The sequence below is a fragment of the Miscanthus floridulus genome, chromosome 7, assembly GCF_019320115.1.
Source record: "Miscanthus floridulus cultivar M001 chromosome 7, ASM1932011v1, whole genome shotgun sequence".
NCBI classification, from domain to species: Eukaryota; Viridiplantae; Streptophyta; class Magnoliopsida; order Poales; family Poaceae; genus Miscanthus; species Miscanthus floridulus.
The window spans coordinates 46,205,080-46,277,168 of NC_089586.1; the positions used below are offsets into that span (position 1 = coordinate 46,205,080).

The 72,089-nt window shown below is 44.9% G+C and overlaps 1 protein-coding gene and 2 pseudogenes across 3 annotated transcripts; 1 reads left to right on the forward strand and 2 right to left on the reverse strand.

The window, feature by feature from the left end:
* Positions 1-22,559: 22,559 nt before the first annotated feature.
* On the forward strand, positions 22,560-49,688 carry LOC136466951 (serine/threonine-protein kinase EDR1-like). Of its 3 annotated transcripts, XM_066465488.1 has the most exons (17): positions 22,561-22,808; positions 25,488-25,790; positions 25,885-26,088; positions 26,401-26,592; positions 26,679-26,917; positions 39,611-39,706; positions 39,833-39,925; positions 41,356-41,436; positions 43,090-43,173; positions 43,803-43,899; positions 46,941-47,235; positions 47,595-47,718; positions 47,806-47,825; positions 48,007-48,163; positions 48,300-48,588; positions 48,687-48,759; positions 49,472-49,688. In XM_066465488.1, the coding sequence occupies exons 2-17, from the start codon at positions 25,548-25,550 to the stop codon at positions 49,552-49,554; spliced, it is 2,370 nt and encodes a 789-aa protein (XP_066321585.1). In that variant the 5' UTR covers positions 22,561-22,808; positions 25,488-25,547; the 3' UTR covers positions 49,555-49,688. The 3 variants fall into 3 exon arrangements, with proteins under 3 accessions (XP_066321584.1, XP_066321585.1, XP_066321586.1); XM_066465487.1 differs by having other exon boundaries at positions 22,560-22,808; positions 47,595-47,825; XM_066465489.1 differs by lacking the exon at positions 22,561-22,808 and having other exon boundaries at positions 25,571-25,627; positions 25,719-25,790; positions 47,595-47,825.
* A 1,634-nt stretch (positions 49,689-51,322) lies between these two features.
* Positions 51,323-53,128, reverse strand: LOC136463158 (hydroquinone glucosyltransferase-like; annotated as a pseudogene).
* A 15,175-nt stretch (positions 53,129-68,303) lies between these two features.
* LOC136463159 (hydroquinone glucosyltransferase-like) lies at positions 68,304-70,109 on the reverse strand (annotated as a pseudogene).
* Positions 70,110-72,089: the final 1,980 nt, after the last annotated feature.

Here is a 72,089-nt window from a genome sequence, read left to right on the forward strand (position 1 = left end):
GCAACATATTCAGCAACATCTCTCTTTAGTCCGTACCACCAATACTTCTCTTTCAGATCCAAATACATCTTAGTACTTCCAGGATGAATAGAGTCAGTAGACTCATGTGCCTCACAAAGAATTACCTCTCGTATAACCTTATCCTCAGGCACACAAAGTCTTTTCCCAAACCATAGAGTTACATTGTCATCCATACGGAAACCTAGTGCCTTACCAATCACTATGTTTTCCGCTATCTCTTTCAACTTTGCATCCTATAACTGTCCTTTATGTATTTCTTGCTCCAGATTAGGCTCCAACACCAACTCCATTGAATTAATGACAAAGCCCAAATTTAGTCGCTCGAATTCAGCACACAACTCACTTGACATCGGTGTCACTTGCACCTCATTGGCATAACTTTCCAGCTAAGAGCATCGGCAACAACATTCGCCTTTCTAGGATGATAGTGTACCTCCATATCATAATCTTTGATCAACTCTAACCATCGACGTTGTCTCATATTCAAATCTGTTTGAGTGAAAATGTACTTTTGACTCTTGTGATCAGTATAGATGTCACTCTTATATCCAATGAGATAGTGCCTCCAAATCTTCAAAGCATGAACCACTGTTGCTAACTCCAAGTCATGAGTAGGATAATTTAACTCATGCTTTCTCAACTGTCGAGATGCATAGGCCACTACTCTTCCTTCTTGCATAAGAACACTTCCAAGACCTTGATGAGATGCATCACAATAGATCAAAAAGCTCTTATTCAACTTAGGCAAAACCAACACTGGGGCTGTAGTCAACCTCTTCTTCAACTCTTCAAAGTTAGCTTGGCACTTCTCGGACCACACAAACTTGGCATTTTTCTCTAATAAAGTTGTCATAGGCTTGGCAAGTTTAGAGAAACCTTCTATGAACCTTCTGTAGTATCCAACTAATCCCAAGAAACTTCTCACATCGATTGGTGGTTTCCAATTCAATACATCTTTCACATTGCTTAGATCTACTACTATTCCACCATTAGAAACAACATGGCCTAGGAAAGAAACTTCCTTCAACCAAAATTCACACTTGCTTCACTTAGCATACAACTTGTGTTCTCTGAGCTTCTGCAAGACCAACCTTAGATGTTCAGCATGCTCTTCTTCCGTTTTAGAGAATACCAATATATCATCAATGAATACCACCACGAACTTATCCAAAAACTCCATGAACACCTTATTCATCAAGTACATAAAGTAGGCAGGTGCATTGGTCAAACCAAATGACATAACAGTGTACTCATACAAACCATACCTCGTAGTAAAAGCTATCTTTGGTATGTCAGTTGCACGAATCTTCAACCGATGATAGCCAGAACGAAGATCAATCTTAGAGAAAACACAAGCACCTCTCAACTAATCAAACAAATCATCAATTCTAGGCAACGAGTACTTGTTCTTGATAGTAACCTCGTTGAGTGACCGATAGTCAACACACATCCTCTGAGTACCATCATTCTTGTCAACAAATATAACCGATACTCCCTAAGGTGATGAACTAGGATGAATAAAACATTTCTCCTATAATTCCTTTATTTGTTTCTTAAGTACCTCTAGTTCATTAACCCCCATTCTATATGGACGCTTAGCTATATGTACAGTTCTAGGTAATAATTTAATAATAAACTCAATGTCATGGTCTGGTGGCATACCTAGCAAATCATCGGGGAACACATCTGGAAACTCATCCACCACTAGGTCCTCCTTGTTAATGCGATCATCAAGCTAGTTTACTATGGCTATCAGTTGTGCTTGTATTACAACATCAACACTAATTCTTTCCCCATTTAGTGCGGTCACAACAACTACCTTCTCCTTACACTGAATCACTACTTGTTGTTGCTTCATCCAGTCCATACCCAGAATCACATCAATACCAGATGCTCTCAACACAATGGGGCTCACTTTGAAATCTACCCCCCTTAAGAATAGACTAGTCGAAAGACAATGATATGAAGCTTGCATACTACCTCCCGATGAGTTTACTAATAGAGGATTTTGCATGGCACATAATGGTATGCTATGGTTTCTAATAAATGCTTGTGATATGAATGAATGCGAAGCTCCAGAATCGAAAAGAACAGTGGCAGGGGTTGAGTTGACATTGAACGCACCAAGCATGACTTCTGGTTCCGCAAGTGCCATCTCTGTAGACACATGATTCACCTTCCCATAATGTGATGGCTTCTGGTTACTATTCTGCCTCTGGGGGGTTTGCTGGTTGGGCTTCACAGGGTAGTTATAAGACAAGTGACCTTCTTTACCACAACATAAACACTTGTTGGGAGTGCTAGGGGCACTAGTCTTCATAGGAGTATTGTTGGGTGTTCCCTATCATGGTGTCTGCTGACCACTCTGCTATTGAGGATGTTGATTGCCATTCTGCTGCTGATTCTGGTTGCGCTGAGGGTACTAACCATGATTTCACTGATTGGGTGGTCCCTAGAACCTTTGTTGGAAGCCTTGCTGAGGGTTGGTGCGCGGACGAGTATTACTTCCAAATGCCTGTCCCTGAAGCCTCCTCTTCCTGGCCTCCATCTCCTTGCGCTTGTTGTCGATAACAATAGCGCGATTCACCAGTGTCTAAAAATTGGGGTATGTATTGGACATAAGCTGGAGTTGCAAACCATTATACAGACCCTTGAGAAAGTGGCGTTGCTTGTCGGCATCATCAGCCACTTCATTAGGAGCATAACGTGACAACTGAGCAAACTTGTCACGATACTCAGCAACGGACATGGATCCCTGCTTCAAAGCTCTGAACTCCTCCTGCTTGAACTCTATCAGTCCCTCGGGTATATGGTAAGATCTGAAATTCTCTCTAAACTCCTGTCAGGTGATAGGAGGAGCATTAACAGGACGTCCATACTCGAATGACTCCCACCAGTCTTGAGCTTCTCCCTGGAGCTGTCCTAAAGCGTACAACACCTTCTGCTGATCATCACACTTCGCTGTATTGAGTTGCTTTTCCACTGCATGAAGCCAATCATCTGCTTCCAGTGGATTAGTGGCATGAGAGAACACCAGGGGATGGCCCTTCAAAAATTCACCACACTTATCACGTGGTGCTCCACCAACCTGTTGGTTCTGCTGATTCTGCACCAACACTTGCATGAGCTGTGTCTATACTGCTAAGAGTTGCTCAATAGTCGGTGGTGGCGGTGGTGGTGGATGTGGGGGAACACCTCCACGACCTCGGCCTTTTCCTCTTCCATACATTTGCTATTCAACACAAATATTCAAAATTTAGAAATTTCCAAGTTAGAATACATCCTGAAAATTTTCTGGACGAGTCTCAACATCAGCAGCTCGGTAAAACAGTCATATCTCAAGTTATAGAAATCCAAAAGAGTCGAACTTTATATGGTTGGAAAGCCTCAGAAATTATCTACAACATTTATTCAGACCACATTCCCAGATTCTATCATTATGTTACTCAAAAATAGGATACACCCGAAACTGTTTCTAGATTCTAGACTGCACAGAAACTTTATCTTGAAACAGCGAAATCTCACAAACCAGATCAGATATGAGGGTGATTCTAGAGGCATTGGAAAGATACTTAAGTATAGTTATTCTCATAAAAATTTCATAATTTTTGGTCAAGTAGATTTTAATTGGCATAAAGATAAAGGCAGACTGCTTCAAAAATCTGATTCTGAGAGAACAAGATATACCAAACCCAACTATTTATTTATTGACCCAAACTTTAATATTCTTAACTATAAAACTTGTGGACATGCCCACAAAGTTCCAGCACACATTACAAAAATCCAACTCACACATAAACATAATAACAAATCAACTAAGCACACCAATATTCACACCGCACTAATAGACTAAACTAGACTCAACTTGACTCGTTCTACTATTGTTTTATTACATAAAAGGGACTCCAACATCTATGGGCGAGGCTTATGGGGAAGCTCCTCATATATCTTTGGCAAGTTGAGGCACACTCTTTGTTTATCTACCACCTGTCGGTGTCTCTTGAATGATTTTCTGCTGTGCCTTCAACTGATCCTCCAGTCGGTGAATCTTTGCTACAGACTCATAGCCAAATGTACCATCACCTGAGTTGTTGGATCAGTGCCCTATGGGTCCATCATTGCCCATCCCAATTCTAAGTGTTGGTGAGGGAGGAATCAATATTGGTCAATCTTCATATCCTTGAATCGACGACCACAAAGACCTATGCAAGCTTCAGCGGCTGCATCTTCTATGCGATCCTCCATGGTAGCACAGTGAGCATGGTGCGCATAGTTTGAATCCAGCTGATATGCGCCTTTCTGTTCATCCTTGATGGAGATGCACACCCTGGTCTTCCAAAAGGTGTCTTCTAGAGGGTGCATATGTTCTTCGCAGACGTACTCCACAGCTGCATCCCAGTCCCCATAGTAGGTCTGAAGAATGCTCATGAGTCGGTGGTGTTAAATGGAGGATTCACATCCTAGCTTATGCCACACCTTTGTCATCCATCCTAGGGGCAGGATTGGCTCATCCTCTTCAATGATGTCTTCCTCATCATCATTGGATAGTTGTACGACCTTGACTTCTTTGGGTTCCTCCTAGACTGGCTCAGGAGTAGGTACAGGTGTTGGTGAATCAAATTCTTGTTCCTAGGGTTCCTCCTCTGGCTCTATGGACAAACCACGAGGTAGGTAGTAACCTTCGGTGCTGGTGTGGGCAGTCTTACTGGCACGAGGCATCTACAGAATTAGATTTAGTTAGTTAGATTAGAAGCAATAATTTTCATAATAGAATAAGGCAAAACAAGCATAAAACTTTAGCAAATAACAAGGGTGAGATAGAAAGCATGAAATGAGTGAAGTAAAAGAAGCCAAAACAACCATTGCTGACTAGGTTTGCGTCCTACAGTTAACACAGCTCTGATACCAATCTGTCACACCTAATTTTAAGGAAAAAATGGGATGCAAAATCTTATGTGCGCCCAGAGATTAGTCACACACATAAGCTAACAAATTATAAGTAGTATCATCACAAGTGTTTATTACATCACGAATATTAAGACAGAGTCTTCACATAGATATAGTGAAAGTATAATGAAAAGATCTCTCGCGGAAGCTCCATTTCACAGGAACGTCGACTGGTTGACCACAAGTCTAGAAGTCCTCAGAAAAATCATCATACCCATAACCATCTGTTACCCATCTGGGATTTTTATCCAAATAATGAAAGTAAACAAGCGTAAGTACATGTCGTACTCAACAAGTGTAACATGGGGTTCATGAGGCTCAAAAGGCTTGACATAGGTTTAACAGCATTCAACTTTTAGTTGTCACAATTTTAGCTTAAGAGTAGCAACAAGTTGTTTCAATTCCCAATGCAAAACACATGATCACTATAAACATGAATAATGAATAGCATAAACAAATAATTCTTAGTATTCATCTATTCTATAAGGGTTCCAAGGCCGCTCGTGACCATGAGCATGGCTGATATATCAGTTTTACACTCTGCAGAGGTTGTACACTTTCACTGTGAGTCATGATACCCATATGCCCGGGTTTGCAATTCCCAAAACACTTCCAAGGTGAGCAGGCAGGGGTCACTATGAAGCCTTTCAAAGGTTTGTCTAACAAGTTAGGGCCGCTAGGTTTCTATGGCCTGCGAATGTAGGGCTCCCCTTTTGATAGGCACAATGACACGTAGCCTATACACTGACGGACAGAGGCCGCACTATATCCAATCCGGAATACACCCCTCTTGCACCATAAATGTAACCTCTAACAAGCTAGAAAAGGTCCTCATACTGAGCTAAAGCCAGAGCCATATAGCCCTCACAGTTGTACTATAAGTCTCGGATGATCACTTACAGATAAGTCCTTAGGGAGAGGAATCTAAAGCATTTGGAAAGTAGCTAAATACTCCAGCCCCCTATTTCCAAGTTGCTAAAAAGTCATATTTTAATGTTTATTGCATATACCATTAGTCAAATTACAAGATCATGGTTTAATTGAGCACTAGCAAAGCTACCTAATGCATATCCCGTAGGTGACAAGGTATAAGTTCAATTCTAGGGAATTCCTATCAAGGTGACACATGCAACATGAATTTAATGAATTAAAGTGAATAGGAAACAAGGATGATCCTATGCTATACTTGCCTTGAGCAAAGCACTCTTGCTGATCCTGCTCATCAAAGTAGTACTCTTGATCTCCCACGAATTGCTCACCGTCTATACTCGATAACATAGCAACATACAAGCATCCAGGAGCAATCATGCAAAGCAAACAAAGCTATAGATTAGAACAGTACACCAACAACATAAAATCAAGATGAAAAGTTTGGAAAACGAATCTACGTTTTGCTACGATCACACAGACACGAAGATCACAAAAATCAAAGCTAAAATGAAGAAGTTATGAATTAAATAAGATTTCCTATAGTAAAATAACAGACTAAATCTAAACTTGACTTTTAAAAGTTGAAAACCTACTTAACAGTAGTATAAACATGTAGATTACTTAATTATGAACCTAACACAACTTGAACGGATCAAATCGGAGTTAAAACGGATATTTTGTGGCTAAAACAAGTTGAGTGGCAAAACTATAAATAGCTGAAAACATATTTTCAATCTAACCAAACCAAAGTATGCTTTTAGAAAAAGTAAATAGAATCTAGAAAGATGCTAGGGATGGCGGGTTCTATAATTAAAAACCTAAGGGACCTTTTTGCAAAACAGCCAGCCAAATCGGTTCATTGGATACCGGCCATTGGATCCCGATCTAACGACCAAAACAGATCAAGGGGGAAGAAGATGGCGGCGGACGACTGGAATAGAACAGGCGTGGCGATGCCATTGCTGACTCACCGGAGTTCTCGGTGTTTGGCCTACAGCGCATGGTCGGACTCATCGGTGACACAGGGAGAGAGCGTGAGGAGATGGGGATCTCACCGGAGCTGAAAAGATCAGACACGTCAGCGGCAGAGGAGGAGTGCCTGAAAGGTGGCCCCGACATGTCAGTGGTAGAGGGAGGTCACACGCGGCGTGGCGTGGACTTGGGCTAGGTGCTCAGCTGGGCCGTGCGAAGGAAAGGCCACGGTGCGTGAAGAGAAGGAGAACGGCGGCCTATGGAGGGGAAAGAGTGGGCCGTGAGTGAGGCAGGCCGACTAGGCCGGCGGGAGCAGTGGGCCACGGGTAGAAGCAGGCCAACCAGGCTGAAAGCGAGGAAGGAAGAAAGAAATCCCTTTTCTATTTTTCAACCCAATTTTGAAGGCAAAATTCAAGTCAAGTAGAAATTTGATTTCAAATCAAACCATTCAAAAATCATCATGCAGCAGCATGAATGCACACACATGATTGTGAACCTACATTTGATTTTAATTTAATAAAATTTATTATTTTTCCCTAACTCAAATTCCCACAAAATGCATAATTACTCATTTTCTCCTATTTCAAAAATATGCAAATTTTAGGGTGTTATAATTCTACCCCCCTTAAAATAAATCTCGTCCTCGAGATTTGGATGATGCTTACTCAAATAACTGTGGGTATGTTTTCCTTAGATCCCCTTCTCTTTCCCAAGTAGCCTAGTCTTCTGTATACCAATTCCACTGAACCTTACACATCTTTATAACTCGGCTCCTTGTAACTCTTTCTGTCGTCTCCAAAATCCTTACTGGAAACTCCTCATAAGTGAGATCTTCCTTAACTGTAAGCTCTTCTAACGGTATCTGCTCCTTGGGTACACGCAAACGCTTCTTTAGTTGAGACACATGGAACACATCGTGCATACCTGACAAACCCTCAGGCAATTCCAACTGATAAGCTACTGTCGACACAGAAATTTCGTCCCGTGCCGAGGGCACACAAGCATGCTGGAAGGGTCTGCTCGATGGAGCTGTAGATCCGTCTGGCTTCAACATAGGGGTGGTTGATCCTGCACACTCCTCCCGAGACATGCCAGTCAATTTGACCTTGTAATTAACAAGAAGAGAAAGCTAATCAGTAATTTAAGGCGAAACATGCCGGTGTTGCCAGACAGTCCTGAATGTGCGGCTCTGAGAGCCGATATGAAAGGAGATCGACTAAATAGTCGATTCCAGCATATTCATAAGAATAAATCAGTTAAAGCTCATGGGGTTGTGAAGGAAAAAATCAGTTATCATTCATGATGAATATTATTATTTAGACAAATATCAGTCAATGGCAATAAGATGTCAACAATAATTAGTTTATACTAAGCCAATGACTATAAGTAACCGAATCCCTTTTATATAAAAGAAATAGCTCATCATCATTTAACCATTTAATAAAGATAAATCTAATGAATATATTATATCCCATCTATCGCTATAACCAGTGGGGCATGAGGCAGAATCATGCAGGCCGTAGAAACAACAATAGATTCAACGACCCTAACTTATTACTAATATCAGTGGGGCATGAGGCAGAATCATGCAGGCCATAATACAATAATAAGATCATGGGGCTAACACATCTTTCGACCTATCTTTACTTCAATAGTCTCGTGATATGAACTGTTCGTGAAAGCACTCGATGTCGACTAAAACAGCCGATTCAGGCATAGCGCACAGTTAAGGTCATACCCTATCAGGAACAGATCTACCAAGTAACGATACCCACTCCATGGTGCTAACAGTGGGGTGTGAGGCAGAATCACATAGGCTGTGATAACGGGCCATAGAACGATTTTCGTTAGCCAATAGATCTACTCAAGATCAGACATGCCTTAACCGCACACTATGCATGATCAAGATTGATGTAGACAGCCAACAAAAATGTAACTCATCGTTAAAGATGCAGATTAGATCAGTTTAGATTAACAAATGATGGGTTAAAAAGGATATAAGGCCGATCTAGATCAATCCCAATCGGGCAAAGTGATATTGCTGTAATAAGATAAATAATGGAAGCAATAAGCAATATTGGTAACTTAATGAATCTATCCGAATGACGCCACCCTTAGATAGAGCCGATAACTTGACCTTAATCTAGTTCGAGTAGTGGAGGTCGACCGGATCGATGCAGCCGTACTTGAACTAAACAAGAGTCAATAACTAGCTTATACCAGAGTTGTAGTAGAGGTCGACCGGATTGATGTAGTCGTACGAATAGAAGTATAAGCCATGATGGTACTTACGAATTGCTCACCGTCTATACTTGATAACACAGCAACATACATGCATCCAGGAGCAATCATGTAAAGCAAACAAAGCTATAGATTAGAATAGTACACCAATAGCATAAAATCAAGATGAAAAGTTTGGAAAACGAATCTATGTTTCGCTACGATCACACAGACACGAAGATCACAAAAATCAGAGTTAAAACGAAGAAGTTATGAATTAAACAAGATTTCCTATAGTAAAATAATAGATTAAATCTAACCTTGACTTTTAAAAGTTGAAAACCTACTTAATAGTAGTATAAACATGTAGATTACTTAATTATGAATCTAACACAACTTGAAAGGATCAAATCGGAGTTAAAACAAAGATTTTATGGCTAAAACAAGTTGAGTGGCAAAACTGTAAATAGCTGAAAACGTATTTTCAATCTAACCGAACCAAAGTACGCTTTCAGAAAAGAAAATGGAATCTAGAAAGACGCTACGGACGGTAGATTCTATATTTAAAACCCCGAGGGACCATTTTGTAAAACAACCAGCCGAATTAGTTCATTGGATACCGGTCGTTGGATCCCGATCTAACGGCCAAAATAGATCAAGGGGGAAGAAGACGACGGCGGCTGGATGGAATAGAATAGGCACAACAGTGCCATTGCCAGCTCACTGGAGTTCTCGGTGTTCGGCCTACAGTGCACGGTTGGACTCACTGGTGACATAGGGAGAGAGCGGAGGAGATGGGGATCTCACCGGAGCCGAAAAGATCGGATGGGAAGCAACGACAGTTGTGCGGCGCTCGGTGAAATAGTGGTGGCACTCCAAGCTTGCAGCGGTGCTAGGGTGAGGCAGCTGTGAGCTCTTTGGCGAGGCAGAAAGCTTGCTGCGAGGCGGGATAAGGAGGCGGAGCGGGATCGACCGGCTATTTATGAGGCGGGGATTACTTGAGAGGCACGGCGCGGGGCTCGTGGCGGAGGCGGGCACGGACAGCATCAGCAACGGTGTCTGACTAGGACACAACATGAGGAAGGAGGAGCGCCTGATGGGTGGCCTCGGTGCGTCAACGACAGAGGGAGGTCACGTGTGGCGCGACGCGGACTTGGGCCAGGCGCTCGGCTAGGCCGCGCGAAGGAAAGGCCACGACGCGTGAAGAGAAGGAGAACGACGGCCTATGGAGACGAAAGAGCAGGCCACGAGTGAGGTAGGCCGACTGGGCCGGCAGGAGGAGTGGGCCATGGGCAGAAGCAGGCCAACCAGGCCAAAAGCGAGGAAGGAAGAAAGAAATCCCTTTTCTATTTTTCAAACCAATTTTGAAGGCAAAATTCAAGTCAAGTAGAAATTTGATTTCAAATCAAACCGTTCAAAGATCATTAAGCAGCAGCATGAATGCACACACATGATTGTGAACCTACATTTGATTTTAATTTAATAAAATTTATTGTTTTTCCCTAACTCAAATTCCCACAAAATGCATAATTACTCATTTTCTCCTATTTCAAAAATATACAAATTTTAGGGTGTTACACTTCGTGACTTGGGCAAGGGTAAGGCCACATTGCACCATCACCATTTCCACTAGGGTCGCGATGCGCCACCGAGCTTGAGCTCACCGTGGCCAGCCGCAACCGGTGCTCCTCTCATCTCCCTCCACTTTAGTCCATCGTTGCCGTAGGGTTTAGCTGCTAAGGCCACAACTGGCTTAACTACTACCACCGCTGTCACGCGTGAATGTGCAACACCGCCATGCACATCCGCCATGGCTGCAGGCATGCGCTCACCGCTGCCGACCTCAACCGACCACCCTTAGCTACCTCTAGTGACCATTACCATGTCGCCTAGAGCTTTAGCACTTTCCCCAAAGATGGAGACTTGCCTTCAACAGTCATCTCATCGGAACGGTGACCTCACCGTCACCATGCTCGCGTAGCCATGCCGCCATGCACATGGCCAGAGCACACCACTGCTTGACCATGCCCTAGACCTAACCCTAGAGCTCCGCTAGGACTCCCTGATGCTATAGCATCGCTCGCCTAGCCATGTCATTGCCAGAGACAATGATCCCACCGCTGAGCACCTCTGCCATGCCACCATTACCACCGACGAGTAGCTCCGGTGATCCGCTAGGCCAACCAAGCGTACCAGTCGATGCGCGAGGGTGTGGGGAGTACAACGCCGGTGACCTCGCCGTCAGTGAGTTTGCCGCCGGTCAACCGTGTGCTCTGCTCTATGTGTCTATTGGGTGGGGATGAGTTGACTGCGGGACCCACGTGTCAGTTATTGTGGGTGCATTAGACCGGGTGTACGTAGCGTATTTAGGGTTTTTGAATTGTTTTTCTTTGTTGTTTTTATAGATTTGTATACAAACTTGCAAAATTATATCTGGAGCTAGGAGTATCCAAATGGGGTGAACCAAATTTTGTTCGATTCATCATGAAGTGTACTATTTGATAAAAATATGAAACCTACTGTTTGGGGTATTTTTAGGGGAATTAAGTCAAGCTAGATAAGTGCTTTTAAATTAGTTTCTATCTTGTAAAATGCATAACTTGAGCTAGAGAAGTGCTAAAAATGTGATTCTAGTTTTGTTGGTCTTGTGTTGACATGCTCTAGCTAGGAAAAATACTAAAACTATAGTAGGCATACTTGAAATAAGGTTTTACTATTTAACCTTGATTAATTGCTAGTTTCTGGTGAAATTAATTGGGGTAAATATACATAACTTATGATCATGCAAATTTTTACACAGTGTTCTTGTGCTAGGAAGAAAGTAGGAAAAATATGAAATCTATTGTTTGACATTTTTCACTAGGCTAGACTATTTTTGCTAAAATAAGCCTATACAACTTGTTATTTTTGTAGAGGTGGCTATACTTATCCAAATAGCATGAACTTTGTACAGTAGACTATTGGGGTCAAGTGTAAGCTATTGTAATTTTCTCAGAAATTATTGTGCACTAGAAATAATTATCCTTTAAACCACCCTATTATATAAGGAAATTAATAACGAGGTACAAATAAATTAATTGGGCTTAACCATGATGTTTTCTATGGTGCTTGTGTTTCATATGATCTATTGATATTAGTAGTTGTGCTTAAAATTAATTGGTTATAGGCAGCTAGTTAATTATTACTTTATAATTCCACTGGAGGGCTACATGCGTTATTTCTGTTGTGGTGACAATTTCGTGATGATAATGATCTCTTCTATAAAACTTGTCAATAACAAAGTTGTAGATAATTTTATAAGCTTTCCAGAAAGTCCTAAATTAGATTAATTGGATGTGCAAAACTCTAGTTATGGTCAAAATAGGTGGCTGTTGTCTTGTAGTCCAGAAAATTTTTTAAATAGGTGTTTGTTTAATTACTAGAAAGGAGATATGCACCTACTCAGTAAAAGAAAGTTAATCTTAATATCACCCTAATGCCTTGCTGTTAATAACACTTATGATTATGAATTTCATCATATCATATCATCCATATCATTATCTATGCATCCATGATATCTTATTCCGAGCTCATGCATATAGGATCGCCCGAAAGAATCACCCTCTTGGAGTTCGAAGCCGAAGATGAGAAGAATCAGGAGGCACCATAGCAGATAGCTCCTAAAAGTGAGGAGCAGGCTTCCAAAGAACTACTAGAGTGTCTGACCACAGGCCCACCTCTTTCCTAAAAGGCAAGCCCCGGTGCATTTTAAGCCTCCTATGTTTTTACAAATATCACTTGCGCCATTTATGTTTGATACATTAGGTTATAGGAGTTGATTGAAAACATTTGATGCATATAACTTCCTTGTCTAGAAATATATCTTAAACCCTATGTAGATCCAGTATCAAATATATGCTCAGTCATGCTTAGACCAGTAGAAGTCAGGTGATTTTCCTATCACCTGCAAGATATAGGTGGATACCAGAGCACTGTTGGTTATATTTGCTATCGTGGAAAAGAACCATGGGATAATATAACTGGAGGCTAGACGGAGTTTATGTGTAGGTTGACTCATGCGATTCTGTCTGTGCCAATTAAGGACCGCATCGTTCGAGGCCCTCTTGTCACTTTGAACACATGCCTCTCACTTAGTTGGCCGGATAACTCATTCTGACCGCGAAGTCGAGTAGCTCAACTCAGGTCGGGACCCATTAAGTGAAAGTGTGCACTCTGAAGGCAATAAGGATGTGTGAGGAGCCGGTGTGAGGCCAATGATAGGTTAAAGTCCTAATCGACCTGGCATCCGGTAGTGTCCCTGAGGGTGCAGCGCTGATCGGACCCCGCGAAATGTGTACCTGAGTTGTACCAAAAGTAACCTAAGACTATCTTAGCATAGGTATGTTTGGGTTTGTGTTAGGAATAACTGCCTAGCTGGTTGCAATCGATTCAAATCGCTGTCTCTTCCGAATAGTGAGAAACTTGACGGAGCTTCTTCATTGTAGTAATTGGACTATGAAATATGATGGTTATGATGAACATGGAAATATTACATCGGCTATGGTTATTATTGTTATGCTACCTAATTCTACGTCACCTGTTTGGCATAGGTTAGTTGCTAATCTAGAGATGAATAGCTATAATTAACTTGATGACCGAATTATAAAATGTGTAGCTCAACTAGTGTCTTTTATGCAAAAATGTTGTCAAGCTAGCTCCACTTATAAAGCCTTGCATGATCCTTGGAGTCACTTTATTTTGGTTTATGACGGGTAAGTCTAGCTGAGTACCTTCTTATACTCAGGGTTTATTTCCCACTTGATGCAGATGAAGGGACCGTGATGCCTAAGAGGGGGGTGAATTAGGCAACTTAAAAATTCTAACTCTAAACTATGGCCTCTTTTTCTAACCCTAGCAAAACCTATGCAACAGATAAACTATCTAGATGTGCAACTATGGTTTTGCTAGTGTATTGCTATCTCTACCGCAAACATAGTAAAGTAATCAATGTAAGTGCGGAAGCTAAAGAGCAAGGTAGAGATATACAAACTCCCTTCGATGACTCTAGTATTTTTACCGAGGTATCGAGAAGCGCGCAAGCTTCTCCCTAGTCCTCGTTGGAGCCCCTCATAAGGAATCCCTCGCAAGGGCCAAGCTCCTGGTTGAGTAACTCCATGGATAGCCTCGGGCCTTCCTCACGCGTAAGTGGGTCTCCGATGTGCCTTCCGACAAGTCTCTCCTGGATGCTCCCCGCCGTCTTTACTATCAAGCTTCTAGCCGAAATGCCATGGGCCTCGTTCCCTTTGGTACACGGTGGTGGCCACACCACAACCGCGGTTGGTGTGATCTCGCAAGACTTCAAGCCCCTCCGATGTACAACAATGGTGCTTGCAAGCACCGAGTGGTAAGAAGTATGCAAACCTCAATAAACACTAGGCCTAAACCTAGAGCAAGCTCATAAGCGATGGTCTAATCAACCTAAGCACTTCGCAAAGCACCTACGCTAATCACCTGATGAATCACTAAGCACTAAGAAAGTGGAGATCACTAAAATGGTGTATCAACACCCTTGATATGTTTCCTCAGCTCCACACTTACCAAATGGCCAGTTGGGGGTCTATTTATAAGCCACATGGAGAAAGTAGCCGTTGGGCACGAAATCCCACTTTTCTGCTACTGACCGGACGTTGATCATGTCCTGACCGGACGTGTCCGGTCGTCCCGACTGTTGAAGCCATGAACAACTGATCCGACGCCGCCAGCGTCCGGTCGCAGTATCGCCGCTCTGGAACCTCTCTGTACTCGATCGGACGCTGCTGCCCTGTGTCCGGTTGGTTTGCCACCAACGTCTGGTCTAGCATCCGATCGCTGCTGATGACGCCTATTTGCCGAGCCTCTTCATCGGAGCGTCCGGTCCAGTGTCCGGTCGCTTCTGCCAGCGTCCGGTCACCTCTGTGAGCTCGTTTCTTCGCGATCTTGCGTACGGCTTGGTTCCTATCTTTGTTCTTGGACTTTGCTTGATATCTTGGGTCTTCTCTTGAGCTTTTAAGGTCTTGATTATGGTGTTGATCATCGGATCATCACTTCGCCTTCGTCCAAGTCATGTCTTGCACCCTATTGGACTACAAAACAAACGCTTGCAAAATCATTAGTCCAATTTGATTGTGTTGGTCATCAAACACCAAAATCCAAAGTAAATGGGCCTAGGATCCATTTTCCTTATAATCTCCCCCTTTTTGGTGATTGATGACAACACGACCAAAGCAAGCAAATAATAAAAAAATTTGTAATTTGAAAACTACCTACTTGCTAGGATGCAATGCAAGGGGCAAGGTTATGTGATGCTAAAAGATGCTTCTTTGTAAAACTAAATGATACTACATAAGTTATGTGATGCTAAAAGATGCTTCTTTGTAAAACTAAATGATACTACATAAAACTTATCTTGCCATTGCAAATGTCCCCATGTTGCATTATGGATTTAAGCCTTGCTTCCTACAAATTTTCCCATTACATAGGCAATCCATAATCTACTATCCTCCCTTTTTCAGACCATTACACCTTGTATTAATGCTTGCCTTTGGTCCTCTAAATTCTCCCATTTGGAATCAAACACCGAAAAGGAAGACATTAGTGGCACAAGGGAGGGTCAAACTTAGTGATCCATTGAATGTAGAATGGAATAGGTCACAAAATTTGACTCTCACATTATATAGATTAAGCTCCCTCTAAATATATGCATACATATGATAGAAAGCAAAGTATATGCATAATTAGCATATTATTGTACAAGAGAATTTAATCTATATAATGCATGAAGAAAGCATATAAATGTTAAAATAAAATCAACATGATGATATTGGTTTAGAAATACCACATGTGGAAACCAAATTGATTTCTACCACTTGCAATAGGTGGTGGATATTTGAAGTATGATGCTTAGCTCTGGGGACTCTATTTTCCTTGCAATGAGACTACTACACACATGATAAGCTTGAAAAGGTGTTAGTCTCAAGGCATCCAACTTATAGAGTAATCCTCTCCCTAAATTTGTGCACACAAATGTAGAATACTTTGTAGGAATCATGCACATTGATTTTAGAATCAAAATACCACTTGAAAGATGACATCTCATGAATGTGAGAATCATTTTCAAAAATGATATTCGGGAGAGATTATCTACAATTTGGACTTTGGCACATATTAGATAAACAAAAGTAAGACAAGCTATGTGCCGTGCTTCTAAGCAATTTTAAACCATGTAGGTTTGCTCTAAGGGTTAAAAATGAGACCGAGCAAGCGTACCATAAGATATACCTAGTGTATGCATGATAAAAGATATAAGCATGCAAATGCAAACCTAGGCATGAAGAGTAACTAGACGCTTAAAGATACCAATTGTAGGAAAAACTAATTGCAAGATGTACCAATTAAAAAGTAATAACATCTAGTTACCTAACATGTGAAGGAGAATTTGGGTCCATAGTATTCACTAACCCACTTGGCAATGATTTTGTCCATCATGATGCATCCCATGAAATGCACCCATACTTTGCTAAGTCTCCAAATTCCCCGAAGTCCGATGGACTTCTCACTTCCCTTTCGGGATCCAAACCTTTTTGGTGCTCTTCATGTTTGAAATGATTTTCTTTGGCACCCAAAAGCATTTGACCCCATTATTGGCTTGCTTGTTCACCTTGATGGCCACCACCTTGTCATTTTTATTCTTCTTCAAGAGAAAAGGTGTGGAGGCCTTTTGTCCACCTTGTTGGTGTAGGTGTTAGAGAGCTTGCTTGTTTGCTTTATCTCCTTCTTCTTTGCTCCTCCCCCATTCTTCACCTTACACTCATAGGACTTGTGACCTTCCTTGTGGCACATGTAACAAACCATGGTTTGTCCTTCATCAAGCTTCTTCACTCCCTTGACGGTGTTATCTTGATGAAGTTGGGTTTGCTTCGCCTTGCCTTTCACTTGAGTCAAGTCCTTGGTGAGGCGAGCTACTTCTTGCTTGAGTTGCTCATTCTCCTTTGCAACCTCTTGTGTGCATGTATCTACAACAACTTTCTCAACACAAACTTGATTGCACAAAGGTGAGTCTAAACATAAATCGTTATAGGAAGTAGAGGCATCCTTTTTAGACATGTTAAAGATAGAACTTTTCTTTTTAGATGCCTTGGTGGGGGTTGTGCTAACGGCTTCAAGATTAGCAACTTTATTAGTTAGCTCATCACAATGTTTGCACATGGTTTCCATTTTAGCAAGCAAACTATTATATGCTTCTTGTGAGCTAGCTAACTTTTCTTTTAATTTTTCATTTTTCTTTAAGAGTTGCTCATCATTGATTGTGTATGCATTTATTGTTGCACTAGTCTCAAGTTTCTCAATTTTAGTAGATAGTTCAACATTGAGATTAGCAAAGTTCTCATATTGTTCAAGCAAGGTTTTGTATGCTTTTTGTGAATTATCTATCTTTTCTTTTAAACTTTTGAGCTTCTTTTGTTGACTAGTGCAAGCTTTAGCATAATTAAGATTTCCTTACACAAGTTCATGATAAGAAGGCATATCATCATCACTATCACTCTCACTAGAGGAAGAGCTTTTTGTTACCTCGTGCCATAAGGCACACACGAGAAGAGCTTGATGATGAGTGCTTGCGGCCTCGCCTCTTGTGATGGGGTTCTTCTTCACTTGAAGAATCATCCCATAATCTTATTAATGTGAGGGCTTGGTTCTTGCATACCTTCTTCTTTGTCTTGGGTGTGGGCTTGTTTGGATAAACTTCCGCAAAGTACCCCAACTCGCCGCATCCATAGCATCCTCTCTTTCTTTGCTCATTTCTTTGATTTGTGAAAATGAAATCTTGAATTTGGATGGGCACACCCTTGACATTGAGCCTTTGGATCATCTTCTCCACCTTGTTGATCACTTTGATTGATTCTTCATCAAGATCGGAGGTGGAGGAGGAAGATTGATCATCACTTGAATCATCATCATCATCGTCTTCATCTTCTTCTTCATCTTCACTTGAAGAACTTGAGCTTGAGCTTGTCTCAACTTGTTGCCCTTCATCTTCTTTTTCTCGCTGCAAGTGAGAGCTTTGCCTTTGCTTGATGAAGAAGCTTCTTCTTGACCCATCTTACATGACATTTCAAATGCCACTAACTTGCCAATGGCTATGCCCGGGGTCATGTTGCTCAAGTCCTCCATGTTGTGAAGGATGGTGATGATGCTTGTATATTTCTTTTGTGGTAGCACGGAGATGATCTTCCTCACGATGTCCGCATCATCTAGCTTTAATAATCCTAAAGAATGGAGCTCATTGATAATTAGATTCAAACGAGAATACATATCACGAACAAGCTCATTATCATTCATAGTAAATGAATCATAGTTTTACTTTGCTAGACAATGTTTTTACTCACGGACATTGCTTGTGCCGTCATGGAGCTCTTGGAGTTTTAACCAAATTTCATGTGCCGTATTTAAAGTGAATACTTTGTTAAAAACATCCATACTAAGTGATTCAAACAAGCAATTTTTAGCTCTAGCATTAAAGTGCATTTCTTTTTCATGACTCTTTGTGGGTTTTTCAGGATGGTTTCATCCCGTCACGAGTGACTCTCCATACACCCAAATCAACTGCCTCAAGGTGGCAAGCCATTCTAGCTTTATAGTATGGGAAGTTAGTGCCGTCAAAGTGCGGAGGCCTAGCGGTATCCATCCCAACCACTCTAAATAGCGTCGGCTCAACGGCGGTTAAGCCAAAGGTCCAAATTGAGCCAACCGGCTCTGATACCAATTGAAGGGACCGTGACGCCTAAGAGGGGGGGGTGAATTAGGCAACTTAAAAATTCTAACTCTAAACTATGGTCTCTTTTTCTAACCCTACCAAACCTATGCAACAGATAAACTATCTAGATGTACAACTTTGGTTTTGCTAGTGTGTTGCTATCTCTACCGCAAACATAGTAGAGTAATCAATGTAAGTGTGGAAGCTAAAGAGCAAGGTAGAGATATGCAAATTCCCGTCGACGACTCCGGTATTTTTACCGATGTATCGAGAAGCGCGCAAGCTTCCCCCTAGTCCTCGTTGGAGCCCCTCGTAAGGAATACCTCACAAGGGCCAAGCTCCCAGTCGGGTAACTCCGTGGATAGCCTCGGGCCTTCCCCACGCGCAAGTGGGTCTCTGACGTGCCTTCCGGCAAGCCTCTCCCGGATGCTCCCCGCCATCTTTACTATTAAGCTTCTGGCCAAAACGCTATGGGCCTTGTTCCCTCCGGTACACAATGGCGGCCACACCACAAATGCGGTTGGTGTGATCTCGCAAGACTTCAAGCCCCTCTGATGTACAACAATGGTGCTCGCAAGTACCGAGTGGTAAGAGGTATGCAAACCTCAATAAACACTAGGCCTAAACCTAGAGCAAGTGCATAAGCGGTGGTCTAATCAACCTAAGCACTTCACAAAGCACCTACGCTAATCACCTGATGAATCACTAAGCACTATGCAAGTGGAGATCACTAAAATGGTGTATCAACACCCTTGGTATGTTTCCTCAGCTCCACACTTACCAAATGGCCGGTTGGGGGTCTATTTATAAGCCCCATGAAGAAAGTAGCCATTGGGGACGAAATCCTGCTTTTCTGCTACTGACCGGATGTTGATCACGTCCTGACCGGACACGTCCGGTCGTCCTGACCGTTGAAGCCGCAAACAACTGATCGGACGCTACCAGCGTCCGGTCACCTGCCACCGAACGCGTCTGATCGCAGTATCGCCGCTCTGGAACCTCTCTGTACTCGATCGGACGCTGCTGCCCTGCGTCCGGTCGGTTTGTCGCCAGCGTCCAGTCTAGCATCCGGTCGCTGCTGATGACGCCTGTTTGCTGAGCCTCTTCATCGGAGCGTCCGGTCCAGCGTCCGGTCGCTTCTGCCAGCGTTCGGTCACCTCTGTGAGCTTGTTTCTTCGCGATCTTGCGTACGGCTTGGTTCCTATCTTCGTGCTTGGACTTTGCTTGATATCTTGGGTCTTCTCTTGAGCTTTTAAGGTCTTGATTACGGTATTGATCATCAGATCATCACTTCGCCTTCGTTCAAGTCACGTCTTGCACCCTATTGGACTACAAAAAAACATTTGCAAAATCATTAGTCTAATTTGGTTGTGTTGGTCATCAAACACCAAAATCCAAAGTAAATGGGCCTAGGGTCCATTTTCCTTACACAGATAACACCGTCTATCATGGATATTGTAAGAACTACTTCTATTCTGCCGTGGACGAGGAGTAGGCCATGGGCAAGGCGCTTCTATATATCTAATCTATGATGCTTTTGTGGGATGTGATCATAAACTGACAAGTATTTGAATAATGGTGTGAGATGTTAGTTAAAAAACTATCTTTGCTTCCGCTACTACTATATTCGAACTTGGTATTGTAATAACTCTTTTCATACTCCGATGTATGTTGAACTACTTGTGAACTTATGTAACATGTGGCTTATATGTTGAATCATGTACGATCTTGGTTGTGTGTTGGATTATTCGAGATCCTGCGTGATACTCGATGGACTACCGGGTTTATAGGGGCTCAAGTATGACGGTGCGATCGCTTCGGTGGTTGCTATTGTACTTGTGCTCTTATAAATTGGTCGGTTCTGCCACAGAGAGGGGGTACAAAGATTATATCAAACCACGCTCTTGACACGATTGGGAATCAAAACGAAGCCTGCTTGCCTCCCTCTAGACCTAGCCTAACTAGCTATGCCCTAAAATATGGTGGAGCTCTGAGGATGATTAGGGTTTCTGTCTTCTCGAATGACTTGATAACTAGGGTTATGCCTAGGGGTGGCAGGGGCTGGTATATATAGGCCGGAACATCCAACGTGAGCCCATGGATCAAATCGACTTAAAAACGGCGTAGATGCAACCTAGAGGCGGTGGAGAACTGACATTCGAAGGAGGGGCTGACATATGGGCCTAGGGGGCCAGGCGGCCTACAGGTGGGGCCGGCCACCTCTGCCTCTCTGCCTCGGCATAGAGTCCTCTCGAGTCTTCTGGTGTCCGTTTCACTGCGGATAAGAGCAATTAAATCTGACATGTAGGTCCACCTTGACGGTTTTCTGAATAAACCCTGTAGAAAATACAGATTCACCAAAACTCGTGGAATTTGTTAGTTTAAACCCCTAGACCTTCGTTGGTGATTATATTTATGTCCTTATACATGTTATTTTGACGGTTTATAATGGTTGTTAACTACCGTCAACACTTATCTACCAACAACCCCGGCTCGCCGGAAGACGATACATCCAGAGGGGGAAGCAAACCACCAGAAGAGGTGGGAGCTAAAAACCAACCTAGTTCCACAAGTTGGTAGACATACCTCCCAAGATTTTCGTCGGAGAGTCCATCATCAGTGCCGGCGCCGACAAAAACGAGGGAGGGACAAAAGGATAGCCCGACGAGATCTAGAGCACCCACCAGAACTCCAGATCCAACGAGCTCACACCTTATTAACCTCTAGGCTGCAGTGATGAGGGAGCTATCGCTGCCATCATCAGCACCGCCATGGAGGACCGAATACCTCGGATGGCGTCGCATGGATGCCGCCAAAGGTAACCCTAAACTACTCAAACTATATAACATATAATTAGTAGTAATAGACAACTGCACTTGCCCTCAATCAAATCCCTCACCTCCCGATGCCGGAGACGCCGACAGAGGCGAGAGATCTGGTGAGGAACAGGCCGAGATCGAGAAATCGCCCGCTGTTCGCCTCTGAGCACTGTAGAGAGGGGAAAGAACCTGCCTAGAGACTCTTCTGCTCTGTGGCTCGGTGGTTTTCTCGCACTCGGCTAAGCAGGCAGCTTTCCCTCACAGAAGTCAGTCCTGTCTCCTTGAAGTCAACTCCCAGGCCTGGCGGCCTGGCCTGGCCTGGCCCATATAACTTGATAACTGGTCAACTGGCCGACTAGTCTTCCTCTCAAAAAGAAAAGAAAAGAAAACTGGCCGACTAGTCCCCACGGGCAGCCTCTCTCCTCCGGTGTCTGGCTCCTCGGCCATTCGCCCGTTCTAAGGCCTTCTCCAGTGTGCTAGTGATGCCTAATAAATTTTGGGTCCCACCACAGAAAAACGGCATCGCTCTCCATCTGCTGCAATGCAGAAGCAAACCAGGCATCGCTACCGGCCCCACATGGCAAATAAAAAAAGAAGCAAACCAAACACACGCCGTGCAATGTGAACTGCATGGACTGAGCACAAACGTACCATGGAAATTGTTTTCTATTCACTCGACGTCAGTTGGAAGCGGCGCAAGTACTTGCTCCGCTTCTCATTTTTTTAGAACCGGTATAAGTTGGAACTAATAGTTGCAATGTAGAAAGCGGTTCCTAAATCCTCTCTCTCTATTTCAAGCGTTACTCAGGCGCAACACTGCGGAAGGCCTAATCCGCCCGAGAGCCCAGAAGAGGCAAGTCGTTCTCGCATCTCGCGCGCCTCGTGAACGAATCCCTAACCCCACAATTAAAAGCAAGCAATACCCGCTCCCCACCTGCGCTAATTAATCACATCACGAGATCCCCTTCTCCACCTCCGCCTCAGTCACACGCCTCGACCTCGCCTCGCCGCGCCGCGCTCCCACCACCCCGGCCGCCCCGCTCGCGACGCACCCAGGCGCCCCCGCATCCCGCGGCGCCGGATTGGGTTCTGCCGGGATCCCGCGGCGCGCCTCGCCGCCCGCGGCACAGGTCAGTTCCTCCATTCTCTCTAACCCTTCGAATGTGGACGTTGCTGCGCGCTTGACCGATGGGCGACGTGCTCCATTGCCGCTCCGGGATTGATGAGGAGAGCGAGTGGATGATGGCAGCGGGCAATGCTGTCTTCGCCGCGTTGGTCTTTGCCATTTGTCAACGCCGCTGGGGTTTGACTTTGCGTGAATACGGTTTTCAATGGGGAGCTCCTATGGAGTGACTGGCCTGCGCTGGTGGGCGAGATTAATTTGGGCTGCTGACGCGTGAGAGGGCACCAAAGCTCTTTGGTCAAACTCTTTGAGCTGGACGTTGGATAAGGTTAGGTCGCCCAGTGTACTGTAGTTACGCTCGCCTGGTCGCCTGTTAACCGGTCTATTAGAGATTGGCTGGAGACCTACGCTTGCCTTCATCACATGCTACACTTTGTCTTTAGCTCGGTGCCAGTTTAAATGGTAGTTATAATTGGCTCATAGTTAGTCATGGATTTTTGTGGCTCAGTGGTCCAGTACTAGTTTTCCAATTCCCGGATCGGTGTACATGCTAGTCAAACATGAGGCTGTTGGTTTAATGTGATCACACATTCACACCTGGTTGCCTTGGCGGTAACATCACCTGTCCCCTTTCTCTCTCTTGTGTTGGAGCTTGATAGTGATTGCAGTATGGAGTTCTATAGTGATTGGCTTTACAATCTCTGGTGGAAGGGATACTACTTTTTGAAATTTAGATATGGTGCATTTTCATTGTCTTTTTATGGTGGGAGATGGCTGTAGATACAAGATTAAATTTAACTGGTCAATGTGTCAAATTCTGAAGTGACCAACAATTTTACTTTCTTCTATTTGAGGTTTGATTTGAATGAGAATGCAAAGTGCTGAAAGAACTAAATTGTTAGTATCTAGCATGCATGCTGTATGCCCTGATCTGTGTTAAATCTGTGTACAATCAACATATGCGCGCGTGAAGTCCGATCCTTTGCAGAGCATGTTTCTGGTTGTGCTCCTATAGTCCTTCATGAAATAACTGTTCTGTTTTAATAAATCTGTACATTTAACATATCGTGAAATCTGAACCTTTGCAGAACATGTTTCTAGCTGTGTTCCTGCAGTCATATGTGACAAAATTTAGAGGAGCTCTGGTGTATCTGGTGTTCCTGTTGTACTTGACTAATCATGTTATAAACTTTCAGTTGCACGAAAGTAATTTCTTTGTGCATAACTTTTAACATAAAATGGGATAGAACATCTAGAATGTATCAGTTGTTCCAAGTGAAAAACACTCATGGAAATCAATCTAAGAGAATATCGGTAAGTTTTGAAGTTTAAATGCAAGTACGGGTGTTGTTTTAACATGATAATGCATATATTGATTCTTTGGTGGAAAGTCCTTAATTTGCATCCACAAGAATAGGTTAATCCTAGCATGTGAACCCTGCTTTGCTATGGGTTTTAGGTTCAGGCAATTTCCTGTCTGCTTTATCGGTTCCTGTATTTTACATGAAATGCTGCAGTAGAGTTAGGGTACCAGGCATGTAGCAAAGAAGCGAATGGATCATGGGGTAGGTGGTTAGCCTAACAGACTACGTGTTTCTATTTCCATTTTTTTGTGTCATCAATTTCTTGGGTAAAAGGGAGCGATATTAAAAAAACTATAGTCTCAATGGTTGGTCATTATAATTATGCTATCTAAACATTTGCAAGTATAAATATGTGCCAAGGCAAAGGAAATTGTCGTAGGTCACTATTGTTCTATGGCTTGGTCCATCGATCTTCCTGACATTAATTATGTGTTCCTGACAGCTATCGACATGTTCCCAATCTATTTCTGACATCCTGACATACCGATTTCATTTTCCGACCGGCTTTCCTGATTTCGATTTTGTTTTCAGGTAAAAATGTGAAATTGGATGTGGTTAAAACTTTTCCCTAACGTTTTCATCCCTACTATAAACTATTCAGAACCTGATAATTTTGGGTCTGATAAAACTGTAGTTGTGATGGTGATGTGGCTGAGCATAGATGCTCTATTAGGAGTCAATTTTAGAGTAAAGAAAGATGTTGGTGCTTCAATATTGGTTGTAAACTTGTTCACATGATAGTTCTTGTTAGTGACTGAGTGGCATTCGTGACATTATAACAAGGAAATCAATGTTTCACAATAACTGGCTAGCAATATATATGCATCATGTCTGGAGCATGCTGAAGTCATTGAATTATCCACATAGTGATCAATTCTGCTTAGTTCTGTTTGTTCGATACAGGAATTTGTAACATGAAAATGGCAATCCTCATTTGGATTTGGCAATATACATTCAGACACCCACAGCTCATATATTTGATCATTTGAATTGACATTATAACATAAATCAGATTGCCACAATTGTGAAGTATTTACTCAAACCTGTTCTAAAGTTGATTGAGTTGTGCTCGACACATTTACATATTGTTTATACAAGGTGAATAGTAACATCTGGTCTTTATGAACATGGAATTGTGATCCCATAATCCGCTGGCATCCTTTTTTTTTGTTTTTCTTCTTGTTCTTAGACTTTGTGAGCATTTGTTTTCTGTAAAGAATTTGAGGCCTCGCCACATGTCTCAAAAAATAAATTTCATAATTCCCAATTTTTAATTGTCAGGATATTATGTTCAATTTGTTTCTTTGTTCATTTAAACGTAGGGTGGCCTTGAAGGATGATAATTGAAGCAAAATGATTCTCTATTTCACCATATTTTGGAGATGGATGATCTGCCAAGGGATGAAGGAAGATCCCAGACACACCCTTCAGATCGGAATTGGCCCTCCCATTTGGAGCAGAGGTTCCAGTCCCTGTCCCTGACTAAACAGGAAAGGAATTTTGATTCTGCATATTCTTCCCTTGATTCTAGGGAAGTTGGTCATTCATTGCAGGCTGCTCAGACATTATGGTCTAGTGGATCCCTTTCAGGTCCAATACCCAATGGTTTTTATTCCATTATTCCGGTATGGGAAGCCTTTTTATGACATTAACTTGTTAAAATATTCTGAGTAACTTGTTTTGGCATTTTAGTGCGTTTGTTGACTCTGAATGTTGCAGGAAAAGAGACTCAAGGAGCGTTTTGATACCATACCTTCTCCTGATGACCTTTATTCTCTTGGAATAGAAGGATTTAAGGCTGAGATTATCCTTGTGGACATAGAAAGAGATAAAAAACTATCTGCCTTAAAGCAGCTATGCACAGCACTGGTAAAAGGATTGAATTCAAATCCTGCTGCAATAATAAAAAAAATTGCAGGTTTGGTAAGTTCTTCGTGGGTTTCTTTACAAAATGTAGGATGATCATGCCAACTTTTTACCCCCTTCAGAGTGCTGCAAGATTCATCCTTGTGATAGATGGCCTTAAAATGGTTTACATACAATTTTCCTAGTTGAAACCGTTCCATTTCTACTTCTGCTCATGTATTTGGTGATTTGTAATTTTGGTGCTTGAAGTATGAATGATCTTTCGTCTTTCCAAACCATTGATTGTTTTTTATTCTTTCTACCTATATAAATGCCATACTAAGTTTTTATTACTTCTCTTAAGCTTCAGATTTTTAATGATAATTTCAGGTTTTTGACTTCTACAATCGACCAAACCCACATCTCAGTCCTGCAAGAACTTCCTCTGAAGAACTTTCTCATTTCTTAGAAAATAGAGGAGTTCAATTGCTGGGACAGATAAGACATGGATCTTGCAGGCCCAAGGCTATATTATTTAAAGTCCTTGCTGACTCAGTTGGTATAGATTCTAAACTGCTGGTGGTATGTTTTTACCTTCCATCAGTATGTCTGAACATGAAATAGTATTAATCTCTTCAAATGGAATTTCATAATCCTAACTTGTGCAGGGCATTCCAAATGAAGAACCTCATGGATATGATGATTCGTCCAAACATATGTCTGTTGTGGTCATGCTGAAATCTGCAGAGTTTCTAGTTGACCTGATGCGTTTTCCAGGACAACTAGTTCCATTTTCATCCAAAGCTGTTATCACATCCCATATGTCTGCAGCTGGAGAAAGTGATTCAGCCGACTATGATTCCTGTGATTCTCCTCTTGAACCAAATAGCCCTCTATGTGCTCAAAGGTATACCTGTGAATTTCCATTTGAGTGGTATTTGGTAGTAGTTCTTTTTGGTCCCATGAATCTAGTATTAATGTATTAACAGCCTGCAACTTTGCTATTTAGTTTTGAACTATGTGCATGGAATTGCAAATCCGTACTAGGGTGTCATATTTTCCAACTCTGCGTCTTGTAATTTGATGTAGGACCAAGTTGCTGGAATGCTACTCATCCACAATGAGAGTAATTGGAACTGATAGATTAGTTTACCTTTTTATAATGTTTTAGATGAAACATTGAGAATTTTTGTGATGTTTAGTTTGTCTTATTTAAAGCACCGTCAGTTTACTTTTTGTGCTTCTGCTTTTGAGAAATTTGTGTGTTTGAAACTTAAAAATGATATTTTGGTTGCCAACTTAACATTTGGGAACAATTCTGTGATGGGCGTAGATTGGTTGGCGGTGGATTGTGAAGATTATAGTGGAAGGAGGTAGGGGGATGAGGGATAGAAAGGCAACGGAGACCCATGGTCGCAAGGGGAGGCCGGCGGCCTAGAGCAAGTGATGGCGTAGGATGATAGAGGATGTATTTGGTATATTACTGATTATACACAAGGGGGTTATATATACAGCCTAGTCTAGCCGTACCAGGCAAGGGATCCGTAATACAATCTAACACTCCCCCGCAATCGGAACGAGAGTGGAACAAACGCCCAGACTACAACGGAATTCTAGAAAGACAGAACTAGGTAGCCCCCCGGTGAAGATGTCCGCGTGCTGAGAAGTACTCCCTCTATTCCAAATTATAAGATGTTTTGGTTTTTTTAGATACATAGCTTTTGCTATGCACTTAGCTATACACTATGTCTAGATACATAGTAAAAACAATGTATCTAGAAAAGCCAAAACGTCTTATAATTTGGAATGGAGGGAGTAGTAGGGACATGAAGAACTCGAATAGCTCTAGTAGTCACCTTATCACGAACAAAGTGCAAATCAATCTCAACATGTTTAGTGTGTTGCAACACTAATGTTGTCGCAATACACATGAACAGATCGTTGGATAGGACAATGAAGCTCCTTAAGTAACATCCGAAGCCAACAAGTTTCAGCAATAGCATTAGCAACAGCTCGGTATTCAGCATCGGCACTAGAACAGGAAACCGTCTGCTGGCATTTGGAGGACCAAGACACAAGTTTATCACCAAGAAAAACACCATAGCCGGATGTGGAGCACCGAGTATCAGGGCAACCCGACCCAATCGGCATCACAGTAAGCCACCAAGGAGGTCGGAGTAGTGTGAAAGAGCTGAAGACCATGATCCCAAGATACTGAAGCACCCGCTTGACCATATCCAGCGCCAAGGGCAGTGAGAAGCACTTGAGGAGGGCAGCCATGTAGCCAAACTGTTCGTTGAGCCTGCGAAGAACAGTGAGAACATGTGTCCCATCAAGGACCGGCTCCCCCACGTCGGCCAGCCCTGATGAACAGATCACCTTGGACGAAGGTGCGGAACTCAGCGTTGAGGTTCATGTCACGTGTTTCCTTGTTGCTAATAAATTGCTCCTTCAGAGTAAGCCAAACTTGCCAAGCAGTAGCGTTGGTCATCATGATGAGCTCAACCAAGTCGGAGGAGATTGCTATAAAGCCATGAGAGCACCGTGCAATCTGTCCGCTGCCAGTGGACATCGGTAGCAGTGTCATCATTGACATTGGTTAGGACGTACTTGCTGAGCGTGTTGAGAAACAAGCCCCTCCGGTGGCTGTAGTTCATGGAGAGAACATCGGGGTGATAGGGATTAATGGCTTGATGTTGACCACAGTAGTTGGGCATGAAGAGCAGCGGTGGCGGCTGCGGTCTGTGCCGCACCATAGGATTGATGTGCTTCCTCCTCAGCGTGATGGCTTTCTTCCTGTTTGAGGCATTCGACTTCAAGACGGGCGATCTTTGCCGCACGGAGGTCAGCAGCCCAGTGTTCTTCCTTGATGTGCTGGGCATCTTTGTAAGTCATGATGAGGAGAAAGTGCCGATGCAAACAGCGTGTACGGAGCACAGAGCACCACGCAAGGGAGGGTGGACGATGCGCTTGGAGCGCGGCATGTTGGGAAATGGAGGCTCGCAGCGCAAGGGGCAGCACACAATGAAAGAGATACTTCGTGCAAGAAGTCGGCGACGGCAGCATTGTAGATGAGATGCTGTCGCACCCAATTTTAAGGATAAAATTGAATGCACAAAACTCGTGTGTGCTCAGGAATCAATCACACACACAAGCTGACAAATTACAAATAGTATCATCACGGTGTCTCATACATCAGAGTTATAATAAAACTTAGTCTTATACATCACAACGGAATAATAAAAAGATAATAAACTCTCGTGGCTGTCAACACAGGGAAGGTCAACTGGTTGACCACAAGCCTAATAATCCTCCGGGAAATCCTCATACCCGTTGTCATCTGTTACCCATCCGGGATTTTTATCCAAGTAAAGAAAAAAAACAAGTGTAAGTACATTCCGTACTTAGCAAGCTAACATGGGGTTATGAAGCTCAAAAAGGATAGACTCTGGTTTACTGCAGTTAGCATTTTTAATAGGTCAAACTTTTATTCTCAAGTATTATCAAGTTATGCTTAAGCTCCCATTTAATTCCCATAAGAACATATATCAAGGTCAGGTTTACCATATTTCATCATAGAACAACTTAAATGATCATCATCAAGTAACCAGTTATTCTGTGAGTTTTCCGGGCCGCTCGTAACCGTGAGCACGGCTGTTATAACAGTTTGTTACCCTCTGCAGAGGTGGTGCACATTCACCGCGAGTCGTGATCCCCATATGCCCGGGTTAATTACTCCCATGTCACTACCAAGGTGAGCGGGCAGGGTACACTATGAAGCCATTTCATAGGTTTCCCTAACAAGTTAGGGCCGCTAGGTTTCCTTGGCAGGCAGATGTAGGGACCCCCCTTTCCTATGGCACAAATCCATCGCGGCTATACTCATAGGAACAGAGGCAGCCCTATACCCAAAGTGGCAAGCCCCATTTGCGCCAAAAAGGTAACCTCTAACCAGCTAGGAAAGGTCCTATTACTGAGCTAAAGTCAGAGCCATATGACTCTCCCGGTTGCACTGTCAGTCCCAGCTTTTGCCGACAGATAAGTCCTTATGGAGGGACGGGAGCAACATGAACAAAGGTCATTTGCACTTTCGCCCTATGGAACAGTTGTTATAATTCATGTTAGTCTCTTTGTTCCATAGTATCATTCATCAATATGTATATCAAGTTCAGTTAGAGCACTAGCAATCTACCCATATGCATTTAACCCATAGGAGACAAGGAACAGGATAACAATCACTAGGATGTCCTTACGGGTATCAAAATTAGACACATGCAAATGAGTAATTGCTTAAAGTGAAATAGAACATCAAGGAAGGCCCATGTTATACTTGCCTTGGTTCACAAACTCGTGCTGGTCCTGCTGGTCGTCGAAGAGTTCTTGGTCTCCAACGTTTTCCTCACCGTCTGAACGCAACCAACACGGCAACATACAACATTCCAAAAGCATTCATGCAAAGCAAACATTCCTATCATTAGAATAGTACACCAACAGTATTAAAGTCAAGATAAAATGTTTGTAAAACTAATCTACGTTTCGCTACGATCACGTCAACGCGAAGTTCACGAAAAACGGAGCTAAAATGCGAAAGTTATGATTTAAACGGGTTTTCCTATAGCCATATATTTAATTAAATCTAATCATGAAATTAAAAAGTTCTAAACTTGACTAACAGTAGCTCCAACATGTAGCTTATGAAATTACGAAGCTAACGCGATTTGAATGGATCAATTCGGAGTTAAAACGACAATTTTATAAGCGAAACAGTTTAAATGGCATTTCTGTAAATACTGAAAGCGTACTTTTGACTTAAGCCGTGGAGTTTATGCTTTCTAATCGAGATTGCGCATTCGGGGAAATACGTTTTGGACTGCGGGTTAGGACTTAGAAAAGTCCAGGGGCTCTTATGCAAAATCACCCACGAAGGGGTATCTTTCACAGGTGGCCGTTGATCTCGCGATGGACGGTTCGGATTAGACGTGGGGGGAGAGAGAAGGTTTGGCGGCCGGAACAGGGTCACCGGCGGCCAGGCGCCATGGCCGGCGGCAGTGGCCTCGCCGGAGCGCTCGGTTAGGGGCCTACGGCCACGGTTTTCCAAACCTAGGGCACCAGGGAGCTGCGGGGGTTCATGCGACTCGTTCAGGCCAAGAAGGCGGCCGGAGGAGAGGACCGAGGCGACGGTCGCCATGGCCGGCGGCGTGGAGCACAATGGCGCACGCGAAACAAGCCCTAGATGCCACGAAACACCGAATTGAAGGCATGGGGGGGAAGGGGGGAGCACGGCGACGCTCACCATGGGGGAAATGGAGACGGAGGTGGCTCGGAGGAGGCTGTCCGCGCGGAGGGGCGGTCAGCGGACCTCGGAGACCTCGGGGCGGCGGTTCTCTCGGGCACGGCGACGCGAGAGGGAGCGGGGAAAAGCAGCAGCGGATGCGGGGATGGCCTCGGCTTCCTTTTGTAGAGGCAAGGGCGCGGGGAGGACGCTCCCACGACGCGGAACGTGGGCGCGGTGCGGTTGCGGCTGACCGGCGCGGGTGCGGGACGTGCGGGAGGAAGGGGGCGGCTCTGACCGGCGGGCCCGGGATGGCAGCGGCTGGGCACGGGACGGCGGCGGTTGTGCGTGGCCGGGCCAAGGGAACGACGGCGGTAGCTGGGCCAACTCCTTGCTGGGCCGCGCGAAGCTGGCGGTTGCGGTGCGCAAGATAGGAGAGGGGAGCTGGGCCAGCGCCAGGAAGGGCCTGTGGGCCGAAACTGAGGAAGGGAAGGAATGGAAGGAAATTTTCTTTTTCTTTTTATAAATAAAATTTTCCAATCTCATTTTCAAAAGGTTTTTAAAATCTTTTAGCACTTGAAACAAAACCACCCTTCACAGAAATAAATATGCAACAGCATGAATGCATTAACATGTTTCTATCCTTATATTTATTTTTAATTTCATAAAAAAAATATTATTTCCTAAATTCAAATTCCCACAAAACGCCAAATTATTCACTTTTCTCCATTTTCAAAAATATGCAAAATTTAGGGTGTTACAATTCTACCCCCTTAAGATGAATCTCGTCCTCGAGATTCGGACGACGTCGACCGAGAGATAGGGATACTCCGTCTTTAGATTCTCCTTTACTTCCTCGTGTAGTCCCATCGTCTTGATTAGGATCCCACTTTCCAATGAAAATTCCTTACTTTATTGGTCATAAGGAAATTCTTCTACCAATCTTCAAAACATGAATGATTCCGGTTAAGTTGCTCGAACTTAGAATACAATTCTTAATCCTTGGTGTCACCCAAACCTTCTTAGCACAACTCCCCATTGCTAAGGGCATCGGTCATGACTTTTGCTTCTCCAAGTGATAGCACTTTTCCAAGTCATAATCAATTTTCATTCCAACGAGGATATCACCAACTCAAGACCAACTTAGTGAAGATGTCCTGTAGATTTTTGATCCAAACTAACTTAAAAGCTTCTCTAGTAGCTCTACCAAATCTTAATGATCTTAGATAAACCTTCGTTGAACATTTAACCAAACCTCATTGAGACTCTGAGTTTCTCTCACATCTTTGGGTACCACCACGCTTCCGTTGCGCAAACAAGAACGTAGGACACTTCAGCTTGCAAATTCTTCAACTTGGCTACCCCCTTAAGATAAGATAGACTAGGGGACACCAAAGTATAGCTTACATCTACTTCTTTTAGATTAGCTAACTTGTATCAAGATGTTCTGACATCCCAACGATACTCTTGTGTAAGGGCAAGAAACCTTCCACAACCTCCTTATATAACACTTTTCCAAATTCTGCAGTTAACTTGGTTGAAAACAGTACACAACAGAAACTACTCTAGATTCCAAACAGCACAGATGCATCGTCTTGTGATTTTCGTATCTCCATAATCAAAATAGCTATCAAACTAATTCTTGCGCTCAGAGAAAGATATTGAAGTTTACTTTTGTCCAGAATTTGCTCATGACTTATGATCGTCCAAAATCAGAGATATAATCCGAAGAATGCAGACTGCTCCGAAAAGATAAGATAGGGAAAACAGAAGAAAAACAAAACCTGACTATTTATTTCATTACTCCTTAGACCTTAGGCCTATAAACTAAATGAAATTGTGGAAACACCCAACAAGATCATTGCAATCATTACAAAGATTCAAAACAATTATAAGCATAATGACAATTCGACAATCAATAAAGATGCATAACTCAATCATTAACTCGACTTACGATACTATCGTTTTTATTGTGCTAGGGGTAACAATCTGAAGACTCGTCTTAGGATTACGTAAGAAGGTGGTAAGGAGAAGTTCTAAAAGCATATCAGATCAAGGAGTGAAGATGAGAACAAAGACTTTAAAATAAGCACCAAGGTAGAGATGAATAGCAAAGGTAGAGATATAGTATAGAAGAAAATATCAAGGTTCATAGAGCAAGGGTTTTTGTAGCAACTTATAAACCTTAAAACGACCAGTTTCTACTAGGCTTGCGTCCTACAGTCAACACAGCTCTGATACCAATTTGTCGCACCCAATTTTAAGAATAAAATTGAATGCACAAAACTCGTGTGCGCCCAGGAATCAATCACACACACAAGCTGACAAATTACAAATAGTATCATCACGGTGTCTCTGTTAGAGGAGTCAAGGGCCTATTGGGCCTTAGCCCATTAGGGTTAATTAGTCGTTTGCTTAGGGGCCAAGTCAGACCTCTCTATATAATGAGAGGAGATGTATCAATATAGAATCAAGCAAGAGATTAGAAGGAAATCCCTTCTCTCTTGCCGGCCGTGGGCGAAGCCCCGCGGCCGGCCTTCCCCAGCGCCCTCGCAGCCCTAGCCGTGAACAGTACCCTCGGTACTGTAGCGGCTCGGGGTACTGTAGCATGTCAGCCGCCGTCGCTCCCCTCGCCTCTCTCCTCTCAATCCTAGCAGCCACATAACATCTGGTATCAGAGACCATGGCTGGATCCTACGCTGGTGTGCCCTTCTCTCTTGCCGGCCGTGGGCGAAGCCCCGCGGCCGGCCTCCGCCAGCGCCCTTGCAGCCCTAGCCGCCGCCGCTGTGAACAGTACCGCGGACACTGTAGCGCGGCAGCCGCCGTCGCTCCCCTCGACTCTCTCCTCTCAATCCTAGCAGCCACATAACATCTGTTAGAGGAGTCAAGGGCCTATTGGGCCTTAGCCCATTAGGGTTAATTAGTCGTTTGCTTAGGGGCCAAGTCAGACCTCTCTATATAATGAGAGGAGATGTATCAATCTAGAATCAAGCAAGAGATTAGAAGGAAATCCCTTCTCTCTTGCCGGCCGTGGGCGAAGCCCCGTGGCCGGCCTTCCCCAGCGCCCTCGCAGCCCTAGCCGTGAACAGTACCTGCTGTACTGTAGTGGCTCGGGTACTGTAGCACGTCAGCCGCCGTCGCTCCCCTCGCCTCTCTCCTCTCAATCCTAGCAGCCACATAACATCTGGTATCAGAGACCATGGCCGGATCCTACGCCGCCGTGCCCTTCACACCGCTCGGCGCACATCCCTGGGCTGCGCCAGCCCTGTTCTCCGCAGCGCCGTCGGCCGGATCCTACGCCGCCGTGCCCTTCTCCACACCGCCCGGCGCACATCCCTGGGCTGCGCCAGCCCTGTTCTCCGCAGCGCCGCCGGCCGGATCATACGCCGCCATGCCCATCTCCACGCCGCTCGGCACACATCCTTGGGCTGCGCTGGCCCTGTTCTCCGCAGCACCGCCGGCCCTGTCCTCCGCTGCTCCGCCCGTGTTCACCACCGCCACAGCCACTGTGGCGCCCTTGCCTGCGCAGCAGCCTGCACCTTCCACAGGTGCCTTCGATGAGTGGATGGCGACCTTCGACCACCTGCAGCGCCAGATGGACGTCCTCGCGACCCTCGTCCATAACATTGAAGCACAGCCGGCGTCGGTGCTGAGCAGCAGTCCCGCGCTACTTTCCACCTCTCCTTCACTGATCCCGTCGTTCACCACCCCCAGCCCCGTGCCGCCACAGCAGGACAGCGATGGCGTCTTTTACGGGGGCGTGGATGGCATCCAGGCATCGGCGGCGCAGCTACAGGCGGTGGCGCATTGCCTCCTAGCGCGCCGGCAAGGACGACAACACCCCATCTTCAAGCGGCAGCGTCCAGTCGTCCCTACAGCAGCAGCCTTGCAGCTCACGGAGAGGAAGGCGATTGTGCGGGCAAGTGCCTGCAAGGTGTTTGCGGCGGTGCGGCTGCAGGCTGCGGCGCGTGGCCTCCGAGCGCGCCGGCGGCTGCAGAAGATGTGCTCACCTATGCACGAGGCGACCTTGATGGCGGTCGACCTCAGCATAGGGGAGCGCGACCTAGCATGGTCGGTCGACCTTGCCTGGTCGGACGGCCACCAGCAACCGCGCCAACCTGCTGTTGTCTTCAGGCGCAAGCATGGTGTTTTTTCCGTGGGCGGCGAACTCCAACTCTGCGGCACCGGCGATATGGGCGCAACTTCCCTCCTTGTCACCGGCGGGGACGCACTGCCTAGCGCCATCGCATTCCGCCACCGTCCGCCACGAGCACGTCTCCGCTGGTTGCTGTTGCCACTAATTCTAGGTGGCCATACCCGTGCACCCCTCTCGTTCCGATGGTCTCCATGGGATCCAGGTGGCTACACACGTGCTGGTCCAGCAAGCGGAGGATGCCCGCCGTATCTTCATGAGTCAAAAATAAAGAGTCGTAGTCTTCTTCAGGTCAATAAAATAAGCCGAGATGTAAAAGACTTATTTTTAGGTATTAGGTTTGTGTCTAGTGGAGGCATCGTTAGTGTCATCGTTAGATTACAGCTCGAGGACGAGCTGCATGTCCAGGTGGGGTGTAGTGTTAGAGGAGTCAAGGGCCTATTGGGCCTTAGCCCATTAGGGTTAATTAGTCGTTTGCTTAGGGGCCAAGTCAGACCTCTCTATATAATGAGAGGAGATGTATCAATCTAGAATCAAGCAAGAGATTAGAAGGAAATCCCTTCTCTCTTGCCGGCCGTGGGCGAAGCCCCGCGGCCGGCCTTCCCCAGCGCCCTCGCAGCCCTAGCTGTGAACAGTACCTGCGGTACTGTAGCGGCTCGGGTACTGTAGCACGTCAGCCCCCGTTGCTCCCCTCGCCTTTCTCCTCTCAATCCTAGCAGCCACATAACAGTCTCATACATCAGAGTTATAATAAAACTTAGTCTTATACATCACAACGGAATAATAAAAAGATAATAAACTCTCGTGGCCATCATCACAGGGAAGGTCAAATAGTTGACCACAAGCCTAATAATCCTCCGGGAAATCCTCATACCCGTTGTCATCTGTTACCCATCCGGGATTTTTATCCAAGTAAAGAAAATAAACAAAAACAAGTGTAAGTACATTCCGTACTTAGCAAGCTAACATGGGGTTATGAAGCTCAAAAAGGATAGACTCTGGTTTACTGCAGTTAGCATTTTTAATAGGTCAAACTTTTATTCTCAAGTATTATCAAGTTATGCTTAAGCTCCCATTTAATTCCCATAAGAACATATATCAAAGGTCAGGTTTACCATATTTCATCATAGAACAACTTAAATGATCATCATCAAGTAACCAGTTATTCTGTGAGTTTTCCGGGCCGCTCGTAACCGTGAGCACGGCTGTTATAACAGTTTGTTACCCTCTGCAGAGGTGGTGCACATTCACCGCGAGTCGTGATCCCCATATGCCCGGGTTAATTACTCCCATGTCACTACCAAGGTGAGCGGGCAGGGTACACTATGAAGCCATTTCATAGGTTTCCCTAACAAGTTAGGGCCGCTAGGTTTCCTTGGCAGGCAGATGTAGGGACCCCCCTTTCCTATGGCACAAATCCATCGCGGCTATACTCATAGGAACAGAGGCAGCCCTATACCCAAAGTGGCAAGCCCCATTTGCGCCAAAAAGGTAACCTCTAACCAGCTAGGAAAGGTCCTATTACTGAGCTAAAGTCAGAGCCATATGACTCTCCCGGTTGCACTGTCAGTCCCAGCTTTTGCCGACAGATAAGTCCTTATGGAGGGACGGGAGCAACATGAACAAAGGTCATTTGCACTTTCGCCCTATGGAACAGTTGTTATAATTCATGTTAGTCTCTTTGTTCCATAGTATCATTCATCAATATGTATATCAAGTTCAGTTAGAGCACTAGCAATCTACCCATATGCATTTAACCCATAGGAGACAAGGAACAGGATAACAATCACTAGGATGTCCTTACGGGTATCAAAATTAGACACATGCAAATGAGTAATTGCTTAAAGTGAAATAGAACATCAAGGAAGGCCCATGTTATACTTGCCTTGGTTCACAAACTCGTGCTGGTCCTGCTGGTCGTCGAAGAGTTCTTGGTCTCCAACGTTTTCCTCACCGTCTGAACGCGACCAACACGGCAACATACAACATTCCAAAAGCATTCATGCAAAGCAAACATTCCTATCATTAGAATAGTACACCAACAGTATTAAAGTCAAGATAAAATGTTTGTAAAACTAATCTACGTTTCGCTACGATCACGTCAACGCGAAGTTCACGAAAAACGGAGCTAAAATGCGAAAGTTATGATTTAAACGGGTTTTCCTATAGCCATATATTTAATTAAATCTAATCATGAAATTAAAAAGTTCTAAACTTGACTAACAGTAGCTCCAACATGTAGCTTATGAAATTACGAAGCTAACGCGATTTGAATGGATCAATTCGGAGTTAAAACGATAATTTTATAAGCGAAACAGTTCAAATGGCATTTCTGTAAATACTGAAAGCGTACTTTTGACTTAAGCCGTGGAGTTTACGCTTTCTAATCGAGATTGCGCATTCGGGGAAATACGTTTTGGACTGCGGGTTAGGACTTAGAAAAGTCCAGGGGCTCTTATGCAAAATCACCCACGAAGGGGTATCTTTCACAGGTGGCCGTTGATCTCGCGATGGATGGTTCGGATTAGACGTGGGGGGAGAGAGAAGGTTTGGCGGCCGGAACAGGGTCACCGGCGGCCAGGCGCCATGGCCGGCGGCAGTGGCCTCGCCGGAGCGCTCGGTTAGGGGCCTACGGCCACGGTTTTCCAAACCTAGGGCACCAGGGAGCTGCGGGGGTTCATGTGACCTCGTTCAGGCCAAGAAGGCGGCTGGAGGAGAGGACCGAGGCGACGGTCGCCATGGCCGGCGGCGTGGAGCACAATGGCGCACGCGAAACAAGCCCTAGATGCCACGAAACACCGAATTGAAGGCATGGGGGGAAGGGGGGAGCACGGCGACGCTCACCATGGGGGAAATGGAGACGGAGGTGGCTCGGAGGAGGCTGTCCGCGCGGAGGGGCGGTCGGCGGAGCTCGGAGACCTCGGGGCGGCGGTTCTCTCGGGCACGGCGACGCGAGAGGGAGCGGGGAAAAGCAGCAGCGGATGCGGGGATGGCCTCGGCTTCCTTTTGTAGAGGCAAGGGCGCGGGGAGGACGCTCCCACGACGCGGAACGTGGGCGCGGTGCGGTTGCGGCTGACCGGCGCGGGTGCGGGACGTGCGGGAGGAAGGGGGCGGCTCTGACTGGCGGGCCCGGGATGGCAGCGGCTGGGCGCGGGACGGCGGCGGTTGTGCGTGGCCGGGCCAAGGGAACGACGGCGGTAGCTGGGCCAACTCCTTGCTGGGCCGCGCGAAGCTGGCGGTTGCGGTGCGCAAGGTAGGAGAGGGGAGCTGGGCCAGCGCCAGGAATGGCCTGCGGGCCGAAACTGAGGAAGGGAAGGAATGGAAGGAAATTTCCTTTTTCTTTTTATAAATAAAATTTTCCAATCTCATTTTCAAAAGGTTTTTAAAATCTTTTAGCACTTGAAACAAAACCACCCTTCACAGAAATAAATATGCAACAGCATGAATGCATCAACATGTTTCTATCCTTATATTTATTTTTAATTTCATAAAAAAATATTATTTCCTAAATTCAAATTCCCACAAAATGCCAAATTAATCACTTTTCTCCATTTTCAAAAATATGCAAAATTTAGGGTGTTACAGATGCAGAAGCAAATTAGGTTAGGAAAGGAACCTATCTGATACCATGATAGAGGATGTATTTGGTATATTATCGATTACACACAAGGGGTTTACATATATATAGCCTAGTCTAGCCGTATGAGGCAAGGAATCCATAATACAATCTAGCATAAGGGGTGGCGGCATCACTGGAAGAGGGTCCACACAAGGGGCTAGGGAGCAAGAGAGCTTGACGACTAATCCTCTATTTCTTGCTTGATTGATATGAGTACATGTCCCCTATATTTATACTTCCTATGACTTGTTCCCTAAGCAAACTAGAGGCAGAGTCCTTATAGATTTGGACCCTCCTTTTCCTAAACAAACTCTATCTTTTTCCTAATATGAATTTCCTATGTTATTCAAACTCTAGTTTGACACGGACTCCTGGCCCTCATCTGTGATGCACTGGACCCACCACTGGGGGCCTGTTTGAACCTGTGACAAATTCATTAATAAATGCAAACCGAACGTTTCAGGGTGGAATTAAATTGTGGTTACTTTGAATTTCCTTGCTATGGTTTATTGGTCTGTGATGAGCACTGTAGCCGACCCCCCTGTGTCTTTTTCAGGCAAGAGCAAGATGACGGCAATAGATCCTTCAAAGTCCTCTCACTACGAAACATCATGCTCAAATCGACAAATTCTATGGATGGTAAAATGAGTGGGTAAGCGATATAATCAAGCTTGTTCAGTGGTTTTATCTTTCTTTTGTTTCCATGTTTACTGGTTTTCTCATTGTACACTTAGCTGCAAATTTACTCATTTAGAATTTTTTCCTTGTGCTTTTCCAGTTCATCGCATAGTGAGCCGAATGTTGCAAATGCCTTCTGTGGTCGCAGCCGCGATAAAGTTGTGAATGAACATCAAAGAACTGCAAGTTCAAGGTTCTCTTTTTGATATCGCATATCTTGGTAGCAATTCTCATTGAATGGACAAAAAACGACATTAATGTTTCTAGTTTTAGTTTGCCTTCGGTTCTTTTCTGCCAGGCTGCCACAGCTCGTACTGCCTAACTCTGATCACTCAAGCAGTGGCGGATCTAGGTCTAGGTCAGCTGAGGCTGCATCCCTAGGTGGCTAGTTCCATAATCCTACCAAAATTTCATTAAAGAAAACAAATACAAAGGACCTAGCAAAGAACACATAGATGCAGCCACAGGCGTGATTTGTTTCTGACACCACCCATCTGCATACAAGTCAATCTTTGGGATCAGTATTCATTAAATTGTTCGCATGAAAATTGTGTCAGCATATTTGTCGTCACTTTAATTATAATTTTGTTATTAAAACATGATAACTTATAAGGGCAGCTCCAACAAACGACTTTGAGCTAGCTCTAAGCATTTTTTTTCATATTTTAATAGAAGAGAGAGAAAAACTAGCTCTTGATCAAGAGCTAGGCTCTTACACACATTCCAAGATCATGTGAGAGTGTCATGTGGGCCTAATCATACTAAGAGTCATTGCTAAAAGTTAACACTATTGAAGATGTTGGCTTAGAGCTAGTAACTAGCTCTTACTGTTGCGGGTGCCCTAACAAAAGTATTTGGAGGCAAATCTGCTGATGATTTCATATAATTGATTGGTATTTGTACATATGTAGGCCTACTTTTATTTAGTTTGATTGCATGCATTGAAGGTGGATCTATCTTAACTAGATGGGGGTACTATATATAAATTACTAATTGAATATTTTGGAATTTGAAATTTCAAGAAACTCTTCTAGTGCTATGACATAAACTACAAAACTTCAATAGCTCTTAGCTATTGGGATGTTATAAGTGCACTTTCAGTCCTTTGCATCCAAGCTTTGTTTTAGTTCCTCTGCTTTAAGACTTGGCAAATTGTGGGTATTTTTGTTTGTTTATTTATCTCTCTCCTTACCCTTTGGATGGAAAGTAACAAGTAGCATGAACATGACAAGACATGAGATGCAGTTGAATTTTTGCTACATGTAGCTGAGTGATGTACTTACTTCTTGGCTCTACATGGCATCTGACAAATCCTCGATGTCCCATTGTCATTACTTGCCTTTCAAGTTAATTTTGCTGTCTGAAACCCTAAAATGGAATTAAGGTTTATTTAGAAGTACAGCAAGTGATTAAAATGAGTGGACAGAAGTAAAGGTGCTGTAAGTGCAAAATGTCCTTGTTTTGAATGTTCTAGGGAAGCTTTATCTGCTAGTTATTTTAGTTCTCCTTTCTACTGCATTGTATGACATTTCCTTCTTATATTCATATAAAATCCCAACAGAGAATATGGATTTCTCATAGATAAGGTTTCTTTTCCTCAAATGCATTTCTTTTCTCCTGTAGTCCAGAGCATCCACTGTACAGAGTTCGTGGGCGCTCAATGCTGGGTGATAGACAATATGGTGGTGCTGTAGCAGTGTCAAGGTACCTCAGTAAGTTTCTTTTGTGTACTTTTCAATCTGAGCCAACCAGAAGAGGCAAATTCTGATCTTCATTGTTTTAGTGCCCAAACAGGCATCTATTGCTACATCCATGGTTCCTCAAATTTTCCATATAATGTGAAAAAGAATCATGGACAGAAAATGAACAATGGACAATTCGGTTTTAACGACACACTAAACTCTAATACCTGTTTAATTTTACATCATCGAAATGTCGAAACAAGTACAATTGATACCCCCCCCCCCCCCACCCCCACCCCACCCACCCACCCAAAACAAAAAACAAATGTGCAAACTGACCTGGTTTTGGCCTATGTGTCTCCTGAGTCTGGACCTTGTCCCACCCCTCATAACAATGGCTGCAGGCTCTATATGTATGTAGGTAACCTTTTTTAAGGAAAGAAAAACATTTCAACATTCATCTTCTTCCTTATGGCTATTCTCCTCTCCAAATATAGTCTCCATCAGTAGAGAAGACAACATGTTGCTTTGTTGCCTCTAGTGGAGTAGAACTTACAAATCCATGAAATTACTGGCTTCAGCATGAGCATCGATTTTTTGCAACCATGCAATCGTAACCATTGACTCGTCTATTATTTTAATCTTATCCTTCACTGGTCCTCGACACGACCTGCAGAGTGGTTGCTTTGTGACGAACGCATGGTACCAGCAATCCTGCTTTGTGATTAACATCTTATGTTCGAGAAATAAAATCTATGCAAGTTTGTACTGTCTTCAGTGCTGTAAAGCTAAGTGTCATTTGCTACAACAGATGAAAAGTTGTGTCATTTGCCAGAACAGATGAAAAAGAATCACGTTATTGCCCATCCTTTGACTCTTGGAGGCAAAACTTATTTGAGAAAGCTAGTTTACAAGCCCATAGATTCTGTGGTTCAAAAAGACCAGCTTTCCTTTCTTTGTTGAGCCTCTTTAGCTAAGTTCGAGTTCCCCTTCTTGCCCTTCTCAGGCTCTGTACAGTTTTTCTGTTGTCTGTTTTGTTTTCCTCTCTTAGTTTGTACGGTTATTCAGTAGTTTCGTTGTTTCTTTTTTTTTAATAAAATTCTTACAGTGGGGGCCTCCCCTGCTGTATTTGCAGTAAAAAACAGATGAAAATGAATCATGTTATCGCCAACAAGATAATTTTATGTAATATGTGGAGCGCCATTTCTGAGCTTGGCACGTGCTCCTCAGTTCTGACATGACCTTCATCGCACCTTTGATGCTGTGCTTCGCTAGACAATGTCTCATTGCTGATACTACTGGCCAAGGTTTGCTGCTGCTTGCATCACACATACCTTGCCATGCCTCACTTGCCCTATAGGTTTGGGCTTGTCACCCTGAGGAACTTGTTGTGATAAGGTAGCTTTGTAGAAGTTGATTTATTTGTTGGAGACATATTTTCTCCTATCTGTATACCCTTTAGTTATATACTGTTTTGTGAGGATTGGGGAGGCAGAAAAAACAAAAGGGTCAGCAGCAGAATCCTTAGCAGTAGAAATAGAAATTATATGAGCTTAACTTTGATAGCCAGCTTACCCTTGGGCTATAAATGGTTTAACACTAGTGCAATCAATATTTTTAATCCAGTAGTACTGCTTTCTTTTGCCCTAATTAAACATATTTTGCTTGATCATAGGTCAGATGGCGCATCAACATCGAATACACATAGAGCACGGAGGAGTACTAATATTACTCCTGAAATCAGTGATGATATTGTGAGGTTGGCAAAGATGGTTTTCAACTCTGATTTGTCTCAAAATAATGGTCAGCTGCTAAGTCCAGTGAAAACACAGTGATTTTAGTTTTATTACTGTACAACACAACTTCGCTAAAATCCTCGGTTTCATTTTATGATGCAATAGGAGGGTTTTTTCCTTTCTGAACAAACAATGAAATGAATGAAAACAAACAGTTGGTATTTTAAACATTATATTTCACTTGTATAAAATTTTGATAGTTCAGTAACTTATGTCCATTCAGATGTCTTTTGTCTTTTCTAGTTCTTGTGCTACCTAAGAAATATGGTTTGTAATGTTCAGGAATTATATGTTGAGGTTTACTTTTATTTTGGTCCAAAGTTTGAGTCATATAACACCTTACATCTCAGCATCAAATCACCTATTTATGTTTCTTTTCTAGTAGCCATAAATTAATTCAATCTTTTTTGTGTTCATTTCACTTTTTAGCCATTTATTTTTTCTTGAAAAAATATCACAGAATTTTTATATGCATTTTGTTTGTTTGGCTAATTGGCCATAAGCAAGTTAGGAACTTCTCCCATAACAATTTTGTGCTCTTATTTATTTGGAGACATTATCTGACTTTGAAGTGTGTTTTTCTTGTCTTCAGAGCAGTTCGAGCAATGAGTGAAAGCATGAGACAAAATCGCCTTTCAAGGGGGCAGAAAGATGGTAGTCTTGGTCCCTCAAATGACTCACTGAAACATGTATGATCCATTCGCTTGTTTATGTCGTGGATCATCTGAAAGTATATTTCTGTCGTGGGTCGTGTTCTCAGTTTATGTCGCCCCATTCGCTTGTTTGATTTTATTATTCCTAAATACTTATACGCAATGATAGTTGTGATTTACTATTTCACACTTCACAACATGCCATAGGTTGTCTGTATTTTTTTCTTTTGTTTTTTCTTATTTTTAATGCTTCCTTGGTTAATTTTGCCACAGGACATTCAAAACGTGTCATCGTTGCTGAAAGACATCGGAAGAACTGATCTTTGCTGCTAGATGCTACAACTTTGTATATAGTCGATACTAAACAGAGTTTAGTGTCCTGCAACAAATGTTTTTACAAAATTGATCTTGCTAGACATTTTGCTGGACGCTAAATCATGTCCAGCAGCAATATACATGATTTTGTAGTGTTCAGCAACAAAGATCTGTGTTTCCGATGTCTTCTAGCAAAGGTGACATGTTTCGAGTGTCATGTCGTGCATTAAAAAATTTGTATAGACAAATGCACGTGTGTGATTTCTACAAAAATTTGGTCAATGAAGATGTTGATATCATTATTAAAGTAGTAATCTAGAGAGAGTTTCAATGCATGTCTGATGCTTTGTTCACATTTTATTCATGTTCTGATGCCTGGGTTCGATGGTGTAAGAGATTTTCCTTTTCCAACTGAAATGAGATTAGTTTCCAATTTTTTATGGCATCATAGTTTATGTTTCTGAAACTCATCATTAATTCAGGTGTTTATTCCTTTGCAGAAAGTACTATCTGCTTAGGTTTTCTTTGTTGTCATAGCTTGTGACCTCCATTGATTACATAACCACATTAGTTTGCCACCACTGGTTAAGTGGATGCTAGCAAAATTCTTCTAAATGCCATCCACAGGTGTTGATTTATAAGATACCTAGTTTTGTTGCTTTTCACACCTACAGCAAACACATATGTGCTAAAAACCAATGAGTTACCTATATGAATCTAAGTATCAAACACCTGCTATGCTCATCAGCTCATCAAAGGGATTACTTCCTCTGATTGGAAATATAACTCCATCTAGGTTTGTCCTAAGTAAACCTTTTGTCTTTGAATATAAATATCTAAAATTTTATATACTCCCTCCGTTCCAAATTATAAGTCGCTTTGACTTTTTTGGTTCATCCATTTTGCTATGTATCTAGACATTATTTATCTAGATGCATAGCAAAATGGATGTACCAAAAAAAGTCAAAGCGACTTATAATTTGGAACGGAGGGAGTAGATGATAACACAAGGTTTTACTATATTCGTTATAAAAAAAACTTTCATAGTATGTAACTCCTTCCATTTGAGATGATATGTTTTTTTATAGATATTGTTAGTGAAAGTGTCATAGTGGACTAGTGGAGACTGTTGATGTCGTAATAGACTTATATTTCTGACTGGAGGAAGCAAGGGAGTAAGCCACTTTACGGTTCCAATAGGTAGATTCATCCTCTTCATTCAGAGTGCCGAGGGTGCAGGTCGCATGGCAGTCTTTTAACTTTGTTTCATATTTGTAGAGTAACATATACATGTTTGATTCCTATTTTTTGTGTGTAATATATATGGGCATTAAGGAAGAAATGGATCCATGCTATATACTTAGTTGATTACAAATAGTACATGTTATTGTTATGTGGTGCTGCACTTATGCTAGGCACCACAAGCAGGGTGGATTGGCACAAACCAATTAAGCTAAGAGGATTAGGAGGCTTACTATTGCTTAAGAATCAAGATAAGTTAGATAAGATCAGTTTGTTATGCTAAATGATTGTTTTTGTTGGTTTGTTGCACAAGGCTTACTCTATATAAGATGCTATGCCCACCAATAAAGCAAAGCGGAAGTTATCTCCTATCCTTCCCTTCCTTCTCCTTGGTGCTTCGCACCACCCTACTCCATGCTGGGGGGACGAAGTTACAAGTCTCATCCTCCTGTTGAAGGCTACAACCTTATATCGAACCCCTCCACTGCAACCCTCAACATAGGACTTAGTTCATTTTAATTTCAGAGGAAGTTCCATGCTGAAGTATAAACCTAAATTTCTTAGGAAGTACTGTTGTAAAGGTGTTAGGCAGTGCCTATTAATTGGCCTTGCTTAGGTGGCCTGTATACAAAGGAGGAAGGTGTGTGAGGAGATATCCTAAAGGAGAAAGGGGCAAGTGAGGCAATCCACTCAGCCCGGCCCAATACAAGATACCCTAAGCCGCTTGCCTCTACATCTACAGCCGCCATCCCTTGCAATTGTGATTGTCGCCCTGTATCACCCCCTACCATTCCCCACCACCGCCACCGCCGCGGAGGCTGAATCAGGCTGTTCGCACCAGATTGTCGCCCCGTATCACCCCCTACCTTTCCTCACCAGCACCGCCGCTGCGGAGGCTGAATCAGGCTGTTCCCACCATCGTTGATGCCAAATCCGGCCATTCCTGATGTGTACATAGCTGGATGTTAGCCTCCACCGGTGTCCCTCTCCCTCACTACCACTGCTGATGCTGAATCTCACTGTCCTTGCCTCCATCGCTGCTGCAAGACCTGTGCTTCCATCTTTGGAGTTAGATCTGTGATTCCATCACTCCCTCTTGCCTTCACCGCAAGCCTGAGGCCCAGCCTGGCATGGCCACCAGCCTTACTGCCTAGGCTCCTGTTTTGGAAGATGGCTGCCAACCCCACCAATTTCAGTAAAATCGCTGCGGTAAGAGATTATCTGTCATCTTGCCTTTTAGAACACCAAGAGAGACACATATGTGCATGATGAAAACCAGGTATTGTAATATGTCACTGCAAACACAGAAAGATTGGTAAAAAGGGGGAAAATATTAAAATCTTTGTCTCATGTGACATTTCTTAACTTGGATGATTTTGGAGTGGTATATTTACAAATTCCAGAGTAATTCAACTACACATGCCAACATATTCTATGCTTTTTATCCAATACACCCAAAATTAAGTCTTAATTACTTATTTTTGTGGTTTAATTATTGCTGTAATCCATACTTTATGTAGGAACCTGCTGGTGACTCCAATGACGATGAAGTATCCACAAGACGACCAAGTGCACTGGAGGGTTTGAGAAGACAATTTAATAGTCAGAAAGCTGTGTCATTGCCTTCGTCGCCCCATAGGTCAGGTATTCTTGGCTCTGACCTCGGGAGCCCATCTGACTATACAGAAGCAGATCTGGTGGCAACCTGGAATGAGGTGCTGCAGTCTTCACCATTTCTGAACAAGCCTTTATTGCCATATGAGGAATGGTGCATTGAGTATTCAGAGATTACTGTTGGCACTCGTGTGGGAGTAGGCAAGTAATATTCCCTGTTATCAAATATTTTTTATATTTTTGAAGCACTTCATCATCTGAAGTCTTTTGGAGTCAGATGCATCATCAGAAGTTATGCTTATTACCCCCTCAATTCCAAATTATAAGATGTTTTGGCTTTTCTAGATATATAACTTTTGCTATGCATTTAGATATACACTATGTCATAGTAAAAGGTAATGTATCCAGAAAAACTAAAACGTCTTATAATTTGTAACAGAGGGAGTACTATTTATTAAAAGAATTGAGACAATCATAATGAATCTGAAGTAATAGATGCAATGTTTGCTTTATGTGGCATGTGATCTTGTTAAAGGTAACTCATCTAAAATTTTTTTTAGGGTTTTTTGGAGAAGTCTTCCGTGGCCTCTGGAACGGAACAGATGTAGCTATAAAAGTATTCCTGGAGCAAGATTTAACAACAGAGAATATGAAAGATTTCTGCAATGAGATCTCAATACTTAGGTTTTACTTGTATCTTTTGGCCATTACTTTTCTTATGAGTTGTCTAAAAGATTGTTCTCTTATTGTTTTTTTTTCGTTTTGTTGCAGCCGACTTAGACACCCCAATGGTACTACCTCCACACTGAACTTTCATTGGTTTAGTTTCAATTTTTTAATTTTGGTTTCAACTTCTGTTAGTATCTGCTGGGTCTTGTGTTCAGAAATGGCATTTCCTATTTCATCAAGAAAAGAACTTATGATATATTTTGAAAAGTATGCTAATCATGTTTATGGTACTTTGGACTGCAGTCATACTCTTTCTTGGTGCATGTATGAAGCCTCCTCACTTATCCCTAGTCACTGAGTACATGGAAGTGGGTTCTTTGTATAGTTTGATTCACTCAAAAACACAGAAAACTAAGCTCCATTGGAAGAGGAGGTTAAAGATGCTCCGTGATATCTGTAGGTGAGCATGTTCAATGCCTCTAGCTTTCTGGACTGTTCAATGCCTGTATTTTTTCAGACTGTTCTGTCCCTGCTATATCCTTTTGTGTTCCTTTTTCCATGTCTAACACCATGGTTTGGTTATAATGCTGTACAAGGGGTCTCATGTGCATGCACCGACTAAAGATTGTTCACCGTGACCTCAAGAGTGCAAATTGTCTTGTTAACAAATATTGGACAGTCAAGATATGTGATTTTGGGCTCTCTCGAGTAATGTCAGATTCTGCGATGAATGACAACTCATCTGCGGGAACTCCAGAGTGGATGGCGCCTGAGCTCATCCGCAACGAGCCATTCACAGAAAAATGTGATATCTTCAGCTTCGGGGTTATCATGTGGGAGCTTTGCACTCTTTGTAGACCTTGGGAAGGAATTCCACCTGTTCAGGTAGCCACCATACTTTTTCATGGCTTTTTTTTTAAAAAAAAAAGATAAATTGTCACTAAATTAAACCAACTCACATATGTCTCCTATCTACATGTTAGATCGTTTACTCTGTTGCGAATGATGGGGCAAGACTGGAAATACCAGATGGGCCTCTTGGAAGCTTGATAGCGGGTATGATTTCTGTTCCTTCTATGAAAGGGTAGTTGTTTGGTTGCACCTGCATCCATTTGGAACTTCCATTGTGGTTTGTCTGGATTACCAGGTGTTTGTTAATCAACATTATAATGGACACATGTTGAATTTTTCAAGCATTACCTATAAGAAATTTCCTATCTCTACAGGCGGGTGAAGGTCCTTGTTTTTATCTATTCCGTGGAAAGATAGGAGGAAACTGATTGAACATTATTTTAATACTTTTGACCCTAGAAAAAACACAGAAAGTCCTTTATCTTTTGTGAACAATACATAAATCTCATACAAGTTTGAATGTCTACCCAGCAATCATACAGAAATGGTACTCCTGTTTGTAAATGTATGATGTTCTAGAATGTGGGAAGTCAACTTTGACCATAGATTTAAGAAATAATATCTGGCTTGTTCACATGGACACTATATTTGGATTTTTCATGAAAAGTACTTTCATAAGATAGTAAATTTTTTTCTTACCATTTTTTCATATGAAAAGACTGTCGATGTACAAAATCTCATACAATTATGAACACGAGTATTAGTCAGCAATGTACTGTTCAGATATCCATTTATCAAAGCTCACATGTGAAATTTGGGTCACCATCGCATTCGTAAAAGAGAGAATTTTGCTTAACTCTATTCGAGCACCTGCTGTTGACCTACCCTAAAAACATGCTGCATTCCTGTTCAACAGATTGCTGGGCAGAACCGCAGAGGCGTCCAAGCTGCCAGGAGATCCTGACCCGCCTTCTTGATTGCGAGTATACCTTGTGCTGAGGTTTTGCTCTGTATAACGGTTATAGGGGCATCAAACGGTCCGGCTTATATACATCATTTTAATTTCCCATTTCACATACATCATTGAGGATGTAAATTAATATCATGTACTATAATAAGCAAACTTTTCATAATCTCTGTAGTTCTAATGCTCCAAATTTCGAGAAAAGTTTTCGCAAAAATTGTCTTCGAGTTTTGTGCGTTTTCCCTTTATTATATCAATAATCCTAGTCCCCTTCCGAAATAGTGAGATGTCATTTTCAGATAAACCTATATGCGATTGATTGACTTTCGGCCGAACCCAACGATTCTACCCGGACCAGACCCAAACCTTAACTGGCCTAGTTCTGCTGAGCAAATGGCCCATCTCGTCGCTGGGCTGCTTGCTCTTTTTCTCTGTAGCTTGCTGCTGTCAGAGACGCCAGGATATTATTTCTTTTTAAAAATCCACAATATTTCGAAATGAACACAGACATCCAAAACTGAAAAAAAGGGCAGACCCAGTGCCTGAGGCTCCCACATGAGTGGGGTCTGGGGAAAGGAAAAACCGAGACAAGTCTTCCTCCGTAAAATCTTCGAAGAGGCTGTTTCAAACTCATGATCTAGTGACTTAGTGAGATAGTTCTCACCACTACACTAGGTCTGCCCTTTGAAACTGAGGGCGTCAGTTAAATGAGCCTACTGGAGAACTAGCTCGAAATGAACCACAAATGTATACAGTGAGTTTACGTTGTGGATAGTGGATAGTTTTTTTTTCCTCAAGATTTTCTGGGTTGTGTGCAACAGTCTATCTTTGCTATGTAGTATGGAGATCCCATATTCCTTAGGCGACAATCAATCTTGTGAATGGATATAGTCATATAGTACTACCTCTCTATTTTTAAACTTAGGATGATGTTCTAGACATTAGTTCTCAAATCAATTACTCCCTCCGTTGTAACTTAATTTATGGTTATTTTCACCTTTCTACATACTCCAATTTTTATTATAGCCCTGTTCGTTTGGCTGATAAGCTATGGCTGAAAGTATTGTCGACTGAAAAAGTATGACTTATAAGCCAAGTGAACAGGGCGCATGTATCTAGACATATCATATATCTAAGTGTATAGTAAAATCTAAGTACTTAGAAAAGCTAAAATGACTTATAATTGAGGACAGAGGGATGTATTTGATTTGAACATAGCACCCCTCCATTTTTTTTTGGAATCGACTATAGGCCTCGTTCGCTGGTCTGAAACTTGATTGAAATTGGCTGGTTTTGTGAGAGAAGAACACTGTAGCGGCTGGTTGATGAACAGTGTTTTATGAGGAGGAACAACCGGCTGATCTGAAAAAACCAGACCAAGGTTCAGTTATTTCTCTCCACGCTTGGTTCACTTTCTTCACTAGTTTGGTTCAGTTTGCATGCGTCCTACTAAAGTTCGCTTTCAACTTCTCACTAGAGATGCTCCGAGTTTCCTAAATTCAGAATACAGAGTGATCAAACTCGGCCTCATGTTTCGCTAGGTACAACGAATTTTTCTATTCCGCACAGTTGTAGTGGAGTGACCTTTATAATTATGGTTGGCTTAGGTTATAGGTTCACTAAAGTTAACGAATTGATACGAAAACTTTAGATCAAGCATGAGAACAAGAATAAGTTCTTAAGCTGCCTTTGTAATGCTTCAAGTTCCTTTTGTACTCCTATAATAAGAGCTAAATTATGACATCCAGTGAGATTTCTTTTCAGAAAATTATCTTAGGAGAAGAGAAACACGTACGCAAAAAAAAAAAAAGAGAGTACTTCTAGTCCATAAACCATAATAATTACTACACCCACGGAATGGTATTGAGGAGAACAAAAATTACTTGAATTAACAGAAAATTTAGTTTTTATCTCATCTGATTCACGGGAACAAAACGAATCATGCAATCGATCCATTCCCGTTGACCAGTGCAGCGGCAGCCTTCATCTTGCCGGCGACCTCCCCAATCGCTCGCCGGGAAGGCCCTTCCGACGACCACGCCCGCTTCGAAGCCTGACGCAGCTCTCTCGCCCGGCCGCGCACCGCGCTTCCCTTCTCCCCCTCCATGAGCTCCCTCACCGCGGCCGCGATCTCCTCGCGCGTCACCAATCCGTGGCCGTCGCCGCGCGCCGCCGGCCGCAGGGCCACGCCGGTCACCTCGGTCAGGATGGCCGCGTTCGTCTTCTGCTCCGCGTACAGTGGCCACGCGACCATCGGCACGCCGGCCGCCACGCTCTCCAGCGTCGAGTTCCAGCCGCAGTGCGATACGAAGGACGCCGTCGCCGGGTGGGACAGCACGCGCACCTACGGCGCCCACGCCACGACGGCGAGGCCCCGGCCGCTCGTCCTTTCCAAGAATCCCTCTGGCAGCCATGCCAGTGGGTCGTCCTTGTCGCCGGGGATCGTCCCCAGGGCGCAGGGGTTGCCGTCGAGGCTCGGCATGCGAACGACCCAAAGAAACCTGTGGCCGCTCATCTCCAGCCCGGCGGCGAACTCGGCCGTCTGCTCCACGGATAGCGCGCCCCCGGTGCCGAAGGAGATGTATACCACCGAGTCCTCCGGCTGGCGATCCAGCCACTCCAAGCATGCCGAGCCGATTCATCGGCTTCTTCGCTGGAGCTTGACCGGACGAAGGGCCCCACAGGGTACACCGGCGGGAACGCGCCATCCTCGGCGTCCCGCTTGAACGTTTCCGCCATGGCGACCTCCAGCTCCTCGAAGCTGTTGACCAAGAAGCCGTCGGCACGGCCGTATCTCCGCGCGTCCTCAACGAGATAGGCGTACACCGGGTCGTTCCGGTCCCGGAACCCCTCTGGGAGGTCGGCGTGGCGGAGAACCGGGCCTCCAGGGAGCGGGAGCGGGTCCGGGAGGTCACGGTATTCGCCGGTGATGGCGTCGTCGCCATGGAGCTCCACAATGTGGCGCATGATGGAGATCATGGCTAAGCTGTTCGCGAAGAATACGTACCCCTGCGCGCCGAGCTCCGCGCCGAGCGGCAGCGCCGCGGTTCCGAAGAAGTCGCAGACGAGCGCGGTCACCGGGCCGTGGCTGGCGCCCTCCAGGAGCGCGCGGAGGTGTGGCAGCGAGCGCCGGACGAGCTCGAACATGAGGGTACCGAAGCCGATGTCTGGCGGGAGGTCGTCGAGGGACACGGCAGGGAGCACCGCGGTCGCGACTGAGGACGGCAGCGAGGACAGCACCGCGGCTTCCTTGGCTGGGTCGGACATGCCGGTGAGCGTGACCAGCGTGACCGCGAAGCCATGGTCCGTGGCGAGCCGCCGCGCGAGCTCCACCAGCGGGATGAGGTGGCCCGCTCCGGGGCTCGCGAACAGCACAACCTCAACCTGCTGCTGTGACGGAAGCTTCTCCATGAGCTCCGACGGCGACGGCCACTCGGTCGACGCCGACGATGTGTCACTTGCACCGGTGGTCGTCGCAGCCATGTTGAAATGTCACCCTCGCACACGTATGGTTGGTGTGCCTAGGTGGCGCCTCACTTCGTAGTAGTTTTGAGCGTTATGTCAAACAATGCATGGCCACGGCGCACAATGGAGCCCTCTCTAGCTAGATCTACAATTGGTGCTTTGACTTAGTATAGATCGCAGTGAAAATATAAAACTTGACTCCATTCAAGTGGAATCAAATTTTCTAAGCCAGTTAGGCTAACTGAAGAGCAGGTGATGATGGGTGCAATATTGCAAGTATACGATTAATGTGATGATGAGAGAATAATTCAACGACCTTTATGGAAAAAATAATGGATTACAGAGATTGCTGTACGTGTTTCCCATGTCTTTGCCTCCGATTGGTTTAGACACTGGAATCAGTCCAAGAACTTATTTGCAGCGGGAGTTTGATATTTGACATTAGGATTTGGTAAGCCATTGAAGATTTGACCTCATATCACAGTTGTTAGATTGATCTCTACCAATTGACCCAATTAGACCCTTGGATTCGCGCCCTGATCGGGAGCGTCCAACCGCTCCATGTTTGGTGGGCCCCCGTCGCACAACGCCATAAAAAGAGAGGTGGGGGCCGGGGTACAAGGCATGAGGTTCACCTGAGCCGCCAGACACCCCACCTACATCATAACCCTAGCCGATCTAGAGAGGGGGCGCTATCAGCGACGGGAAGCACCGCCACCGGCCACCGCCGCCTCTGCACTGCCGCCACTGCGACCGCGTCTTCACCGCCGGACTTCACCGTGTCACCGACAAGCACCGCCATAGCCAGCTCGTCTTCCTCGAAGGCGGCCGTTAGTTTGCATCTCTGCACCCTCTCTCTCTCTCTTTTTGTTTCTCGCTTTAGCTTATGTTCTAAGGTTTGCCATGTTCTAAATTCAAGTATACACCCGCTAGATCTACAACTAGGTGATCCTAAACATCTATCAATGGTATCAGTCGCCTAGTCTAGATGTAGATCTAGTCTTTGGGGTAGAAATCACGAAGAAATCAGAAGGAGGGGACTCGATTCGAATCAGATTAAAATCCCACCCGAAACCCTAACCCTAACCCTAGAGTAAGGACAAAGGAGGGGAGGACCTACCTGGACTCCCCACCGCGCGTCACCATCGCCGTCGCGCTGTAGAATCCCATCGTCGTGCGGGCAGAATAGGCCGAGCCACCGCTCGATGCTTAGTCGCCGACGCACGGGCTCTAGGCACCGACACAGGACCGCTCGATGGCGGCGCGCTCACCCACTAGGGAGCGCGCGCTCTAGCGAGGGGACCCACGCCGGCGTCGCACTCTTCTTCTATGACGTCGGTTGCACTGAGGAGAAAAGGGGGAAGATCTAGGGTTTAGGGTGAGCCCACCACAGCGCGTGTGGGGATCAGGGCACCATTGTCCAGACCGCTCGACTACGGCACACTCAGCCTAGGGCGAGCGCGCACGCCGACGAGGGGACCGGCGGTGGAGCCGCATCGCTGCTCTTCTTCTGTCCGTGGTGCTGAGGAGAGGAGACAGATGGAGGTGAGAATGAGCTTAGGGTTTTCGGATGCGGCCGCAGATGCCGGTTTTGATCTTGCAAGGAGCGTGGATGGTTGTCGGATCGCGATGGACGGTCGGCGTTCGCTGGACCGAAATTGGCCTAGGCGGGGTTGGAGAATCCCGGCCCAAGCCTAGGTTGTGGCCTGGGCGAGGAGGAGCGGGCGCGCGCGCTGTGTTGGGCCGTTGCTGGGCCCCGAGCGTGGGCGGCATTTTGCCGCTGGGCCGAGCACTGTTTCAACGGGCTGGGCCAAATGAACAGTAGAAACTGAGTTATTGTTTTACTCATTTTTAGAAGCAAATTTTGATGATTTTTTGTTCAGTTTCAATCTCTATCAAAATTTGAACCAATGGGATAATTTTTTTCAGAGAGTAGATTAGTACAGTAAAATGCTTCTGAAAAGTAGATAAATAATTGTTTCATGTGTTCCGCTGCAATGTTAAAGTTTATTATCTTCTAATTAAATTCGAACCGACGGGAGAATTTAATTTGAAGAGCAGTTATTTTTATTCTGTAAATTATAATATTGTTATTTTTCTGACCAACGTTGATAATAGCAATATTATAATGGTTATTCATAAAGTTTTCTATGCATTAATTCTATTTCTGACAAACGGTGATGTAAAATTAGTGTAAAAGAAACTTGTATGTTTTAATTTTGACCAACGTTAAATTAAGACATGCAATTATTATGTCAATTTTCTCACTATCTCTGACGGTGTTTTTCAGGACTCAACCCAATGCCTTTTATCTCGCACATACCGCCTCTTAAAGGGGGCAACTACAGGGTATGGCGAGAGAAGTATGAACTAGCATTTGCGCTGTCTAAAAATGACCTAGCGCTTACCTTTCCGTGTCCTACTGAGCCAGTGGACCTGGTGAGGGAAGAAAATGAGTCTGATGCTGATTTCACTGCTCGGTAGCGAGATCATACAGAAGTGTGGATGAAATATGATCTCGAACGCAAGAAATAGGACATTTTAAACCACAAGTGCTTGATGGTGGCTAAGTCCACAATTTTAGATGCTATAAGGGGGTCTATCCTAGATTGTGATACCGCCACAAAGCTCTTCAAAGGCTTATGCTAGTACTTTGATCAAGAAATTGTTCAATAAGAAATACACTGGTGGCAGTATCAGAGAGCACATATTGAACATGAGCAACACGGCTTCGAAGCTGAAGCCAATGGATTTGGGCCTCAAGGATGAGTTCCTGATTCATTTGGCTTTTGCTTTCTTACCTAAGGAATACAAATTTTTTGTTGTTAATTACAATATGCAGCCCTACAAATGGGATATAGAGAAGCTCATTGCAATGTGTGTTCAAGATGAGGAGAGGCTGAAAAGCTCACAAGGTGACTCTCTAACCTTGTGAAGGACAACAAGTAGAAGAACTTCAATAAGAATGCCAAACCTCAAGGAAAAGCCCCTTAGAATGACCATCATCAGAATAACAACAATGCTCAAGTTGAGAAAGATCAGTGTAAATGGTGCAAGAAGCATGGACATTACCAGAGGGACGGTCTAGACTTCCTGAAGAACCTTCTGAAGAGAGGTGAGGATTTCATTATATTCATAGATGAATCCTTGTATTTAAGTTATGCAAAATCTACTTGGTGGATTGATTCAGGTGCAACTGTTCATGTTGCAAATTCATTAAAGGGATTCCGTACGAGGAGAACCCTGCAAAGAGGAGAAAGAAGAATTAAAGTTACAAATGGAGTTGAAGCTAAAGTTAAAGCCATTGGAGATCTTTCTCTAGAATTTGATGATGGTTTTAGACTTCAACTTTCAGATATTCTTTATGTACCCTCTTTGCATAGAAACTTGATAAGTATTTCAAGATTAGATGATGGTGGATATGATTGCCATTTTGATAATGGCAAATGTCGGATTGTGATTAATAATAAGTGTGTTGGTCTTGCCTTCTGACAAGACAAGCTTTATTTTTTTATCACTTTCTGAGAATGAAAATGCTTCCTCGTCTATGAATGCAACAAATAAGAGGAAGAGAGTGCATGATGTATCTTCGAAATTATGGCACTGTCGTTTAGGCCATATTTTGAGGGGGAGAATAGAGTGATTGATTAAGAAATCAATTCTTCTGCCTTTAGAATTTTTAGATTTAGAGCAATGCATTGATTGCATAAAAGGAAAGTTCATTAAGAAAATAAAGAAAGATGACAAAGGAAGCACGAGAATTTTAGAAATAGTTCACACAGACATCTGTGGTTCTTTTCCTATGAAAAGTGTGGATGGTTATGATTCATTTATAACATTCACAGATGATTATTCTCGTTTTGGCTATATTTATCCAATTAAGGAAAGATCATAAGTGTTGGATAAATTTAAGATATTTAAGGTTGAAGTAGAAAATCAGCATAACTTAAAGATTAAAGTAGTAAGGTCTGACCATGGGGGAGAGTACTACAATCGACACACCCCATATGACCAAGTTCCTGGACCATTTGCAAGGTTCTTATAGGAAAATGGCATAGTTGCCCAGTATTCTACACTAGGCGAGCCTCAACAGAATGGAGTAGCTAAAAGACGCACCCATACCTTAATGGATATGGTAAGAAGCATGATAAATTTCTCTATCCTACCAATAAGTTTATGGATGGAGGCGTTGAAAGCCGCCATTCATATTCTTAATCGTGTGCCAAGTAAGTTGGTGCCCAAAACACCATATGAGTTGTGGACAGGAAATGAACCCTCACTTAACCATTCATGTGTGTGGGGTTGTCCAGCTGAGGCAAAAGTCTTTAACCTAAACATAGGGAAGTTAGACTCTAAGACAGTCAGTTGCCATTTCATTGGCTATCCAGAAAAGTCAAAAGGTTACCGCTTCTATTGTCCTGATAGACAAATGAAGTTTGTAGAAACAAGACATGCTATGTTCTTGGAGGATGATATGATCAGGGGGAGCATGGTAGTGTGAGAAATTAATTTTGAAGAGAAGCGGGTATACGTGCTCACTTCGATGGTTTAGGAACCATTCTTCACGCTACCTGTTGTTGTTGTACCAATAGTGCAAGACACTGTAGTAACAACACATGTTGTTAGTTCTCCTGTGGAACAATGAATGAACATGAGGAACCTATCGTTTAGGATCCCATAGAACCCATTGTCACACATGAGGAAGAGCAACAACAGTCTCATATAGAATAAGCGTCATCTAACGAGGCCCCTAGAAGGTCTCAAAGAGCCAGGAGATCAGCCATTCCTGAAGATTATGAAGTTTATGAATGTGAGGAATTTCAAATGGAGGGTGATCCCACCTCATTTGAAGAAGCCATGAGAAGAGCTTACTCATCAAAGTGGCTTGAAGCCATGGAAGGTGAAATGAAATCAATAAAAACCAACGGTGTTTGGGACTTAGGAGCCAAGATAGTAGGCTATAAATGGGTCTACAAAACCAAACATGACTCCAAAGGGAATATAGAAAGATTCAAAGCGCGACTTTTGGCGAAAGGCTTCACGCAAAGAGAAGGTATAGATTATAATAAGACATTTTCTCTAGTCTCATGTAAGGATCCTTTTAGAATCATAATGGCGCTTGTAGCACATTACGATTTAGAATTACATCAGATGGATGTTGAAAGGATCAAGATGCCCAAGAGGGGGGGGGTGAATTGGGCTAATTCTAAATTCTCTTGCAATAATCAAATCCTACGGATAGCCCAGTTAACCCCTTGTGCCTAGAAAAGTGTTTATTTCAAACTAAAGCACAACAACCCCGCAACCTATGTTCCAAACTTACTCTAGCAAGCAATTCTATGGATGTAAAACAAGTATTGAATTGCTCAAAGTAAATACTCAAAGTAAGTGCTCATAGTAAATAGAGAGAGGAAGGAACGCGGCGATGTTTTGCCGAGGTATCGGAGAGTCGCCACTCCCCACTAGTCCTCGTTGGAGCACCCGCGCAAGGGTGTAGCTCCCCCTTGATCCGCGCAAGGATCAAGTGCTCTCTACGGGTTGATTCTTCGACACTCCATCACGGCGAATCACCCAAAGCCGCTCACAACTTGAGTAGGGTCACCCACAAGCTCCGCCGGGTGAACACCACACTCCCAATCACCACCAAGCCGTCTAGGTGATGGCGATCACCAAGAGTAACAAGCACGAACTCTCACTTGACCACGCAAAGCCTAATGAGAAGATGGATGCACACTTTGCTACTCTTGATTTGCTAGTGAGGCTACTCTCTTGGATTCTCAAATCACAAACACCTCACTAGGACCTTGCTCTTCTTGGCACTCACAAACGTGTTTCTCAGCTGTTGGAATGAGCAAAAGTTGCTCCACTCACGAGTGAAGCTTCTATTTATAAGGCAGCCTGAAAAACGAACCGTTATGAGCTTCTGCGGGGTGACCGGACGCTCCGATCGTTTTGACCGGACGCTCCGGTCAGTTCAACCCGCGAACATTTTTCAAGTGATGACCGGACGCTGTCAGGGTTCGGTCAGTACCGACCGGACGCGTCCGGTCGCTCTTGGATGCTTACTGGAAATGACCGGACGCTGGATACACAGGGTCCGGTCACCACTGACCGGACGCGTCCGGTCTCACTTTCTCAAGTCTAGACCCTTACTGGAGTCGACCGGACGCTGGTCCTCAGCGTCCGGTCACTCGACCTTCCAGCGTCCGGTCACTCTAGACTTGTTCTCCTCAGTCAAATGGACCGACCGGACCCTGCGGCCAGCGTCCGGTCGCACCGGAGCCAGCGTCCGGTCAGTATTTGACCCTCCATTCACTTCCAACTCTCGATCATATGTGAATGAAGTTTGCTCCAAAGGATCTTAGGCATTCATAGGAGCTACCTAGAGCTAGTTTTAACAAGTGTGCACCACACCTAACTCACTAGACTCAACTAGGTCAAGCTACCCGTTCATACCCCCCTTAATAGTACGGCCAAAGGAAAAACAAAGTCCTAAACTACTCTAAGTGTCTCTCCAACTCCAATCGACACTTAGAACTAGTTATCCTTAACCTTGTCGTCCATCCTTTGAAAACCGAAACAATTTCCATCGTAGGGGCATGACGACCTCGATTGCCCAATCGATCTCCATTACTATGACCTAACTTAATTGCCTCTGCAAAACACACGTTAGTCATAGTAATCTTGTATTGACATTAATCACCGAAATCCAACTAGGGGCCTAGATGCTTTCAATCTCCCCCTTTTTGGTGATTGATGACAATACCACCTCGAGTATGTTATGGAGTGAGGTTTTTTTGACGGGCTTGGTTCATATAAGTTTTTGTCAATAAGGACAAGAGAGTTAGTCAAGCTTATATGACCCAAGCCAACACAATGTACTCAAAGGATATGAATTAAGCACGAGTACAAATAACAACGCTCATTTGCTTTGAAGTATAAACGCGGAAGCAAAAGCAAATGAGCATTACAAGTGATATGACATATAGATAAAGCAAAGTAGAAGTCACACATGTCAAATATCACAACCATGTAGATAGCACTATCACATATATATAATAGTATGCATGAAAGTAAACACACAAATGCATAAGTAATAGTGTATCACACAAATAAAACTCCAAATGTATATAATAAGCTAATACTATATAACTAGCTCCCCCTAAATGTAGCTCCCCCTGAGACTACATACTCGAACACCCTCTCCCCCTTTGGCGTCAAACACCAAAACCTAGGGCGGGGTAGCAGCGGACGAGCCGGGCGCTGAAGAACGTGGGGCAAGCTGGAACTGGGCACCATCATCATCTGACCCTGAGCTCTGAACTGACTGACCCTCTGTGGCAGGAAGTGTCGCTGAAGCGGTCTAGGTCTGAGCTGGGGCTGGTGCTGCCTGTGAAGCTGCAAGTATGTCTGTCGTAGGATCGGACGAGGCGACAGACGAGGGGAGCCTCTGAGTAGTCACTGCGACTGGATCTGCTGTAGATGGACCGGCGGTATGCATATGAGGCGGAGTAGGCATGCCGGTCAACTCGCTGAAGGATGCTCCAAGACTCCTGGAGACTGACGTCTCAGGCACGAATAGCGAGGAAGACTGCTCTGGTGTGAAGCTCGTCTAAAGTGGAGTGAACTGCGGGGCTACCACGGGTGAGGCTAACCACTGGGACACCTATATAGGCAGTGAAGCAAACTGAGCTGGAGGCTGTCCCTGACTCTAGAGCCCACTGGGCTGTACTGCTGGAGTCGTCGAAGTGGTAGGAGGCTGTGCAAGCTGGGGCGAAGGCTGTGGCAGTGGGACCCCAATGGCTATTACTACATGCTGCATGAATCCCATGAGCTGCTGCTGCATAAGTAACTGCTGGTGCTGAAGGAGCTGCTGCTGCTGCCACTAGAACTTGTCCTAACGAGCCTGAAACTGTGCGAAGTTGGCAGCTGTCTCCTGTGCCTGTCGTGTCTGATCCTGCTGCATCCGCTCAAGAATAGCAATGAGAGCGGGGTCTGTCTGTGGAGCAGGTGGAGCAGAACTGGAGCTACCGGCCTCTGCATCATGTCTGCGTGGAGGCATCTGAGGTATAGGCTGGTAGTCGTCGTCAGAGCTATCACTATACTCGCTCACCTCCTGCTGTGCCTCTAGCTCCTCCTCCTCAGTGGCTGCAATCCCTCTGATGATCTCATCCTATTGAGCTACGGACTCTGGCACGTCAGGATGATGGCTAGGCTATCTGGGTGCCTAAGGAGTGGCGTGTCTGATCCTCTGTGATAGGTTGTAGGCTGGGAACTCTGTAGTGGCACCTGTATACTCATCCATCATACCAGGGGGCTTATCAAGCACAACTCTGCGGATGAGGAACGTGATCTAGTGAGCATAGGGAAGCTGCCTGCGACCCTTGAATCCCTCAGCTATAGTATCCTCCATCTCTGAAAGAAGGAGGTCCCAGATGTCAAATACTGTCATCTGCATGATGGCATTGAGAAGCCAGAGCTGTAAGCGAGTCAGGCCCTCCCTGTATCCCAACCTGGGAAGCAGTGTCCTCCTGATGATGGCCTCTAGTATCCTCACTGTAGGAGTCAAGTCACTGGGGTTCCTACTCGACCCCTCTCCAAACGGCTCCTTGAAGCAATGTCGCACTAAATCTGTAGGAGGCACCAACCCTCCATGAGGATGCCTGGGAGGCTCCTGCTGTCCATAACAAACCTCATGCATCTTGACAGGCTGCTCCTGTAGCCTCAGTATCTCTCTGACTCTGCCACTCGTCACTCTGTAGTCTTTGCCTCTAAAAGCAAAGTGAATGTATCTGTGATGAGGATCGATGTAGAGTGAGGCATAAAACTGACAGACCCAAGATGGTACATATATGCCTGTCCGTCCAATCAAATCTGTCAGTCCTGGCAAATATGACAAGTATTGTCGAATGCTCTCTCCGGCTACTGCCACAATAGACTCTATCTGACAGACCCTCTGAGATCTGAACACTGCCCCACTGTTGAGATATGCATTGTAGAAATCCTCCTGCAGTGGCGTGTAGAACCCCTCAGCTGCTCTCTCATCCCTCCTCGGAGGAAACCAAACCTCAAACTCAACAAAACATAGCTGCTGAACCTGCCTGGCTGTAGCTGCCCTCAAGTCGAGGTGTACCACTGGAGGTGGACCCTGTGGTCTGGGCGGAGGGTGTGAACCCCTGCGCTGTGTAACTGGCCTCGGTGGACTGCAGCACTGGTATGACTCGAGCGGCGTAGCTGAGGTGCCGGCTCGGTCTCCTGACTCTCCTGAGTCTCCTGGGCTGACTGAGGCTCTGCTGGTGGGGGCTGCTACTGTGCTGACGGACCCTCCTCAATGGCAACCCGTCGTCCTGCAAACGTGGCAGTCCCAGCTGGACTACCATGACGACGCTCAACATCCTCAATCGCAGCTCTCAGTGCTGGTGAAACCGGCTGATCAGCAATGACAACTCCGCTGTGGGCACCACCTCTCTCGGCACGCTCTGCAGCCTCTGCAACAGCTGCTGCTCTCGCTGTCTCTGCGTCGGGGTACTTCCGCTTCTTGGATGTCACCTGCTTGGTTGACTTGCCCTTCGATCCGGCTGGCTAGCGAGGCGGGGGCCTCCGATCATCATCACCTGGGCCACCACCAATGTTCTTGGTGCGAGCCATCTGAACAAACAAGATGGTGAACTGTCGCTGATGAAGATCAACTGTCAAACTGCCGCTTTCGAGGCTTGGCCTCGATCCTTACTCGCGAGCTTGGCTTCGAGGAGGCCAGCGTGGTGCTGAGTAGGCGCGGTGGCGCACGGGACGGCGACGCGTGGCTGTAGTGGCGCGCGGGCTCGGCTGGAGCGCGGTGGCTGTGGGCGCGGTACGGCGGCGCGTGGCTGGCGAGGGGGCCGGGAGCGGTGGCGTGGCGAGGTTGGGCGCGAGGAGGCAGCGGCGCGACTGTGCGGCTGCTCGGGCTAGGGCATGACGGGAGACAGAGGACACGGGTACGGTTAAGTAATCCCCAAAGCGTGACAGAAAAGAAAACGGGGAAAAGAGTCCTTAAGACGCGCGAGATCCACTGACCGGACGCTCCGGTGGTAGCGACCGGACGCTACCACCCAGCATCCGGTCGATTCCAGAGAGGGCCAAATCCTCTGGAATCGGGACCGGACGCGTCCGGTGTTCCATGACCGGACGCAGGCAGGGTCCGGTCAGTACTGCTTGTCCTTCCTTGATCGACCGGACGCTGAACCCTTCCTGACCGGACGCACAGACGCAGCGTCCGGTCACTCCCTCATCAGCAGTTCACCTCCTGTGAACTGACCGGACGCTGGACAGCAGCGTCCGGTGCACCTTTTCCAGCAAATCTTCAAACTTCCTTCGCGCTGCCTATTCTCAATCAAGTCCCAACTTGAATAAGATCCAAATAAACACCAATTGGGACTGATGTGAGTGATCTCTCTCAAACCCTCATATTTTTCAAAATATTTTGCCTTAGGCTATACATCTTTTTAAGAAAATAGGCAACAAGAGGGCAAATGGAACAAAACGACAAAACAACATTCATGCATATGTAATACTTGTAAGTAAATCTAGTTGCTTGTCAAGTTTGATCCAAGGTTAAGCTTCTTCACACGCTTTTCGGCGGTTATCTTAACCATGTTAGACAAGCCCTATATGCATTGCCACAAATTAAACATGTTGTATTTTACAATGAATGCAAGGGACAACACAAGCTCAATTTTTAGTGAAGTTACTAAAATCAAGTACATTGAGCTCATTCCGCAATCTATAAAATGTAGCCTCATCTAGCGGTTTAGTGAAGATATCCGCTAATTGATCTTCGGATCTTACACCTTCTAGTGATATATCATTTTTAGCTACATGATCTCTTAGAAAGTGATGGCGGATATCTATATGCTTGGTGCGAGAGTGTTGAACCGGATTATTTGCAAGTTTTACCACACTTTCATTGTCGCACAAAAGAGGAACTTTCTCTAGAACTACTCCATAGTCTAGTAAAGTTTGTTTCATGTATAATATTTGTGCACAACAGGAACCCGCGGTAATGTATTCCGCTTCGGCGGTGGACAAAGCCATACTATTTTGTTTCTTGGAGGACCAAGACACAAGTGATCTACCAAGCAAATGGCACCCTCCGGATGTGCTCTTTCTATCAACTTTGCATCCGGCGTAGTCCGAATCGGAATTGCCAATTAATTCAAATAAAGCTCCTTTGGGATACCAAAGGCCAATGCTTGGTGTGTGCTTAAGATACCTAAGGATTCTTTTTATGGTAATTAAATGTGTTTCCTTAGGACTAGCTTGAAATCTAGCACACATACACACACTAAACATGATGTCGTGCCTAGATGCGGTTAAATATAACAAGCTACCAATCATAGAACTGTAGAGAGTTTGATCAACCGAGTTACCTCCCTCATCTAGGTCGAGATGTCCATTGGTAGGCATTGGGGTCTTGATTGGCTTACATTCATCCATCTTGAATCTCTTGAGAAGATCTTTTGTGTATTTCTCTTGAGAGATGAAGATGCCTTCTTTCATTTGCTTGACTTGAAAACCAAGAAAGAATGTAAGCTCACCAATCATTGACATCTCGAACTCCTTCGACATCAATTCACCAAATTCTTTGCATGAGTCTTCATTTGATGATCCAAAGATGATATCATCAACATATACTTGACAAATGAAGATATGCCCATCAAGCTTCTTGGTGAATAGTGTGGTGTCGACCTTCCCAATGGTGAAGCCCTTCTCAATGAGGAAGTCTCGAAGGCGCTCATACCAAGCTCGTGGGGCTTGCTTAAGCCCATATAATGCCTTGGACAACCTATAAACATGATTAGGATATCTAGGGTCTTCAAACCCGGGAGGTTGATCAACATAGACTAGTTCATTTATAAAGCCATTTAAAAAGGCACTTTTCACATCCATTTGATATAGTTTCATTTCATGATGTGATGCATATGCAAGAAGGATACGAATGGCTTCTAATCTTGCAACCGGTGCAAAGGTCTCTCCAAAATCTAGACCTTCAACTTGAGAGAACCCCTTTGCAACTAGTCTTGCCTTGTTCCTCACAACAACACCTTGATCATCTTGCTTGTTGCGGAACACCCACTTTGTTCCAATGACTCTTGCACCTTTTGGTCGCTCTTCAAGATTCCAAACTTCATTATGAGTGAAGTTGTTCAACTCTTCATGCATGGCATTGATCCAATCCGGATCTTTAAGAGCTTCTTCTACCTTGGTAGGCTCATAGCAAGAAACAAAAGAGTGATGAGCAATAAATGAGGTAAGTTTTTGAGATCGAGTCATCACCCCCTTTGTTGGACTCCCTATGATGAGATCTTGTGGATGATCTTGTAGGAGAGGTGTGTTTCTTCTATTGACCACTTGAGGAGGAGGTTGTGGAGCATCAACATCTTGCGCTTGTACCACCATTTGCTCATGGGAGATATGAGTATCTTCATTTTCTACTCTCCCAACTTTTTCACCATCTTGTGGTACATTTGATGAAGAAGGTTGGTTAATGACTTGTACATCATCTTCATCATCTTTTGGCTTGATGTCTCCCACCGGAATATTCTTCATAGCCTCCCTCAATGGTTCATCACCTACATCATCAAGATTCTCATGTGCTCCTTGGGAGCCGTTAGATTCATCAAATTCCACATCATATGTTTCTTCAACCAAGCCGGTGGCATGATTAAATACTCTATATGCTTTGGACTTCAATGAGTAACCAACAAGAAAACCTATATCACAATGCCTTTGAAACTTCCCTAGGTGTTGCCGCTTCTTGTAGATGTAGCACTTGCAACCAAACACCCTAAAGAAGGAGACGTCCGGCTTCTTCCCATTGAGCAACTCATATGGTGTCTTGACAAGGAACTTTTGAAGAAATAGGCGGTTGGATGCATAACATGCGGTGTTTATTGCTTCCGCCCATAGAGCTTTGGGGGTGTTGTACTCATCTAGCATTGTTCTTGCAAGAGTGATCAAAGTCTGGTTCTTCCTCTCAACTACACCATTTTGTTGAGGAGTATAGGTTGCGGAGACTTCATGTTTGATTCCAACTTCATCACAATAAGCTTCTATGTTTGTGTTGTCAAACTCTTTGCCATTGTCACTTCTTATCTTCTTGAGCTTCACTTCAAATTCATTTTGAGCTCTCTTGGCAAACTTCTTGAAACAAGATGCAACTTCGGATTTGTCATGAAGGAAGAACACCCATGTATATCTTGAATAGTCATCCACAATCACAAGACAATAGAGATTTCCTCCCAAACTCTTGTATGTTGTTGGTCCAAATAAATCTATGTGTAGAAGTTCTAGCACTCTTGTGGTTGACATGAAAGCTTTAGTTGGATGAGTGTTTGCAACTTGCTTGCCGGCTTGACATGCACTACAAAGCTTGTCCTTCTCAAACTTCATATCCTTCAACCCTCTCACCAAATCATTCTTCATAAGCTTCTTGAGTGAGCTCATCCCAACATGAGCAAGTCTTCTATGCCATAGCCACCCAAGTGTTGTTTTGGTGAATAGGCAAGTCTTCAAGTTTGCATCTTCGGAGGTGAAGTCAACTAGATATAAGTTGTTGTATCTAAATCCATTGAATATCACTTGATTATCATCTACCTTGGATACAACAACCTCCTTCTCGGTGAATAAGCATTGAAAGCCAAGATCACACAATTGTCCAACGGATAGCAAGTTGAAGCTCAATGAAGCAACATAGAGCACATTGGAGATGGAATGATCATTTGATATTGCCACTTTGCCCAATCCTTTAACCTTGCCCTTTGAATTATCTCCAAATGTTATTTTCTCTTGTCCATCTACCTCTTCATTTAGTGAGGTGAACATACGAGGATCACCGGTCATATGTTGAGTGCAACCACTATCAATAACCCAATGACTTCCACCGATCTTGTAGTTCACCTACACACAAGAGATTCAAGCTTTAGGGATCCAAGCTTGTTGAGGGCCCTTCACCTTCTCAACAAGTGACTTAGCCACCCAAATTTTCTTAGGCCTACTCTTGTTGGGGGGACCTAAGAACATGACTTTCATTTTTCCACTCGAATCTTTTCTAAGCATGTAGTGAGCATTGAAGGCAAAGGGTCTAGCATGCTTGGGCAAGGGTTGTGGTGGTGGAGTTTGACACTCATGAGCAAAGTGGCCTTCTTGTCCACACTCAAAACATCTCTTTGGCTTTGGCTTTGGCTTTGATTGTTGGTGTTGAGCTTGAGCCTTCTTCTTCTCTACACTTGCCATATCTCTTCTTGTATGGCTTGTTCTTTTTCTTTTCATCTTCATCGCTTGACTCATCTTTCTTGCCCTTGTTCTTGAACTTTTCTTTCTTAGGCTTTGTGCATTGATGAGCTAGGTGGCCAAGTTCACCACAATTGTAGCAATCCATCTCGGAGATTGGCTTTCTTCTTGAGCTAGTAAAGAACTTCTTCTTCTTGCTATCAAACTTGATGCCACTCTTATTTAGCCTTTTTAGCATCTTGGTGGTCTTCTTTACCATGAGGGCAAGGCTTTCTTCATCATCTTCATCACTTGAGCTTTCATACTCAAGTCTTGCTTTGCCCTTGTCTTGGCTAGCTTTGAATGCAAAGTCCTTCTCTTTCTTCTTTGTAGAGGATGAGCCATCTTGTGGTGTGATGTGCATGTACATCTCATGAGCATTGATCTTTCCCAAGATTTGTGTCGGTGTAGCGGTGGAAAGATCACCTTGATGTAGCACGGTCACAATGTGCCCATATTTATCAATGGGGAGGACACTCAAGATTTTTCTAATTGGCTGGTTTTGTGAGAGAAGAACACTGTAGCGGCTGGTTGATGAACAGTGTTTTATGAGGAGGAACAACCGGCTGATCTGAAAAAACCAGACCAAGGTTCAGTTATTTCTCTCCACGCTTGGTTCACTTTCTTCACTAGTTTGGTTCAGTTTGCATGCGTCCTACTAAAGTTCGCTTTCAACTTCTCACTAGAGATGCTCCGAGTTTCCTAAATTCAGAATACAGAGTGATCAAACTCGGCCTCATGTTTCGCTAGGTACAACGAATTTTTCTATTCCGCACAGTTGTAGTGGAGTGACCTTTATAATTATGGTTGGCTTAGGTTATAGGTTCACTAAAGTTAACGAATTGATACGAAAACTTTAGATCAAGCATGAGAACAAGAATAAGTTCTTAAGCTGCCTTTGTAATGCTTCAAGTTCCTTTTGTACTCCTATAATAAGAGCTAAATTATGACATCCAGTGAGATTTCTTTTCAGAAAATTATCTTAGGAGAAGAGAAACACGTACGCAAAAAAAAAAAAAGAGAGTACTTCTAGTCCATAAACCATAATAATTACTACACCCACGGAATGGTATTGAGGAGAACAAAAATTACTTGAATTAACAGAAAATTTAGTTTTTATCTCATCTGATTCACGGGAACAAAACGAATCATGCAATCGATCCATTCCCGTTGACCAGTGCAGCGGCAGCCTTCATCTTGCCGGCGACCTCCCCAATCGCTCGCCGGGAAGGCCCTTCCGACGACCACGCCCGCTTCGAAGCCTGACGCAGCTCTCTCGCCCGGCCGCGCACCGCGCTTCCCTTCTCCCCCTCCATGAGCTCCCTCACCGCGGCCGCGATCTCCTCGCGCGTCACCAATCCGTGGCCGTCGCCGCGCGCCGCCGGCCGCAGGGCCACGCCGGTCACCTCGGTCAGGATGGCCGCGTTCGTCTTCTGCTCCGCGTACAGTGGCCACGCGACCATCGGCACGCCGGCCGCCACGCTCTCCAGCGTCGAGTTCCAGCCGCAGTGCGATACGAAGGACGCCGTCGCCGGGTGGGACAGCACGCGCACCTACGGCGCCCACGCCACGACGGCGAGGCCCCGGCCGCTCGTCCTTTCCAAGAATCCCTCTGGCAGCCATGCCAGTGGGTCGTCCTTGTCGCCGGGGATCGTCCCCAGGGCGCAGGGGTTGCCGTCGAGGCTCGGCATGCGAACGACCCAAAGAAACCTGTGGCCGCTCATCTCCAGCCCGGCGGCGAACTCGGCCGTCTGCTCCACGGATAGCGCGCCCCCGGTGCCGAAGGAGATGTATACCACCGAGTCCTCCGGCTGGCGATCCAGCCACTCCAAGCATGCCGAGCCGATTCATCGGCTTCTTCGCTGGAGCTTGACCGGACGAAGGGCCCCACAGGGTACACCGGCGGGAACGCGCCATCCTCGGCGTCCCGCTTGAACGTTTCCGCCATGGCGACCTCCAGCTCCTCGAAGCTGTTGACCAAGAAGCCGTCGGCACGGCCGTATCTCCGCGCGTCCTCAACGAGATAGGCGTACACCGGGTCGTTCCGGTCCCGGAACCCCTCTGGGAGGTCGGCGTGGCGGAGAACCGGGCCTCCAGGGAGCGGGAGCGGGTCCGGGAGGTCACGGTATTCGCCGGTGATGGCGTCGTCGCCATGGAGCTCCACAATGTGGCGCATGATGGAGATCATGGCTAAGCTGTTCGCGAAGAATACGTACCCCTGCGCGCCGAGCTCCGCGCCGAGCGGCAGCGCCGCGGTTCCGAAGAAGTCGCAGACGAGCGCGGTCACCGGGCCGTGGCTGGCGCCCTCCAGGAGCGCGCGGAGGTGTGGCAGCGAGCGCCGGACGAGCTCGAACATGAGGGTACCGAAGCCGATGTCTGGCGGGAGGTCGTCGAGGGACACGGCAGGGAGCACCGCGGTCGCGACTGAGGACGGCAGCGAGGACAGCACCGCGGCTTCCTTGGCTGGGTCGGACATGCCGGTGAGCGTGACCAGCGTGACCGCGAAGCCATGGTCCGTGGCGAGCCGCCGCGCGAGCTCCACCAGCGGGATGAGGTGGCCCGCTCCGGGGCTCGCGAACAGCACAACCTCAACCTGCTGCTGTGACGGAAGCTTCTCCATGAGCTCCGACGGCGACGGCCACTCGGTCGACGCCGACGATGTGTCACTTGCACCGGTGGTCGTCGCAGCCATGTTGAAATGTCACCCTCGCACACGTATGGTTGGTGTGCCTAGGTGGCGCCTCACTTCGTAGTAGTTTTGAGCGTTATGTCAAACAATGCATGGCCACGGCGCACAATGGAGCCCTCTCTAGCTAGATCTACAATTGGTGCTTTGACTTAGTATAGATCGCAGTGAAAATATAAAACTTGACTCCATTCAAGTGGAATCAAATTTTCTAAGCCAGTTAGGCTAACTGAAGAGCAGGTGATGATGGGTGCAATATTGCAAGTATACGATTAATGTGATGATGAGAGAATAATTCAACGACCTTTATGGAAAAAATAATGGATTACAGAGATTGCTGTACGTGTTTCCCATGTCTTTGCCTCCGATTGGTTTAGACACTGGAATCAGTCCAAGAACTTATTTGCAGCGGGAGTTTGATATTTGACATTAGGATTTGGTAAGCCATTGAAGATTTGACCTCATATCACAGTTGTTAGATTGATCTCTACCAATTGACCCAATTAGACCCTTGGATTCGCGCCCTGATCGGGAGCGTCCAACCGCTCCATGTTTGGTGGGCCCCCGTCGCACAACGCCATAAAAAGAGAGGTGGGGGCCGGGGTACAAGGCATGAGGTTCACCTGAGCCGCCAGACACCCCACCTACATCATAACCCTAGCCGATCTAGAGAGGGGGCGCTATCAGCGACGGGAAGCACCGCCACCGGCCACCGCCGCCTCTGCACTGCCGCCACTGCGACCGCGTCTTCACCGCCGGACTTCACCGTGTCACCGACAAGCACCGCCATAGCCAGCTCGTCTTCCTCGAAGGCGGCCGTTAGTTTGCATCTCTGCACCCTCTCTCTCTCTCTTTTTGTTTCTCGCTTTAGCTTATGTTCTAAGGTTTGCCATGTTCTAAATTCAAGTATACACCCGCTAGATCTACAACTAGGTGATCCTAAACATCTATCAATGGTATCAGTCGCCTAGTCTAGATGTAGATCTAGTCTTTGGGGTAGAAATCACGAAGAAATCAGAAGGAGGGGACTCGATTCGAATCAGATTAAAATCCCACCCGAAACCCTAACCCTAACCCTAGAGTAAGGACAAAGGAGGGGAGGACCTACCTGGACTCCCCACCGCGCGTCACCATCGCCGTCGCGCTGTAGAATCCCATCGTCGTGCGGGCAGAATAGGCCGAGCCACCGCTCGATGCTTAGTCGCCGACGCACGGGCTCTAGGCACCGACACAGGACCGCTCGATGGCGGCGCGCTCACCCACTAGGGAGCGCGCGCTCTAGCGAGGGGACCCACGCCGGCGTCGCACTCTTCTTCTATGACGTCGGTTGCACTGAGGAGAAAAGGGGGAAGATCTAGGGTTTAGGGTGAGCCCACCACAGCGCGTGTGGGGATCAGGGCACCATTGTCCAGACCGCTCGACTACGGCACACTCAGCCTAGGGCGAGCGCGCACGCCGACGAGGGGACCGGCGGTGGAGCCGCATCGCTGCTCTTCTTCTGTCCGTGGTGCTGAGGAGAGGAGACAGATGGAGGTGAGAATGAGCTTAGGGTTTTCGGATGCGGCCGCAGATGCCGGTTTTGATCTTGCAAGGAGCGTGGATGGTTGTCGGATCGCGATGGACGGTCGGCGTTCGCTGGACCGAAATTGGCCTAGGCGGGGTTGGAGAATCCCGGCCCAAGCCTAGGTTGTGGCCTGGGCGAGGAGGAGCGGGCGCGCGCGCTGTGTTGGGCCGTTGCTGGGCCCCGAGCGTGGGCGGCATTTTGCCGCTGGGCCGAGCACTGTTTCAACGGGCTGGGCCAAATGAACAGTAGAAACTGAGTTATTGTTTTACTCATTTTTAGAAGCAAATTTTGATGATTTTTTGTTCAGTTTCAATCTCTATCAAAATTTGAACCAATGGGATAATTTTTTTCAGAGAGTAGATTAGTACAGTAAAATGCTTCTGAAAAGTAGATAAATAATTGTTTCATGTGTTCCGCTGCAATGTTAAAGTTTATTATCTTCTAATTAAATTCGAACCGACGGGAGAATTTAATTTGAAGAGCAGTTATTTTTATTCTGTAAATTATAATATTGTTATTTTTCTGACCAACGTTGATAATAGCAATAT

Bases quoted from the DNA above. Each gene is read 5' to 3' on its own strand.
- LOC136466951 (XM_066465487.1), top strand. From the start codon at position 25,548: ATGGATGATCTGCCAAGGGATGAAGGAAGATCCCAGACACACCCTTCA. The intron at 47,236-47,594 runs GCAAGTAATATT...AATTTTTTTTAG, and splicing joins TGGCACTCGTGTGGGAGTAG to GGTTTTTTGGAGAAGTCTTC. The intron at 48,589-48,686 runs GTAGCCACCATA...TCTACATGTTAG, and splicing joins AAGGAATTCCACCTGTTCAG to ATCGTTTACTCTGTTGCGAA.